The 71490-nt window shown below is 47.8% G+C and overlaps 2 protein-coding genes and 1 long non-coding RNA gene across 4 annotated transcripts in view; 1 reads left to right on the top strand and 2 right to left on the bottom strand.

Annotated features, from left to right (window-relative positions):
* RCOR1 (REST corepressor 1) overlaps positions 1–29579 on the bottom strand; it is an 82989-nt gene extending 53410 nt beyond the window's left edge. Inside the window, exons 1-3 of the mRNA XM_031592965.2 lie at positions 29499–29579; positions 29010–29192; positions 28877–28936 (exon numbers count right to left, since the gene is read on the bottom strand). Of these exons, the coding sequence (XP_031448825.2) occupies positions 28877–28936; positions 29010–29192; positions 29499–29547 (292 nt within the window). The 5' untranslated portion in view covers positions 29548–29579. The remainder of the gene's footprint in view (positions 1–28876; positions 28937–29009; positions 29193–29498) is intronic.
* A 5534-nt stretch (positions 29580–35113) lies between these two features.
* LOC149917919 (uncharacterized) lies at positions 35114–60048 on the bottom strand. The gene is made up of 3 exons (XR_016467065.1): positions 59920–60048; positions 36897–37072; positions 35114–35452 (listed from the first exon to the last, which is right to left on the bottom strand). It is a non-coding gene; the product is annotated as an uncharacterized LOC149917919 (long non-coding RNA).
* A 4629-nt stretch (positions 60049–64677) lies between these two features.
* On the top strand, positions 64678–66047 carry ANKRD9 (ankyrin repeat domain 9). 2 transcript variants are annotated; one of them, XM_031592968.2, is made up of 3 exons: positions 64678–64782; positions 64971–65186; positions 65280–66047. In XM_031592968.2, the coding sequence occupies exons 2-3, from the start codon at positions 65022–65024 to the stop codon at positions 65898–65900; spliced, it is 786 nt and encodes a 261-aa protein (XP_031448828.2). In that variant the 5' UTR covers positions 64678–64782; positions 64971–65021; the 3' UTR covers positions 65901–66047. The 2 variants fall into 2 exon arrangements, with proteins under 2 accessions (XP_031448828.2, XP_031448826.2); XM_031592966.2 differs by having other exon boundaries at positions 64971–66047.
* Positions 66048–71490: the final 5443 nt, after the last annotated feature.

Here is a 71490-nt window from a genome sequence, read left to right as displayed (position 1 = left end):
AGCCTTTATCAGCACACAAACAGCTGAGCCAGGCATGCAGAAGCTGAGCCAGGTTTCCTAGGACCTGCATTAGAGCCCTCTCTATGGGTCATCCTTCCTCATCATCCCACTCTCAGAAATGCCGAAATCAAATAGGAGCCCATAAATAACACATTCAGTATTTCAAATCAGATTGTAAAGCCTCAATCTGTTCCCGGTTCTCCTTGGAGATGACTGCTGTATTCATTAGCTCACAGGCTCCCCAAGGCACAGGCAGCACCTCTCCTGCTGCCTGCACTCCACGCGGGGTGCTGGAAGGATAAATATCCAAAAACACAAAGTTGGATTTAATGTGTCCTTAAAATGCAGGCAGCTCCTGAAAGCTACTAGATCACAATTTTCCTACAGATTTCACAAGTCAGGCAGTTTTTTCCCTCATTTTTGCCAAACTTGGAGAAGTAGTAAGTACTATATTTAAATGCAGCTAGGAAACATGACAGATCTTATAACTTTATCTCTAACATTCAACTTTCACTAGATGACTTTCCAACACAAGTCTGCTGGATTCTCTCCTCCTCCCCCAGCCTCTAAAAGACTCTCAGAACAAGTTTGTCTTGCACCCACATTAATAACTTCAAAGCATGATAACTAGGAGAGCCCCAACACCTCATTCTTCACTGCTCCTTGCACTCACTCTGCACTGAGTTCTGCCCATACTCCCCCTTCATGCTGAAGCATAAGCAATCCTAAAGAGTGCCAGGGAGCCATGGCTGGGGGAGAGATGTTGGCAATGGGCAGCAGCAGGAGCACTTGTGGACAGAGGAGCAAATAGGGGCACAACCCTGAAAGGATGTTGGATTTTCCTGAGCTGCCTTCGCTTTGGGATTACAAGTGCTCCTTCTGCAGTGCCAGCATTTGCATACCACAGCATATTTACAAAGAAATCAATTAGGACATGTTCAAGAAGGTGAGCACAAAGAGTCCCACAGCACTCAGAGCACTCTGCACTGCTTCAGGGATAAGCAAAGCGGTGAAAATGTACCCACACATGCACACGTGAGGCACAGTCCCCTTCCCCATTCCCTTTCACAGAAAGAAGTTCATGCACACACAGCCTCAGACATGCAGTAACCACGTGGCAAGCATTGGAGCAGCACTCACACAAAGAGCAGAAGGGAAAAAAGCAGTGTGCTAGGGGAAGGGGGACAGGAAGACCAAGCCCTGCTCTGCAGCCATCACTGCACGGCAGGAAGCACCGAGGGGACAGAGGGGGTGAGGCAGATAAGGAGAAAGCAGCCAAGTGCCAGCCTGGCAATGCAGATAAACGCAGCCAAGCCCTGCTGGAAGGAGGAGAGTGCAGTCTGGTGGGAAGCCGAGGGTGGAACCCGGTCCGGTGCCCCAGCAGTGAAGGAGGAGCAGCTGCCTGGCAGAGCAGGAGAAGGAGCCTGCAGCACACCTACCTGCCCCGCAGCACGTCTCTGGCACCACGTGCTGCAGTGCAGCCCTCACACACATGCTGATATACAGCCACGAAATTAACTTAATTTTACTGTGTTCAGGGCCATTACTCTCTCCAATCTGAGGACTAAAATCCCATTCAGGACTTAAATGCATCTTTATTGAGGCTGAAAACTCTGCAGTTTTCTTAAGTTTTCAAAAAATTCCTTTTAGATTTAATTCACGCTCAGAGCAAAAAAAATCCCTCTCCTTCTTTCCAAAACCCATCATCTTAGCCAGAGCATCTCTGCCTATGCAAGAGCCGAGAGGTCTTGTTTTCCTTTCCCACAAATTACATAATGGAAAAACGCAGTGGCCAGCCTCCAGCAGCTGTTTGATAGGAATACAGCTGTGTCTCTTCATACACCAATTAGGTTGCCCCACGCTGAACTGGACAAATTGAAAACGTGACCGTTAAGCTTATTATCTTTACCCCGTGACCACTGGATAACTCCCTAAAAGCAACAAGCAGCTCTCCTCAGGGCACCACACTGAGCTCCAACTGCTTTGGGAAGCATTCTGCAGTTCTCTCCACCCCAAACGCTGTGTTACCACTCTGACCACCAGAGCACTTTCTCCATACCATCACCTTCTCAGCATCGGTGACCCATGCAGATTTTATTGTTCTGCCTCCTCAGCACCAAACTTCAGCTCGCCCAGCTTGTAGAAAAGTGCTTAAGAGGATGTTAGACACGTCCATGTGGAGAGGAAAAAAAATGAAAGAAAAAAAAGAGCAGCAACAAGAACAGGGCAGCGAGGGAAACAAAACACACAGGGACAGAAAGAGGACAGAGAGCCTCAGGGGAGGGACAGTATTTAGAAAAGCTGAGTTATTAGAGACTGAGAAGCTAAACCCTGCTAAGGTTGCTGGGGCCTTCAGGGGAGGAAAAAAAAAAAAAAAAAGATCTGTACAGAGCTCCCTGGAGAACAGAACAGCCTCATGGGTAAAGATGTGGGCAGGAGCAGAGAAAAAGCCGTGACACCCTGGCACCAGACAGGAAAGCTGCATGTCGAAGAACACAGGGCACGGCAGGCCAGGGAGCGTGCAGCACTCACCTGCAGAGAGGGGTTTCACCAAGAGGACACTCATCAGAAACGCAGGGCCCTCTTTGTTTCCACCCTGGCCTGCACCATTCCCATAGCACTCCTGGCAGAAAGTCTTGCATTTGCAGAAAGACGCTTTTCCCTGACATCTGGATTTCACAAGTCTCTCGCTTCATGAGAATTATGTAGTCTATCCTTCAAGGCAACAAGAGAGGGCTGTGAAACAGGGATCAGCCACTACCATGCAGCTGAGCCAACTTGCAACCAGCACCTGAGCTGTAGCCAGCTTTTGCACACAGTACATCAGACTGCCAGGCTCCTGACTTCATGGGGCCTTACGTTTTCCCCCAAAGGATCACAGAGGAAGGAAGACAGAAGCTTCTTTTCTTAAAAAACTTTACAAATCTGCTTTCTCACTGTGGTGTTCCACACCCATTACCAGCTGTCCCATGCTTGCTCAACAAGATGATACCATTGCACCTGATGCTGTCCTGAATCAGAGGCATCAGTTTACATGCAAGAAAGTTTAGGTGCCAGTTGCCTGCTGATTTTGGTCTTAACTTGCAAACAAAATCATTTTCCCTTCCCCATAAGAGGCAACATTTCAGCCACCGGTATGAACAAGTTCATCCAAAGACATCAGTCCAACAGCAGTTCTAGGGTGAGGACCAGAGCCCCAGCATATCCCCCCTCAACCTCAACATCTCACAGCATCACAGACTGGCTGAGGTAGGCAGGGACCTCTGGGTCCATCTGCTCCAATCCCTGCTCAAGCAGGGACACCCAGAGCAGGCTGCCCAGGACCACATCCAGATGGTTCCTGAAGATCTCCAAAGAGGAGACTCCACTCTCTCCAGCCCCCTGGGCAACCTGTGCCACTGCTCCATCACCCACACAGCATTGCCTGATGGTCAGACAGGACTTTCTATGGTTCAGTTTGGGCCCACTGCTTCTGGTCCTAGCACTACGCACCATTTAGAAGAGCCTGGATCCATCCTCTCTGGTCCCTCTCTTCAGGTATTTATAGGCATTGATGAGATCCCCCTGAGGATCTCCTCCTTATGTAATAACCAGTCAGTATGTAGAAGAGTCACATGAGACTAGCACCGATGCTGGGAGAGCAGGTTTTAAATTATTCCTGCACAAGAAGGTACAATAATTTAAGCAACACCGTATAAGAAGTGTACTGTGTTTGAGAATCCTTGCACCCTTGACTATAGCAATGCACCAAGAACACAGCACTCCCCCTTCACAGCATGTTTAAATATCAGTACTATCTCCAGTAGAGAACTCTGCAGCAATTTCTAGGAAAGGTGACACCAGAGCACCGCAGTTTCCACACCTCCTGTTCACTGCCCTTGGATAGTTCTTTGCCTGCAGTCAGAAGGGCTGGAAGACTTGTTCCCATTCAACACCAGCAATGTAGCCTCCCTCCCCCACTTCCCAGCCAAGATCAAAGCCCTTCTGAAGATCCCACCCAAGCAGTCTATGTGGGAACAGAGTAACCACCCTTTCTCTTCCAATCCTTGCTTAGCTGAGGGTGATGCTGTTGGAAAGATAAAGCTTTCACACACAGTTTCTAGGCTGCCTCTCCATTCCTGAAACAGGTCACGTGACAGCAGGCTGAGCTTGTGCCCTGCAGTAACACTCCACATAACACAAGGGCACCATGCCTTTGCTGTATTGCACCACCTGCAAGGAGGAACTTCCCCTGTAGGAGGAGAAGAGAGATAAATGGGACAGGGAACGTTGTACTGGGCTATGGTACATAGAGACAAAATGTAAGCATTTTTCTCCTACAGCCTTCTGAAGGAAGAATGCTGTGGAGCTATCCTGTATGCATGTGCATCACAGTCACCCTGACCACTACAATGCAATGACAGAGCCTCTTTAGGTGGTCACCTGTGCTCTCTCATCAGGTTTAGGATTGTTCACATCAACCTCCATACTGTGAGGTATACCTCCATACTTCCTAAACTGAGGCTGCAAGTCAGATGTGAAGGTCAAGGATGCGCTATTAACACTGCTAAGAAAGCAAATTTTTGAGACCCCTTCTGCTGTTCCTACAGAACCATCAGTTTTGGCCACTAAAAAACCATAACACAAGGGATTATTTATTTTAAATAGAAGCAGCAATTATCATCCCCAAGTTCACGATTTAGCTATACCAGCAATCTCCTCCTACGTAAGCTTGGCTCTTTTGTACAGATCTCCCTTGTAACCACAAAACTCTACCACTTCCATCATTGCTCAAAAATTTGTGGAGTTTCCTCTGTTCTTCCCTTTTGTCATGGTGTTACTGTACATGGCCTTGAAATCACCATTCTCAACAATGCCTTGCCTCTAAAAACAACACTTGTGAAGCAGAAAGGCAACTGTCCCAGACATCCAAATCCTTGGCAGCGTGAGGCATGCACACAGAGGACAAAGGGAAAGATGTATGCCATACCCTCTGTTCTCACAGGTTGGATGCCATTTGTCCTGGTGCACTATAGCATAAACACCACTCTTGATCACCCTATGCATCACCCAGAGGCAGCATTCTTCGAAATTTTGAGATATGCAGGGAAAATGAGGTTTTTTTTTTCTTTCTACTTGCTCTTTCCCTGAATTTTTCTAAGAAATCAGCTGTAAGAACATGAACTTCATTTACTAGCCTGGGAATTAGAAACACATCATGCATAACTGAGTTAGCACATCAATTTTCATCAGATATGCTTTCAAATAAAACTCTTCAATGCAAGGTACATTTGTTGCTATTCTGAAGTGAGACCAGCACATCACAGCACAGTAAGGTAACAAGTGTACTTGTTGCCAGTTGGTATCTCTCTAAAATGAGACAAAGCAGGGAGGAACAGTGTCAGAAATAGAAAGTATCCATATTGTTAACTCAAACAGAAAGTTATATATACTCAGGGCTCTGAACCAGTACATAAAGACCTAAGGCAAGGGTAAAGAAACAAGTGCAATATCCCAGTCTAAATAAAAATGTCTTTTGCTGTAACATGGTAACTGCAAGGACTAAAGATAAGTCCAATCACACCTCACCAATAACATTTCACATACTGTTTTTTTTTCATTGTTGTTTTCAACAAAGCAAGCATTAATTAATTACAAGAAATCCTCTGAACAACTCAGGTGCAGCAGTGATCTCCTTTTAAAGCTTTTTCACCTCCAACCCTTTCTGATTTTTCCACGCTGGAACTTGGGGAAAAGTAGATTTTGAGCACAAATTACTTACTCTTTCTTCCCCTGTTATCAAGTTCTCACATTTAGTACATTACATCCATGACCTTTCCACAGAGACTAAGTGTTGTCTCATGTACTGCATCTTTCCCTACAGAACTCTCTGGCCTTCTTGGAACACTATGCTATGTTGATGAACTGATGAACGAGTCAAAGGTATCATCCATTTGGTTTTTAGTCTCTGTGTCAGTTCTGACTTCAAGCCCACAATTTACAAGACATCCATAAAAACACTTAAGAGAAATTCATTTGGAAAGGACCTACAAAGATCATCAAGTCCAACTGCCTGATCGCTGAAGGACTAACCAGTAGTTAAAGCACATTACTGAGGGCATTGTCCAAATGCCTCTTGAATGCTGACAGCCACGGGGGATCAGGTACCTCACCAGGAATCCTGTGCCAGTGTCTCACCATTCTTACAATAAAGATATTTTTCCTAACATCCAGTCTGACCTTCCCTTGTTACAGCTTTGTGCCGTTCCCATCCTACCGTTCCAGGAGCAGAGCATGGAATCTCTATGTTCCCTCTCCTCAGGGAGCTACATGGAAGTACAGAATCATAAAATAATTAAGGTTGGAAAAGACCTCAAGACCACCTAGTCCAATCCCAATCCATCCCTACCATGCCCACTGATCATGTCCCTCAGTGCCATATCTCCAGAGACAGTTGACTCCATAACCCCCCTCAGCAGTGAGGTTGCCTCTTAGCCTCCTCTTCCCCAGCCTGGACAGCCAAATGCCCTTGGCTTTTCCTCACAGGACATGCCTTCCAGCCCTGTCAACAGCTTAGGCGCCCTCCCGTGCAGGTTTTCAATGACCTTAACAACCTTTTTATAGTTTGGAGCCCAGAAATGCACTTCATGTTCAAGGTGAGGTTGCCCTAACACTAAATATAACAGGAAAATCACCTCTTTATTTATTAAAATGAACCGAGTGAACTATTCTCTTCCTGTAGACCTTAAAGATCTGTTCCTTGGAATGGGAATCCTTGCATTTCATTATTGATTTATGAAGATCTTACCTTTATACAGCCAGGAGCTGTAAAGGAGACCCATGTCTTCTCTTGAGCACACTTACAACAAAAGCTTAGACTGTCTGCTATAAAGCATATGCTATATATATATATATTATATATATATATATATATATATATATATATATATATATTATATGCTATATAAAGCATATGCTATATATATAAAGCAGTTCTGAAGAATAAGCTGTATGAAAATGGATTTATTTCCAACTACCACTGAAAGTGATTGAGGACAAGAAATAAAAGGACTTGAGATACCCCACAAAACTATTCACAGAAGTGCTATACATGGCACAGGGATGCACTGTAGGAAATCGGGCTTTGCTCCCTGGGCAGAACCATCTTCTTTTATGCCTTGATCTTCCTCCAGCTTTCAAACTTACAATAATACTCAGCACTTTGCAGACACACATGCTCAGTGCCAGAAAGTCTGAACAAGATCATCAGCACAGCATACCAGGCTCCATGGCAGAAAACACTGCCGCATGCATTCAGGACAGGCACCGACAGTCCTTGGGAGCATCTTCACCACAGTGCACTCCAAGTTGAGAAGAAAGTCAAAGGGAAGTGATGACCTCCTAAAGGTAACGGTGGCAATAGGCTTCCATTTAACACATCTTTCTCCCAGTATTAACAGCTTGCCAAGACAAGATCACCACACTTGCCTGTGGAGGAGGTTAAAAAAAAAATAATTCTACAGCAGGGCAGCTTTGCAGTCACACCCTTAATTATTTCATAACTTTTCCAGTACAGACACCAACAGCAAATGCAACTTGTCCATCCAGTTCCAGTGCAGGTGGGAGCAGACACCAGTGTGCCAGTTACCTGGGCAGGTTGTACAGGACTCCTGCTCACATCAGCCATTCCAGTGACCTAGATATCAGAGGTCTCTCTAAAATGGTTCCTGGCCTGAGGGGACAAAACTTTTTACTCCAGCGGCACCATGAAAGGTGAGATGCCTTTCCTACCTAGGAAAGGTTACAGCTTCACAAACAACATTTAAGATCTCATAAAATCCCTTCCTAAACAGGAGACTCTAAAGGAAGGAGAATAAAGGATGGGGGAAAAGCAAGCCATTCACAACTGGCTGGAGTTTTTTCACAACAGTTACACAGCCTTAGGTAGAGCAGATTAAATTTACACCTTACTTAGCTCATATAGGAAAAGCTTTTTAGCAAAGACAAAGAACAAGTCAGAGCTCTACACCTCTGCAGATCTGTTGCCAGAGTTGCGCTACACACCTTAAACTTTACTTAAAACAACATTGCAAGAGAATGATACCTTCATATCTGAGCTATAGAGATGAGTTCCTCACGTTCTTACATCCAGAGGTTTCACTGCAGAGTACAGTATGCTACCTATAGCTGCTACTCCAAGCAGGAACAGTCATGACATAATCCAAATCTCTGTACAGGTATGGAAAATGAGAGCAAACGGAGCAGTTTTACTCAGTGGAAGAAGCAGTCAGACCACATTTTACGTCAACTCTTGTGGTGGAAGGAGGCTTCTCTGTGGTCATACTGGTACCACTGAGTCAATAGAGCCTCAGAACTTTATAAAGAAACCAAAATCCTATGTCCATCCAGCGTACTCCTCCTCAAAGGCTGCTGGGCTAAGCCTCCCCTTCCTTCAGTCAGGTAAGACAGACAGCAACTTTTGGGCTGAATCCAAGGATGCTCTGACATCGTGCTACTTCATCAAATATGGCACCTTTGTATGGAATATTGCGAAAACACTACAGAGATTCAAGGCAGGACCAACCCCACTCTCCCTCAAATACCTCTACAGCAACCCTTGACAGGTTATTGTGTGTCACAAGGCAGTCTATACACCTAGCTCAGGAAACTGGAGCCATTAAAAGGAATTTTAATGTGGACGGTAAAACGTTGGATGAAAAAAAAAAAAAATCAGACTGAACCACCCAGTTATTTACAGCACTGCAAACTTCCTGTTTTGATGCAAGTCAGCAAGATCTTCTGGAAAACCCAGGAAGAAAAAGCAGTTAAGGAGTGTAAGTTAGTTAGTGAAGCTAATGATCTATCACTGCTAAACCACAGAACACAAAAAAACTGTACCTACATCTATCCTTTCCAGCAATAAGTACTCCAAAGACTAATGCACAGGAAAATGAAGGAAGCAGAATCAAGCAACTAGCCATAAGAACAGCTCTGAATACAAGTTTTCTCCCTTCATTTCCTATCCTTCTTTTGTGCACCATAGCAGTGTATTTATTACAGCCAGGTAGTGTGAACGGGACAGCAAAGGCAGAGCCCTTATGAAACATGCTGGCAGAAGTGAGCCTGAGAAGTTCAGAGCAGCAAGTCTTACCCCATCACCAGGTGAGCCACCTGGAAAAGATCGCTAAAGATAGCTACTGGAAAAAAAAAACTTCACAAATGAAAATGAAATATTTTGTATCTTATTCTCCTCTATTCTTATAAAAGCTCCAAGACTACTTAGAAAGCACTTTTTAATGCATCGTTATGTTCTAATCAAGACTCTTGCAAATCTGTAATTTTGGAGGATCGCAGGTGATATTATTAAACAATACTGTGAGTTAAATCTCACAGCTACATAAAAAAAAAAAAACATTGAAGGGAGATGGGAAAACAACGCTATCACGCCAGGATCTGGGAGAGTAAGCAGAAAGGTGCAGGCCCAGCCTACAGTCCTCTGACCCTGGGGATCTTGTTCCACTGACCTCACCGGGCTTTGGCTCATGGCACTGATACTCTGAAGTTCATGGACTTACTTCATTACAGTTAAGTACAAAACCATCCCCAGAGCTTTCCCACTATATATCCTGCTACACTGGCAGAGCTGTGTTTTGTACTACTATAGCAAACCATCTCCCAGCAAGTTTTGTCAGTAGAAAGGTGGGTTTTCCTAGTCAGATAAGGGATTTCTTCCTGCCAGCAGCCAACCTACACCTCAATGCTGAGCAAACAGCCAATGCAGAAATTCCAAATTTATTTTTAACTGATTGATAAAGCCAAGTAGTGGAAACAGCTCTGCAGACTAGCAGCAGCACCATGCTGCAAGCCCTCAAGCAGAGCCAGTCACAATGTGACTAATGATGGACATCAAGGACTGCTCTCACAACTCCAGTAACATCACTTTCTGCTCCGCTACGTGCAGAACTACAGCCACAACATGGTGCTGCACACCTCTACCTTCCATATCTCTAAGCCAGTTTCTGAGAAAGATCACTCACTGAAAAGCATAAGGAAGAGGACTGTTGTCAATTATTATATATCTAGGCAGTGGCCAGTGATGAGTGGTGTCCCCAAGGGGTCTGTTTTAGGACCAGTGCTCTTGAACATCTTTATCAATGATCTAGACAGCGGGACTGAATGCACCCTCAACAAGTTTGAGAATGACACCAAGCTGAGTGGTACAGTTCACATGGAAGAAGGAAAGGATGCCATCCAGATGGACATGGACAAGTCTGAAAAGCAGGCCCATGAGAACCTAATGAAGTTCAGCAAGGTCAAGTGCCACACTGGGTCATGGCGATCCCAGATTTCCCCAAGTCCTTTTCAGCTCTGAATGAGTTCTTCTCCCAGTCTGTGTGCCCCATCCTTGGAGGTACTCAAGGCCAGGATGGATAGGGCCCTGGGCAGCCTGACCTGGTAGGTAGACTCCTTGTCCAGAGCAAAGGGGGGTGCAATTGGATAACTGTTAAGGTCCCATCCAACTATAGGCATTCTATGATTCAGTGCTGAAAAGACAAGCTGCAAGCAGCCAGCCTCCCAGTCTGTGCCTGGGGACCCCTTTCACACACCACACCAAGCAAGGGCCAAGCCAGCAGCATGCTTCTCAAGTTTAGTCCACCAAGATGTTTACATTGTGACCATTTAGCAGCAAGTTTACAGGAAAAAGTAGCGCAGATTTTTTGTTGCTAGACATGACAGCTGGAAGATTTCTACAAAAAGTCATACGATAACCAAGGTACTGCTACAGACCAATTCCTCTGAGACACAAAAAATTCTGTATAGCCAGCAATATACCTTAATGAACCATTTCCAAGACACGTGTGTGCACACTAACAAGCAGGCTGCCGAGCCAGTGGTGGTTTTATTCTTTTCTCAGCACACCTTTCCCATAGCATGATGCTTAGGACAATGGTTGCTCAACTGCTAGATCCAGCAGAAACTTCACTGCTGTTCTCATCTTCTGCCCTCCTCTCTGCTCACCAGTACACTCACCTAACACACGTGCCAAGCTACAGCAAGGCACGCTTGGTCATAGCCTTGGACCAGATCCTGCTTATCCATATCATGATAGCATCTCTTCATGGTAAAGCAGGTCATCAGTAGCCTTGAACCACGAGATGGCCTCTTTGCATTATGCTTCTGTATCAGAGTTGCCAAGGATTTTATTCCCTTCAGGGTACCCTGAGGCACCATCATAACTGAGTGCAGGATAATCCCACTATCCAACTGAGAGTGATTTTCAGAGATGACAGCAGACACTCTTTAAGACCTATTTTACCCTCTCCTTTCCAAGGGCTGACTGAACATAAGCTCTGTTAAGATTCCCAAACAACAGGTATATACCTTACGTGGAATGGCTGAAGGAATCAGTGCCACACACTGCCGTTACCAAGGGCTTCCACAGGATGCTGCAGGCACTCAGCACCCTCTGGCTACCTTACACACGGCAGTAACAAATGTTGCGGTGTCTCCGCAGACCAGCTGTCCTCTCATCTCTTAGTAGGGGATAGTGCCAGAGTTGTCATTTAATACAGATTTGGAATTCGTTCCCCGTTTTACACCATCACAGGGAAAAATTAGCTTAGCTCAGAGGCATGAGACAGAGGTGTGAGTGATGCAGAGGGTGTTATTTAGGCAGGCAGCTAAAGAAGAGTCCAGGAGAAGCGAACACACTCCTGTTAGCATCACTTCTGCAGCTTTAGCAGTAGATGAGGCCTCAGTGCAGGAAATTTGGGGCTCCAGGTACATGCTTGAATCCAGTATGCCAGAACACGCTGCATCAAGAGTTTTCTTATTTTCTCATTCTGTGTTCCCCTCTGATATTTTCAGAGGACAAGCTTTCAGATTCTCATAAACCCTCTGGTGAAGCAGTCACAGAAAGAAGTGTGGAAGAGAAACTGCCAAGTCACATCCTCCAAATCCTCTGCTTAAGGTGGAAGGTTTCTCTTCCAACAAGCTCCAGCACTATAGTTGCTCCACCATGCCAGGCCTCCCCTGCAGAAGCAATATTCTAAAAGCACAGGACAAAGCAAAAGCAGGGTGGAAGGTTTTCTCATCTTGTGGTCCCCAGGAGCAGCTTCTCTTACAGGAGCAAGCACAAAAGGCAGCACCATCAACCAGGAGTTCAGGTAACCTGAAGAAACATGCCCTTATACAGGCAGGGTTGGAAAGCCTAAGAAGCCTTCCAGGCCCTCATTACTCAATTAAAAGCAGAGGGACAGGATTAAACTTTGAGAAAAGTCAGTGCTATTCATAACGCATAGCACTGGTCTGGCAAAAGAGTTTAACCTCAACACACATTTATTTGCTATGTATCCCTCTTTCTTCCAAGCAGGCTGAAAGAGAAGGTGCAAACCTAGCACCTGCCTTCCCTGCTAAGGAGATCTCTCTCCCCCCTCCCCACTCCTGGCACATGCCTACAGGCAGCTCCTTGCAATGGCTAGACAAGCCCAGCACCTGCTTTGCAGTAAAACTATAGCACACTGTCTCTACCAGGAATTCACAGTGGAATAGCTAATGCACCTTAGTTATCCTGCCATAAGAAATGCTTTTGACTTTTGCAGGATAGATTATAGTGGAAAATTTCTCCCCGTTTTACCTTCAGAATATGAATTAATCCACTGTGGTCAGATTAGACTTCAGATACATCAATCCCGTTAACAAGACAGACCACAAACACTGGCATCTTCTCTCCCTTATCTTAGTTGCCACCAAATTATATGGGGGATTCCAGCCCTGCTTTGTAAAACATTGTCTGGTTTATTCTGAAATGCTTTAGCTTACTTCTCCACTCCACCCACATGCTGAACAACAGTTAGCTTTAACAGAAAATGGAAAACTAAAAGGTTCAACTTTCTGCCCAAGGTCACACTGGAAGTCAAGTAATGAGTTTCCTATGGTGAAACACCTGTCACAGACTATGCCAAGTGGAAATGAGTCTCAGATGTCAATGTTTTAGGTGACTTTGCTTCATGAAACCAAGCCCTTTTTTTGAGCTTTCTCCTCCCCCCCACTTATCTTCAGATGTCAGTGCTGCTCGCTGTGGGGCAAAGTAACCTAATCCAAGCTTACCTGCCCTCATTAAGAAGAGCCTTGATATTTCCCCATTTTAAAAAATAAATAAAAAAATAATAATAAATCAAGTGGAGAATGCTTTTCAGAACAAGGACAAGAAGGGGGAGGAAGGGGAGGAAATATCACCATATCTGCATACCAAGCTAAAACAGTCTCAACTAGTTTCTCATTCATCTAAGCCCAACCTACACTGCATAAGCATTAAGAGGGGTGACCCAGCTAGGGGCTAACAGAAAAAGATCCACAAGAACTCAATTAAGAGTCAGCTATGAAGAACAGACGTGCAGAACAGAGGCGTTACTCACCTTAGTACCTGGATTAATTGTGCACTGAAAGACCTGCCCTAACTATGAATAATGGCTACTTTCCCCACTGCACACGAGTGTCCCATGATTCCCTATGAGGAGAGAGGTACCAAAAGCCATGAACTCTGAAGGCAAGAGAACCCATTTTCTCTAATCCCAACACAAGTTTATAATCCTACAGTCCAAAGCCTCAAACAACTGAAAAAGGGAAAGCAAATTATTTTTCTCCCCTCAATGTCCCACCTTCTCCCTTTATTACATTTCTAAGCACTGGAAGGAAATGATCAACCAGCTTCAGTGGTCAAACGAGCCCCCAAGCCCTTTAGACACTGCCACAAAATCCCAGTGTCCTACGTGCTTTTTCCCCTATCGTTGCCAATTAGTCAGACAACCACACAGAACAGCCATTTCTGGTGAGCTGACAGCTTCCCTCATCCAGCCCTTTTCAGGGTCTGTCCACGATCATTATTTCATCCCCTTGCTCGCTTCACTAACTCTAGCTCAGCTTGGCTACAGCCAAAAACTTACTTTACTCTATTCAGAAGCTCTATTCCTATCACCTCCAAAGTTCACTGGCACTTCTGATTCACTCAGTTGTGGTTACATGAAGATGGCTCACTGCAATGCAAGCTAAATGGCCACTTGAACACCTGCTTTGACAAGATCTTTGTCACCCTAGTTGTTTGACATGGACACATCTGTGAAATAACAGAGCATAACAGTACTGTGATCCAAGTAGGACAGGGATCTTGTGCCTAACAATGCTAGCATAAAGTGCCTACTCTTAAAGAAGAGTGCCCTGGTTATGCCTAGCCAAATTAAGCATCAGCATAACCACCTGTTGCAGAAAGAACACCAAGGAGCAGAAGAGGCTCATGCAATGAATGCACCACACTAGCATGGCACATGAGCGATTGCTGTGTTACTCGTTTTTCAGAGCAGGAGGTTGAGTCATTGCATGGAATGAGGCATAGGAATTGGCATGACCTAGGTGATCACTTTAGGCAGGCCCCATTCCAGCCTCACAGAGCTCCAGGAGTACAGGTACAGACTATTTCCACACCTGAAAGAGATACTGCGTTCTGTGCAACTCAGGGATGAGGCAGCAGCTGTAGCATACAGACAGGCAAAGGAGTCTGGAGAAAGAAGAGGTTGGAGGTGGAAAGAAAAAGAGTAATAGGGACCCTTTAAGCCAAACAAATGTTTAGGTAAGAAGCTGTATGGACTAAAGTACATAAAGATAGAAGAACAAGACCTGTCCTACTCACCTGAAGAGACAGGACTGGAGGAGATCCATTCAAAGGTGAATTTAGACACCTGACCCTGCAGAGCACAGGCCTTGCATCTCTGCTTAGCCAAGCGCTGTGCCAAGGGCCAGCTGGCACAGTGCTCGCCATTCAGCTCTGCCTGCAGCTGGCTGCCATGTGCTCTGCAGAGCCAGCGGCCATTTGGCTCCCTCACGGCCTGCTGCAGCACAAGGAACTACACAAAAGGTCCCTGCACCCCATTGGAGATACAAAGGAACGCTGCCTGGCTTCAGAACAGCAGAGGAATGCACACTGCCAGGACAGCTGAACTGCTTGTGTGCGACCCCCTGCACACCTTTATCACAGGTCATGGCAAGACAGTCATCATCTCCATGGTGACCACACTGCCAAGCCCAGCTCTGCAGTACTAAGTAACAGTCCACTCTGCAGCCAGCACACTTCAGCAAGGTCATCAACTACAGCAGCCTTTGACTAGTGAGATGCTGTCATGAACATAGCTTCCCTTCCACCACTCCCACCTCTCCAGTTCACATCTCCTGTCTCAGAAATACATCTCAAGATTGTGTTGTCCAAAGGGCAAGAAGGTTAGATTTACACCCACCTGAGCTGGCAACTACCTATTTAATCTACCAAACAACAAAAGAACGGGAACACAAAATACCTTTCAAAGAGAACATTGAGAGCATGAGACTTTATTTAAAAGGATTTTTCCACTGCCACCTTTCCATCCTTCTGTGCCGGTTCTCCTCTTCTTGCCCCCTCCTAAAACACTTGCAAGGTTAGCAGAGCTGGAAGCTGTGCCCCTCTTGCATCTTCCCTGATTCCCCCCTCCCTACAGCCAGCCTCCAAGACTACAGAGCCTTGCCAAAATGCAAGGAGATGGAACACATTCTTGTTGTCAAATCTGCTTGTCCTTTTAACATATGGCATACAGAGCTTTGTTTCATCTCAAACTCAAAGCAACAAAGTTTAGCAGCCAGCTCTCATTATAGTATCTATATAGATTGAAAAATACTGGAAAATACTTTTTAAAAAGGCAGCAGAAGGACAGAAGTTTCATACAACCTGGAAGCAATTCTGCCATTTGTTTAAAGCTTTCTAGTAACAGAACATGGCCTTTGAATTAACATTTCATTTCAAACCACTTTAAAAACGTGATCGCACTGTGACTGTTGTGCACTCATGGATATTTCAGTTGGAAAAAAAAATCTGGATACATATGTTCCCTAGTCAGCGTTCAATGACTCCCTAAAACCAAGGACAAAAATCCCAAAGGAATCAAGAGATGTTTTTAATTACTATTACACTGTTGATGAGAAGCAGACAGCAACTCTCAACTCAATTTCCCACATGCCAGGTACTGTATAACTCACCAGAATACAGCAAATGCCCAAACCAAGCTTTTGTATTTTGACCATACCAAGCCTGTACACAGTTATTAACCAAACGGGGTGGAAATGATACAATAGGGCGATCCCACTGAAATTTGCTAGAACCACCATTTCTAAAAACACCCCCATCTCCATTCCCACCAGAGGGGCAGAGATCAGTGACATACAGCTCTGCTCAAGAAACCCCACAGGTAAGTCTCAGCCAGATCTTGACTGCAATTTCACTTAGTCAGAAAGGGAACGACAATTAAAAATATTGCGCCCAAGAAGATATGGAAAGATGGATTTATTTTGAAGGTAGCATCCGCACCAAATCCATTTCTACCAAGAGAACAGCTACTTAGAACATTTTGTTCAAACTGAAAAATTTCCAGCCCTTTGATTACAAAGGCAACCTGCCAAGTGAGAGTATAAAATTAGCACATTAGTGCAGTAGTGTCTTCCTTAGTCTGAAGACAGCATCGGTGTCTCAACTGCATGCCACAGCTCCACATGGGTAAAACTGAGCTAAGACAAACTAGATTCATTCTTTCCTGCTCCAGAGGCTCAGCGTCACTTGAAGAGCAGTTAAATACAGATATCAAGCCAGTTTAGACTAGATATTAGGAAGAAATTCTTTACTGTGGCTGTGGTCAGACACTGGAACAGGCTGCCCCAGTGAGGTTGTGGATGCCCCCTCCCTGGAGGGGCTCAAGGCCAGGCTGGATGGGGCTTTGAGCAATCTGGCCTAGAGGGAGGTGTCCCTGTCTACAGTGGGTGCTTGGAACTAGATGTTCTTAAAGGTCCCTTCCAACCCAAACCATTCTATGATTCTGTGATTTTTTTTTTCTACTGATGAAAAAAAGCAAGAACTGAGCAGCAATAAGGCAAACCTAGCACACAAGGAGAACCTCCTCAGCAGCCAACCAACAGCACAGTAAGCGAGCAGCACCCAACCATTCTTTCCCTTGATGCTGCATGGTGTATTGCAGCACAGGTGTTTCCCACTATGGCTTCTAAGCACTGAGCCAATTTTTAAAACCCTGGTTACAACTGCTGCTCACTTCAGAAATGTAAGCTATTTTTAAGACACATCATCAAAAACGGTTAAATGCAGCCTTTTTCCTTTCATTCTCATGCTTGACAAACAATTCAGCAGGCATCTATCCGCCTTAAGAATGGTCTAGGAGTGCATCTGCCCCAAGCTTGGTCCAAGCTCCAGCAAGTTAAACATGCTGCCTTTTTTTTTTATATATATATATAGACAGTATGTAGTCACTGGAAAGGTGTCTCCTGCTCAGCTCTTCCACAGGAGCTCATTACACCTACTCCCACCCTCTGCCACAGCAGACACCAAAATCATTTAGCAAGCAGTGCTGCTGCACCCAGTAGTTCCCTTGTCTCCAGCTGCCACAAAAGGACACGCTGCTGCTCAGCAGGCATTGCTCTGGGCAAAAAGGCAGCTGCCGGCAGAAGTGATAACCAGACAGAGCAGCATTCCTCCCAGCTGAGCTGGAGACTTTGGTTTGAAGAGAAGGCTGGAGTCCGGTCCCACAGCCTTTTTGCAAGGACTTAGAAAAGAGGATGTGAAACAGTCCCTTCCCTGCAAGTTTCAGAGCAATGAGGACTGTTGCCAAGCCTAATTCCCCCAACGCCTCATTGATTTCCTTGAACTTTAAAAATATTTTTACTAAGGGTTTACAAAGTTTTGCATTTATTTCTCCCTTATATTCCAAAACAGCCTCAGCAAGACTGCTGCAATAAAAAACACGATTTGCCTAACTTAACTACTTGCACACAGGCTTCATGCAGCTCGAGCACTCACACAGCTACTCCAGCACACACCTGCTCTCTCAAACAAAAACAGCCCATCTCAAGCTACCACAGCTCTGCTCCTAGACCAGCACACAATGCTGCTCAGTCACTACCGGCACCACAGCACCAGCTATGCACACTTACAGCACCAGCTCCAACCGCCTCTGCTTCAGTGCCAAAGGAAAAGTGTGATTTGTTACCCGAATACACAACCAGACACCCTTGCCAATTTGCAGGACGTTGGCAGGATGGCAGGATTTGTGCCTGTCCTGGCTGCACTGTAAGGACAGTATCTGTACCACATGTGCAGGACAGCTTCCTGCCTCACTTGAAGGTGCCTGAGAAAATAAAGCAATCCCACGCACTCCCTCTCCAAACCAAATTTCAGAGGAGAGCACCTTCAGAACTAAATCTACAGAACCAGAAACCCACCCAAAATACATTAGGAATTAAAGCACAGTGTGGCACTTTCCCAGAGAGCAGCCCTGCTCCTCAGAGGCAGCACACACAGAAGGAAGCAATTTGCCAAGCAACTCAGATCTCAGGCTGGAAGCCAGAGGACAGCTCTGAAAAACCTTCCCTCTGCCACCAAGCTCCCACCAGCAAGCCTCTCCCCCGAGTCATTCAATATTTGCACAAAGCTCACCAGGAGAAGGGAGGCAATGGGAACACCAGATGAGATCCAGCTGTTCTCCTCCCCCAGCACCACCAAGCTCAACACATCCAAAGCTGAGCCTTGCAACCAAGCCAATAGAAGAAAAAGAAAGTACTACAGAGCACTTGCCCACCCTGTCACAACCCTGGGCTCTCGGGTGGTGCTCTCCCACCATCCTAAGGCTCAGTTATTCACTCAAGTGATAAGAGGGAACTTCAGAGAACAACGCTGATATAGAGAAGGTGCCTCAGGAAGTGACAGAGCACACGGTAAGAGGTCTTGGGAACACAGAGAGCAGAAATCAGAGTAGGGCTGGGCTGACAACAAGGTGGACAGATAGGATCTGCAAGTTGTACACTAGTTGTAATGGAAGTGGGAGAACCACAAACAGCAACTTGGGGATGAAAAAAGTTGGAGGCATATTAAAGGAAAGAAACCTTCTAAATGAGTTGACTACAAAAATATTTGGGTACAAACCATGCAACCATTTTTCAGCCTCAAAAGCAAGTAATTTCTGGAAGGACAGGCTAGGACGATTGTAGTCTGTTCAAGTGGTCAAAGGGAAAATGGGCAGTAGTGAGCCACAGTGTGAAGGGGGAAAACAACTTCAAAGCAGTTGCTGGGGGAGGTTAAATTAGGTAAGAGTGTATTTTCCTAAGAAAAAGAGCAGGTGGTAATTGGGAGCATCTCTATAGATGGCCTTATTCCAACAAGACTGACAGTTACTGCACAGCAAATGTTTATAAAATAAAAAGGTCCATTTAAACCAGTAGCCATAGCAGAACCAATTACTGCTTGGGTACAGGGAGCCAACAGGTGCAGAGACAAAGGCACACTGCAGTTCAGTCCTCAAGGAGCATGAGGCCCAGCTCTCCTTAGAGGTTGAGTCTGCAGTCCCTTTCAGGTCCCTATAATTTACCATACATCCTTTGTCAGGCATCAACTACAAAAATAACGCGAGGGAATGCTGCCCTTGTTTATTAAACAGGATGAGCCAAAACACAAGCTGAGTTACCAGAAGTGCCCAAGCTAAAAGGTCTAACCCAGCTCACCCAACACATGCTGGCACCTGGGCTAACACAGTCTGCAACAGCATTTTGAGTTCATAAGGTGTCTATCTTGACTTAGCCATAATTTTAAGGTTTTACAGCCAGAGTTTAGAAGCAATCTTGTGATATTTTAAGCCTGTGACCTTTGTTTAGAGCATACGTCACTTTTAGCAGTATCTATTTTAATGCAGGCCACAGCTTTTAGACTGTATGAGCCACGCAACAGTTCTGCATGGGACGACACATTGCTTTACCTTGCAGCACTTTGTTCTTTAAAGAAACACTGGACAAAAACTGACCTGCTAGAACTCTGCCCCATCCCTTCCCTCTTCTCAGCAAGCCACTGTGTCTCTGTTAACAGGTATCCAGGACAGGTTTCCGGAAGGGCTGGCTGGTGCCAGTGAACCCTGCCATCACAGGTTTGATCCTGTCCATTCAAAGATGAAGACAAAATGTGGGGAGCATCGAGCTGCCTTCCCTCCACAGGAGGTGGAATACCAGAAGTGGTTTATTGTTGCTGTTAAGACTACTTAATCCCCACATCGAGCTGGGTCTGCCTAGCAACAAGTTGAAGTTTTAAACTTGTGTCATCCTCCCTGTGTTCCCATGGCTACTGCCGTGCACAGCGCCTGGTGGCTGCAGAGGGTCTCACCGGGGCACCTTTGGGATTCACAGACAGAGAATAGCACCAAAGCAGCAGTAATGCTGCACCTGGCACATCCTCACAGGGACAGAGGGCTGTCAGAAAGGGAACAGATGCCTGCTGGCACCTTCAGATCGTATGCGGTGAGTGGCACCACAAGGTGGGATTACAGATCCAGCACTTTCAGCTTCTTACACAGCTGTTAGCAACCAAAGCACAGAACAATGCAACTCCAGCAAACGGCTGTATGGTATGTGGGAAAGATAGCTCTTAACACAATCAAAATGGGGAGGAAAAAAAAAAAAAGCAACCCTCCCCCCAGTACACACCCGAAACTCAAAATGATGCTGTTAACAAGAGCAGAGGCACAAACAGGGGCACCCTCAACAAAAAGGGTGGAGAAGAAACAGAAATGCTCCCCATTTCAATGCAAGCTTTAAGTAAAGAGTTACTTCTGAAACAATGCTGTTATGTAAACCAGACTTTCCCAGTCCTGGCTTCCCAGTTGAAAAGGAAAGACCATTTCTGACACAGCAGCGGTTCTTCCAAACCTTTGGCCATTTGCAGCCCCTCTGCTGGGGCTCTCACCATGAAACAGCTAACAGGGGAGGCTGAACATTAAGCAAGTATCAGTTTTGTTTGTACGTGTTACTTGGGGGTTCCGAACCCAGAAGCCAAAGGTATGATTCCACATTTGTCAAGCAGTGCTTTCACATGAGGGTTAAGCAGTCTGACAAGTCACCAATTCCAAGTCATGTACACTGGTAATTATTTTCAATACCCAACTTACAAATGGAAATAGTTACATAAGATAAAGCCCAATCTGATGAGACATCTACTTGTCTGAAAGTGCACATGATGGGCTACCACAGATACCTACAGACAGCAGGTCTGCAACAGACAGCTGCATGGTTCTATCCCTCCCATTCGAAAGCTACACCACAAGCCTTAGGCTCTCTCCAGATGATTGAGAGATTTATTCACAAAATCCATTCAGCCTTAGAGTACAGAAATAAGGCAGGTAGCAAGGAAGTTGAATTAACTTTGAGGCCAAAATGATTTTTCCTGCTGTCTCTGATGGATGGGGGAGCATTCTTCTAGAGATACACAGTTAAACACATGCACAGAATACCTGGGGAACCCTGCTGATGGCCCCCAGAGGGACCTGCACAACTGAAAGATGGTGCTGAAGGGGGAAGCATAGAGAACAATTTCCTTCTAAGAGGGGATTTTTGCCATTTTATCACACTGCTGCAGCCTCCTCCCCCCAGAGAGGCAGCGTTTACCAATACTTCCTTTATGAAGTTCAAAGAGCTAACTGCTGCACAGAGCTGAATTTCTGAAGATACTTGGAAAGGTAAACACACTTGTTTAGTCTAAAACCCTTTAGCAAGAAGTGAAGCCATTTTAGCAAGTTTGACTACAATACTTAAAAGCAGTCACATCAGTCTGTTCTATTTCAAAACAAACTGTAATGGGAGCACAAAAGCAACCCAGTTCTAGAGTATGCTGCCTTCAGTAAGCCATAGCATAGCACATCCTCTTGCACTTTCGAAAAGCAAAATGAAGTCAAAACTTCCACGTGGAACTCTAAATTAAATCTTGTGGAGAGAAACCTAATCTAAGATTCCTTATAAAAGCATTGTTAAGATCACCCTCAGTTTACTCATCAATTTTGTATTTTGAAGAACTGCATTTCGAACTCTTCTTTTGAGATTAAACACTTAAGAACATGGCATTGCTCATCATGTCACACAGCCAAATCAGAGCCTCGAAAGAGAAGGTCCTCCAGCACACAGTGGTACAGACTTCCTAGGAAGTAAGCACACTTTTTCTGCCACCACAAAGTTTTCTCTCTGTTTCAGTCTCCAGCCTCACCAATGGGATCAGTCAGTGCTTTTCCACTGCCTTTGACTTACAGTGGCCACGGTGAGTCGTTATCATAACCAGCTGTTGTTGTATCTGAGGAAAGTGGAGACACAAAGTACCATGGATCTGAGGAGCCATTACTCGGATTTACCTGCCTAGTTCACAATGAAGTTTATTAAAGTTGCAATACAGGTTAAAAAAAATACATACAGATGTCTAACAATGCATTGTCATTTATAGCACATTGAATGTATGTGACAGAACTAGAGCCCACTGTAAGCCGCATTATACAGTGCACCTTGATCACAGAGGCAAAGATTTCTGAGCTAATTATAATGACTAATCAGAGGGAGCTCTAAGCTCTCACTTGGCCAAGTCACAGAACTAACCAGGGCTGAAAACAAGAGTTTTAAGAGCAACTCATTAAGCAGCAGGAACCAGCTACGAAGAACAAAGCATTCCCTCTACCTAGTATTAACTCCAGTCCTGCCATTAATACATCTCTCAGTGCATGAGGCAGCTATTACCTCCCCATACAAACACTACATGTGCCAGGCAGGGAAGGAAGCCACAGGCTTTGGCTGCACCAGAGATTTGTTTGTTTACTACAGCATTCAGGTTTGGGAAGGGACTTCCTGTACTATTTGAGGAACAAGAAAGCTCTGAAACCCTGCCTTGGGATGAGGTGAGAAGGGATCTTTGCACCCTTCACAGGACAGGCAGGTGAGGTGAAAGCTAACTGTGGAGCCATGCAGACTACGACATGGTCCCCCTGGGGAAAGAAGCTCAGAGGTAAGAGGTACAGCACCAAATTACAGCTGTGCTCCTGCTAGGGTGCCAGATAAAGATTAAAAATTCTTCAATTTAAGCTCAGCTCTCTTTTCCTTTGTCTCCAGCCTGGATTTAAGTAAATAAATTAAAACAAAAAATAGTGCCAGCATCTATAAGTGACCACCACTTTCCTCACATGGAAGTGGTCAGGCAGCTCCCCCCCCCGCCCCACTCTCCCCTCCTGCCTGCCATGTAACTGTGTGAGCCTCATGTACTGATGAGGAACAAGACTGGCAGAGACATTCCCCCAGCCACAGGCAGGGCTACCAGCACAGCAAGGAGAGACAGGAGCCATCTCCCCTCCCCTGGGGCAGCAGGGACCAGCCTGGCCTTAAGAACCACTTACACCAAGATGGGGTTGAGATAACTGAAAAATCAAGTTCTGTGCAATGGCATTCAACAGGAGCTCCTTGTCTGCTCTGCAGTACAGGGAGTACAAAGAAGCTGTCCTTGTGGCAGGAGCAGGGCAAGACCAATACAGCCCACGATGGAGAAAGGGGCTAAGCAAACTACAACTAGGGGAGGCATCTCCCAGCAAGAAGTTGCAAAGACAAGCCACAGTAGCTAAATCTTTCACAGGGGGGGCAGGAGAGAACAAGGTCAACTAGAATTTAAAACACTTAATACCATCTAAAATCTCAAGTTAGGAAGTAGGAAGTTATGTTGTAACAAAGCTTAAGGGTTTTAGGTGCACATTCTTCTCCAAACAGACCCACAATCTAATCACGTTCTCCAGAATTCATAGGGCTCTCCCCTTTTCCAAAAGCCCAACCACCTCATTTCCAAGCATATATACAAAGTGGGAAAACACTGTTTTTGGGGATCGTGCAAGTCTCCTCAGGTAACAGTGAAAGGATCAAGACACAACAGGTTTGATCAAGAAACTACATGGCCTCTGGTCAGCCCAAACACACTGGTCATTAGTATATTTTTGTTTGGTATTTCTGATTAGATCAAACATCCTCATTAATCTCTCTTCTTTCCCAAACACTCTGCTGCTAACTAAGGGAGTTCCTGCCTGTTGTGTTTAAGGCAAAGCCATTTGAGGAAATGAGATAGCCTTCCAGGATACCAGTATTTCCAGTAGCAGGAGCGTGGTTGCGCCTTTTCCACTTGCTTAGATGTCGATCCCAACATCACTTAAAGAGCACACTATTTTTCTGCTTCTTGTTCTGATGAGTCCACTTATCTAAACACTATTTTCTCTTACAGTTACTGGGTGCTCAGTCTATTTGCAAACTATTAAGACTGTTAGGTACAGGACTAACAGTTTTATTTGCAAACAAAGAAACAGAACAAGCTGGCTGGGAGCTGGGCTTGCCAAGTGCAAGTCATATGGGGCCTTTTAACAATCCCTTGTTAAATGAGTGGCAGTCCCTGTTGTGTAGCCCAATAGGTGCCCCTGCAGCCATGACTCAGCTGCACCTTTCTGGATAATCCTGCCAAGTAGCTGAAGACACAACCTAACCCCTACAACAAAGAAAGAAATACAGCTATTCTAAAGGTGTCAACCATCTAGGGGCTGGTCCACTGTAACCTTCCACCTCTGATCCCAAACAGAGGGAGGGTGGCCATGCTTACAGCTAGAGCTGGATGAATGCATCCCAACTCCCCCCAGGCACCTCCCTCTACAGGACACAGCACCACCACCACCACTTCCCTACCAGCACTCTGATCAGAGGCAGCAGACAGCATTTCTCTCCTTCTCAGCTAACTGCATTAACACTTTCTGACTGCTAGAAACAAAAACCTTTGTTTGAAGGTTTTTTGGGTGTTACCCATCCCCCCCCCCCTTCTTCTTTTTGCAACACTGAAACAGCATAGTCTCGGCTGTGAAAGAAAGCAAGAAGATACCAACTGGTTGCACAGGAGCATGCAGTACAGCTAACAGTGTGGGACAGAAAACAAGATCCTCAAGGATTCCACCGATGTGTGGCAGTGAGCACCTTCCAGTAGGCACCTAGGTCTGGAAGTACGATAGCATATTTCCTCCCACTGTTTAAACTGACAAAGAAATAACAGGAAGAGATCAGTACTGGAAACAAGTCGCTGAAGACACAGCTCAACTTTGGATCTGTACAACAGGACAGTGTTGAACTGAATCAGCTTTTCCTCATCTATTTCTACTTTCCAAAGATGACTGGCAAAAATGATATTCAAAGACACACAATGTGATGGCAGTAAAAAATGAAGTTATGAGGAAGAAAGAAATATAAAGTTGTAGTGCTCTAAAGAAGAAAAAAGTGCTGATCTGCCCTCCAACACACACCACAATATGGAACAGATCACTTCCTAAAGGGAGAGGCTTAACACTCCTCAAAATTATTCAAGCTTTCATCTTCCTTTGTATTCCCTGTCTGAGTTAAAGCACTCACTAATGTTTTCTTCCTCCTATTTTCAATACTTCAGCAGTAAGGACATATAAATTAATAAGCAACAAGTAAAATGGTCAAGTACAGTATTAGTATTTCCCCATATGAAAGATTTTTTATTTAGCTTTAGGATATGCAATGTTTCCTGCCACCGAGTTTTTCCATTAATAGGACACGTGGGTTTCATATATATAGATTAAAAGAACCATAATAGTTTTCTGTCCTCAAAATCCTCAGTGTCTCAGATGGAGAACTCGCAAGAAATGCTGACTTGGTGATAACAGCCTTTGTTCAACATACACGATTTTCAGGTGGAAGTCAAATATTTGACTATGAACTCTAATAAGAGAAGGCACAGGAGAGGTGACAGCAAATTTTCATGTTATGTTTGTGAAACAGAATCCAGACAGGGAAACACAGCTGAAGTACAAATTTTACTGATCCTAGCAAGCTCTGGCATAGTATTTTCAGCCCAGAAGTTTGCCTGTTCTCCTCCCTGGTTACATCAGCTCATCAAATACGAATGCTACTTTTGCACAAGCCTCACTGTTAGTGAACAACTACTCTATTACCAATGGTAACAGAGTTGTAAGTCCTACACTACAGGAAACAGGGTGACTTGTTTTTGAGAGAACTAGAGAAGCAGGGATCGGTGCAGCAAGAACTGTTTCCAAAGTAAGGGCGGCCTGGGACAGGAAAGAAGGCAGGCAGCGAGGAAGCCCTAGGCCCTGCCAGCACCAGAGCAGGCCCTGCCACCTCAAAAGGGGCAGCTGAGGGGCTACGAGCCAGGCTGCCAGCTTCATGCACCCGCAGCCCCTCCCTGGCCACACAGGGCATTAAAAACTTGCTGGGTTTAAGAAAAAAAGAAACACAAAGAAAAAGTCCTTCATCATTTTCCCTGCACTCTGCTCCAGCAAGAGACAACCACTGTCCTCCACACCGAAAGGTCCTGGGCAACCATTCTTGTGTGAACCCAGACAAGAACTGTGGAAACACTCCACTTTCAGCCCCTTCAGCTCAGTACTTTTGCATTGCAGGTATTAAATTCATGAGGCCCGAACTGGCATCCCACCACAGCCTCACCCCCTTCTCTGTACTCCAGCCATAGCCTTGCCTACCTCTCTGCACCCCCTGGCCTCACACAAAGATTTCAAGAAAGCTTTCCTCATTTCCCTGCTCTTTGCCACAGCTACCTTGTGGCTCAGAAATAAACAGAATGAAATGCTTTCTCTGCCCTTATGCATGGGGACAGAGGAACATCCACGTAAGAATGGTAATGTAAGAGTCAGCACTACAAATACACTTCAGTCTAACCAAAGTTATAATTGAACATTAAATTCAGTGTGTGTCTCTCTTTATATATATAGAGAGACACACACACACCCCCTAATCTATGCCATGTTTCACCTCACACACAGCTGGAGCAGCATGAGCCCTGTGCATCTTATCACTAGACAATCTGAAGGTGAAAGCCACCAGGACTCCACACCAAGTAACCTTCAAATTTTAGCATCTTTCGGTCAACCAGTCCCTAACTTTCCTACCAAGAAACAGATACAGTGTCTTCGTGCTCTGATAACACCGTTCCACTCATTTAACTTCAAAATTATCAGCAAGATGGGACAGTTTCATTGAAAGGGTCTCTGTGCAGTGTATTCAGACATGCTTAGGGTTTCTTTCAGGCTTATTTAGGATCTGCTTTCCTAAAAATAGTGAGAAAGAGGCACATCCATAAGCATACCACAGCCATTTAGCTTTGAGGACTGAGAAGTCACAGAATTCAGGGAATAATTCAATAAAAAATTAATCCTGAGTAATTTGCCAGGCAACACTGGCATCAGTACACGAGCAGACAAAAGTTCACCTGAAACTTGCTAACTGCAAAGTATACTTTTTTAAAAAGAAAAAGGAAAAAAAAAAAAAGGAAAAAAAAAAGGGGGGGGGAGGGGGAGAGGGAAGGAAGTAAAGAAAGGATGCAGTGCCCATTCAGGTCACTAGAAAACTGCTTATGCACTCAAGGTGGATGTACTTAAGGCTTGCTGCCCACTGTGCAGCCAAACCAGCATGCCTGCTGAAGCTGTGCTGAGGTGTATTTACTCAGAAAAAAGGTGGTTTCTCCACATCACACACTCCCCCACCCTTTCACTACACAAAGTGAAGAAAGTAATAACCTATGCATAGGTCACAGCACATCTAAAAGTTACAATCAGAACAATGTATAACTGAACACATAATAGAGAGGAAGAAGCATGCTGTATTTCCCCCCCCCACCCCCCAACCCCCACCTATTATGTTAAAGAAATGAATTGCACAAAAGAACATCATTTACGGGGGTGACCGAAAAGCCCAAGTATTGTTGCAATACCTGGCTGATAGCCAGCACGACGTGCGCGGTGCGCGGTGCGTTACAGTGATGCTGCATTTGACCTACAGAGTGAAAAACCGTGTCAACTGCCGCTAACTACCAACACCCACACAGCTTCTCCTCCTCCTCCTGGTCCAGCAGCCATGGAGCTCCCATGTGCCCAGAGCTTACATCGGGTTTTGTGAGAAACACAGGGAAAGGAACGGGGAAGAAGCATACTGTAAATCGATAGAAGTAATGCCGAAGTTGAGAAAGGAAAAAAAAAAAAAAAAAAAACACATTCACCTCCAGAGAGTGCTAACAGTTAAAATAGACATATATGTGCCACATAATAATAAAAGGGCATCCAACGTATTAGCAGGCAGCACGAGGGCGTCCAGGAGGAACGCTCCTCCCAAACGCACACAATAGTTGCTGTCAGGGCTACTCGATCAGGAGCCACCACAGCTTTCCAAATCCTTCTTTTTGTTTTAAGAGAGAGGGACGGCGGATTGCATTAAGTTTGGGCAAGGTGAGGGACAACTCCAAACGCGAGGTCTCCAGATGGAAGGAGGGTTTTGGTAGCCTCAGCCCAGGTCACAAAGGAACAATGCAACAAAATTCGCTTACATTTCAAACTAAGGAGGTCACCAGGCTGTCTTTATGCGCCCAGATACAGCCGAGATGCATCACCAGTGCCGTGCAGCCAGCACCTGCCTCTCCGTACAGCCACAATTCCTTTGTCTGCTCAAAATTTGCTCTCCTACCACTTTAAATTAGCTTACAAAGCGCTGCAGCAGAATAGCTGGAATGTGAAATATTTCTGGGGGGGAAGTCAGAGGGCTTCATGGAAAGAAAGAGGAAAAAATAATAATAATAAAAATTTAAAAAAATATGGACCGAGATAGGTACAAAGGCATTCATAAGTTGGTAGAACACACGAGTCTGGGAAGGGAGAAGAAAAAAAAAAGGGGGGGGTTGGGGGGGGGGGGGGGGGAGGTGGTTAGCCAACTGCCATCTCCCGGCCGGCAGCCTCCCGCTCCCGGTGCCGCCCGCAAAGCGCCCTCCGGAAAGCATCGGGCTCCGTCCTCGCACCGCGGCTCCGGGCAGCGGGTCGGTGCCCCGGGAAAGGCCGAGGGTCAGCCCACGCGGGGTGCGATCGCGGGGGAAGACGGGGGGGGAGTGGGGGGGGGGGAACCGCGCGGGGACACCGGGGGCTGCCACCCTCCCGCCCTCGCCCAAGTTCCGCCCCCAACGACTCACCGGGGTCGAACTCGGGGACCACCGCCTGGTACTGCGGGCCGACCCTCATGCCGCCGCCGGCTGCGGAGCAGAGAGAGCGTTACCGCGTGCGCCGCGCCCGCCGCCCGCCGCCCGCCGGCCCCGCCGCGCTCACCGTGCTCTTCATCGCTGGAGGAGCCCGAGCTGCCCTCCTCCCAGGAGTTGCTGCTGCTGTTCCCGTTGGGGGCAGCGGCCAAACTTTTGTTATTCCCGTTATTGTTATGATTCGCGCCGGCGGAGGTATTGTTATTCCTGCCCCGCCGCTTCCCCGACACCTCCGGGCCCTTCTCGATCATGGCTGGCATTTGGGGTGGGGGGAAGGAGAACAACGCGGGGGGAGGGGGGTGAGGGAGGGAGGGGGGGAGAGAGAGGAGTTTAAAAACTGAGGGGGGCGGCGGGCCGGGCCGGGGGGAGGCGCCGCGGGCGGGCGGGCGGGGCGGGCGGCAGCGGGCGGGCGGGAGCCGGGGCGGCGGCGCTACATCCCCCGCCGCGATCGCCCCGAACTTTGAGGCTCATCCCAGCCCTGCGCTGGGACTCCGTTCAACCTGCGTTGCTAGCCCGTCTCTCGGCCCCGCCCACCCGCGCTCCCATTGGCCCAGCCTACATTTTGGGAGGCCATCCCGTTCTCTCATTGGCTGTCGCCCGCCGTCCATCGCCGGGGCCCGGCGCTTCCGTTTGTGAGGTTAGGTGGAGGCGTAGCGCCGGGCCGGGCGCCGTGCGGGATCTCTCCGCCCGCAAGTGCCTCTGGGCTGAGGGCTCCTCACGGAGCGCGGCGGGGGCACGGCGGGCTGCTCGCCGCACGGCGCGGCCCGCAGGGAACGCCACAGGCCGCGGGGCCGCCGCCGGCTCGGCCCGGGAGGAGGGCGCGAAGGGACTACTTTCCCCTCCCCCCCCCCGCGGCGGAAGGTTACGCGTGGTTTGAATGGGTTCTATACAAAGCCCCCGATGCCTGGGCTGGGGGATAGCGGCCGCTGAGGACAGGGGTTCGCCTACGGGGCTCCGCGGGATGGCCGCTGCTCCGCGGGGTGGGGTGGGGTGGGGGGGGGGGGAGAGCACCTCAGCGGTGGGCTGAGGGAGCCTCGAGGGAACCGGGAGCGGCTGAGGGCAGGGAGCAACTTTTGGGGAGCGCCGCCAGGGCGGAGCCCCGGGGTCACCTGACGGAGCGGGGCGGCACCGCGGGCGCCCCCTGGCGGCAGGGCGGGTAGCGGCGCGGCGTGCAGCGAGACGGGTCCGGCTGAGGCTCGGAGCGACAGCCGGCAGCCCGGCCTCCCTTCCCGTCAGGGGCCTTAAGGCTCGTCCCGGGGCCCGCACCCCATTCCCCCCACGTTCCCGTTGCGCTAACAAGGCAAGCAGCCCCGTGGCCGGGGGTCCCGGTGGGGCGCGGGGGATCGGGGCTGCCTCGAAGCGCTGTCCCGGAGCCGCACGTGAGGCCGTGGTGCTGTTGGGCCGCCCACGTGATGCTCCCTAAAATTGGGAACGAGCCCAAGCGAGGCAGCGGAACGAGCGGCCTCAGTACCCGCTTTGTCCTCCTTCCCTGAGTCGCCCAGCGAGGCGCTCCATGCGCTCTGGGCAGCGTTGCCGGGGCCCCGGGGCTGTCCCGGCATTGGGCGCAGCGCACGAACCGCGGGCAGCGCTGGGCCGAGGTGAAACAATACATAATCGTGGAAAGCGGCTTGCGGGGCGTGTCTTTTATTTGGATTTTAACTTCTGTGGCAAGTTGGTTTTTTTTTAATTATTATTATTTTTTTTTTTTATTGGCTCACGTAATTAAACCTGCAGTCTGACTGCAGCGGTTATCTCCTATCAGACAAAGTGCCCCGGCCGCTCCCCTCCTCCCTCTGCCATTTTAATCCAAGAGAATTTGCACAGGGGGAGGGGGAAGCGGCCACGGGCGCTACGGCTCCGCACGGAGCTCTTCCTGTGCAGATCCCACCGCGATGTCGGCGTCTTGGCAGCTCCTCCTGGGGGGGCCACGCTCACCTCCGCGTGCCGTTAAAATCAGGGAAATAAATACGTGTGTAATCCCTTCTGAAAGGCGTGTCAGTTTATTTCGGAGCGGAGAGGTCACCCTCGATATTTACTTTCTCTTCTACGCTTACTGTGCACCGTGTGTGCACTCTGACAAATGGGTAATCGGTTCCTTCTGTGCACAGTACATAGACACATAAATATTAAATCTACACGGTATTCATCTACTGCACACGCACAAAAGTTTATTTACACTCCACGAGTATAACTTTTTCTAGCTCGCAGACCCAAACTTTTATGACAGTGACTCTTGGTGCCACTATGGTAACAAATATCAGTTCTAAACCAGGGGATAGTGATGCCCTTAAACCCCAGCGCTGGCAGCTGCAAGCATTTCCTGGTGCAAAGTGTATTACTTCTTCAGCGTGGAGTATGTTTTTATGGTACACAGAAGTGTAAGCATGGCAGAATATTTGTTCTCAGTTGCTGTGCCCTGATATTTCTGCTCCAAAAACCACATGGTCAGGAAGGGAACACTTGATTTTTCATTTAAAAATGAGTCTGAGTGACAAGGATTCAGACTGCCCTACAGGTCCCACCCGGGCCCATGCTGACATGTATCTCAGCCTTCAGTTCAGGCCTGAACCTGGACCACAGCTGTACTCACACTGAGACACTTGCACGCAGCTTTGCAAATCAAGGCCTAATTTTGGGCTTCCTTCACTTCCTCTTCCTTTGTTCATAGCTGTCACCCACTGAGGCTTCAGAATGAAAGTCTGCATCAGTTGCACAAAACATAACATGACTGCAATGTTTGAATTGATGAAAGCAGTGCATGACACAGACCCCTCATGCTTTGTCTCCCTGAAGGCTTGTGCCACGCACAGTTCCCATAGGAGCAGGCTGTGTGGTGACAAGAGCCACCACAGCAAAGCCATCACTGGGACAGGGGCACGCTGCTGCTCCCCAGCCTCACTGTTCCCTGGGCAACGGGTTGGGAGATGCCCAGGGACAGGGCAGACCCCGTCCCATCTCACTTGGGCACAGGGATGTGTGTGTGTGTGTGTGTATGTGTGTCACAGGGCAGGAAGTCCGAGGTCTGTCACCATACAGCCACTTTGCACGTGTCACAGCCATGCTGCAGGCTATAACAGCAGTGCTTGCAGCATGATGGGGTTTCTCTCAAGGCTCTCTGCAGAAGCTGTGAACTTTGATGCTGATGAAGCTTTTTGTTTCTAACCATTGAGAAAGCTTTCATGTTTGTTTGTGTTCCTTGAAAACAGTGCTGGGTTTCTTTCTCATCCCAAACCCTTGATGCTCTGCATGAGTGTCCTGACACAGCGTGGCAGATTCAGTGTTCCTCTGGAAGCAAACTGAAAAATTCTTTTCTGGCCATAAAGAAAACTCTGCACCAAGTGTAGGCGACTGTGTACACAGAGCCTGTACACAACACACAGAGTTGTGTTTTATTTTTCAGCCCCAGCAGCGAACACACTTTCTGCAGCCTCTCAACGCTGCAAATGCTAGAAAAGCAAGGTTTGAAGCAACAAACCCAGTCCCCCAGCCCACCCCACTTGCTCTGGAGATACGTGATGTTAAATCTTCATTCTTTTGGAGCCAATGATGGAGGAAACCCCATGAGCAAGAAGAGACTCTGGGAGGTGCAGGGTTTTGCTTCCCTGCATGGATCCCACCCTTTGTCCGTGTCCCTACAAGGCCTTGCATGCACCGTGAGGCCTGCCAGGCTCCCTAAGGCATGTGGGATGGCTGTGAGGAGTTCCACATCAGCACTGAGTCACCTGAAGCCCCTGAGCTTGACTGGGGCTCTGGACTTAACTGTAACTTAGTGGTTAATCTGCCCAGATATCAAATCAAACGGGTGGGAAAAGTGCAGTGTTGTTGCTGTATGTTTGCTGCAGCCAAACAGGTTGGACCAGGCAGGACTGTCTTTTTAAATAATTTACTGAAATTTGGTTATCTTTGTCAAGGGAAAAGCTGCTCGCTTTGCCAACTTTTAAATGAAAAAAATGTTACGGCTGTTAACCCTCTGGGTCCTACAAGTAGAGCACAGCTGGAGTAAAACACAGCAGGCATGCCTGGAAATGAACAGACTGCACTCCCCAGACAAAAAGCAAAATGTTTTCTGCTTATTTCTTGCTTTCCACCCTGACCATATTAGTGCTGTCTGCACCAGGACAGCACTGCTCGTGGCACAGCCACGTCACTGCCGGCTCTCGCAACAAAGGGTTACAAAAAGTAAAAAAAGTAAAAAAGCTCCCCTTCGCCTGAGTGGTGAAAAGCAGCTCTCACCTCTTGTGAATTGTGTTTTCCTTGAGAAAAGGCATATTGAAAATTCTTACCCCAGTGAGAACGTACGTGTGTGTTTACACGGCTGTATACAGATATGTGTATGTACATATATGTATTATATACAGACGTATTTGGTTACTAGCAGCAGAAGGGACAATTAATCACCCTCTGGTCTGATTGTTTTTAATACTGAAAGGCTGTTAATCAGGAAAACATGACCCTTAGAACAAGATGTTCATGCAGCCAACAATGTGTGTGTGTTTTTTTTCTGGTGCTGAACTGCTGCTAACGCAGAGCAGAAATCGGGTTTACAGTCTTTTACGTTAGAACTTCTTGCTCCAAGTTTGACAACAACTTCAGCTAGAATTTGGAAGGAATGTACAGGAGCTGCTAGGTCTCTTTGGTTTCAATGGGACTTTGGTGTTCAAAAGCTTAAAGTCTGGAGGCATTTAGATTCCTGAAGATATGAACAGTTACTATGTGGAAATTAAAAAAAAAAAAATAACACTTCTGCTGAAAAATCCCAAGGGCCATCTAATTTCATTTTAATGTAACTAAAAGACCTTAAAAATCTGTTCTTAAATCTCCTGCACTCCCCTGAAAATTCTTCCTTTCAGCCTAATTTTGGAGAGGGAGCAATAAAGGCAAATTTTAATCCAAATTTTTATTTCCCTGAGAGAAAGGCTCATATCCTGCTGCAAGGGGGAGGGTGGCAGAAACAAAAAAAAACACAAGGAGGGTGATGGTGGGGTGAGAGGATGCAGGAAGAGGGCCATGTGGCAGCCTGCAGAGACTGGGGGTCTGCAGCAGTGGAACATTGTGTGGGGCTGGCACAGCTCCTGGCTGATCCCAGAGGAAAGGCACAGTGGGCTGGCACTGGGGAGGAGAAATCCTGCATGGGCAGTGGCTGGCAATGCCAGGAGGATGGAGCAGACATATCTTGAGAAGGGCAGAGCTGTGAAGAGCTTCCCATCCAATCCCAACCCGGTAAGGTGTAAACAAAACCCCCGTTATTTCATTTTGGTCAGGTCACTACGAGCTTTCTCATAACTCACAAAACCAAGGGGAACAGGAGTCACACATCTGTGCACTGAGAGCTTCCTCAAGCAGGGATCAGGTTCCCAGGGCATATGGCCTTCCCCAGCACCCCGTGTTGCTCTCCTTCCTCTTGGGAACATCTCTCTGCTAATTAAACATGAGGTTGCTGCAGAGCTCTGTTTGTCCTTGATACCCTGATTTCCTTAAGGCTTTGGAAATTCACCTCAGGTCTGCTCCCTACCCCACATCCCTGAGCTGCCAAAAGAAGAGAAAGTAGGAAGGGACAGTGGGGACAGGGTGACACGGGAGCATTAACCCCCCATAGCTGGTGCCTCCTCAGAGAAACTGAGCCCTGTATTACAAGGAAGGGCAGGCTGGCATCCTTTTCCTTCCTGAGGAGGAGACACTTAGCCTAATCAGTGCAGAAAGCCTTGGGTAGCTGATGGCTTTGCTCCACTCCATTCTGTGTCTAGAAGATCTGTATCTGAACAGGAGCACAAGTTGCAAACAGAATCATCATTCCTTAGAAAAATGAGGGGATAAAGATTTTTGTTTGGGAGCTGCTTCGTCATAGGAGTGACTGCACTGAGCACAGAGCTGGTCCGGAAGACACCACTCACTTTCTATAAACTTCTTCAATTTCTCTCTGCCGTCATCTCAGCAGTGAGGCAGCTGGTGTGGTTAGATGTCAGGAGATGGTGTTGTGGGGGACAGCTGCCATGGTATTTGGGGTGACTGCAGTTTAGAATGAGAAATCCACACAATCCCCTTCGGGGAGCTCTGTGTCACGAGACCTGATGGGAGAAAGATTGGATGCCGTACAGTCGGGGGGTTACCAGTAAATGTTAATTTCGGTGTTTTTTTGTTTTTGTTTGTTTGTTTGTTGTTGTTCTTTTTAAAAAAGGTTCACAATACAATTTCTTGCACTTCAGTATTTAAATCAACATTTTTTGGAGTGGTGGAGGCAGCTTTCCTCAGGAGCAGTCTGGCATTCCCATGGGAAGGGAAATAGAAACTCACCTGCAATTGCTCTCCTAACATGTAGTCATAGCTTCAAGCTAACCTCTCTAAGAGAGAGTAGAAACTCAGAGCTCCAACCTTTGATGTAATACATTCTCCTCCATTTATTCCACATGTAATCCTGATATTTCAAATGCGGCTGATGGCTGGGGGGAGGAGCAAGAAGTCAAAGCTCATTCTTCACTGCCATTTATATAAAGAAACACTTCAACACATGAAAACCTGGAAAAGAAAAAAGAAAATCAATGCAACCTCAATTTGGCAGCAAGTGAGGGATTAATCAGCAACTAAAACAATTTTAGAAAATGCCACGACTTCAGTTACATGGGCGTAAACCTTCAGTATACAGATCCAAGCCTGCTCAGAGGCACCAGGTGGCTCTGTTAAGCCCGAGCTGAGTTCCAGGCACAGGGAGCTGCCCCCACTGTCCGTGCCTGCAGCATCAGGAGTGATGTTAGAAATGACTGTTTCCACACTGGCTGTCATGACTTAGAAGGAACAGCCACGGCCTGTTGCATAAATGTGAACAATATTCTCTCTTTTCGAATGTGGATTTTCATACAAGGGGAACTAATGGCTCTCTCAGAGCAGTTCTGGTCTATCTTGTCAATTTGGTTTCTAGTCATGCATGCTAAGTGAATTTTTATAGCTGAGCTAGGAGTCCTTAAAAACAGGCCTTACACTGGAAATGCAGATGTGCCTTACTGTGGGTTGTGATAGGAGAGCATCCCTGCCCCTGGGGAGCCAGAGCCTGGAAATCAGAATTCCCTTTTTCAGAGCAGAGAACGTGACTCCCTGGCAGTCTTTCATCTGCACTGAAAGGCAGGAAGGGGAGACAGAATTATCCCCTCATTACAATAATGCTCCTCACACTTTCCCCAGCTACTCTCTGCAGGCATTAGCAGAGGGCTTTGGCTGCCTGAAATGCCAAATACCTACAGCTCCAGTTAAAAGCAATGAGAGAGCAGAGTGCTCATCAGCTCTGCAAATCAGACCCACAGAGTGTTAACCAGAGGCTTTTGTAATAAAAATAATTAATTAAAAAACAAAACAACAACAACAAAAAAAAACCAGACTCAACTTTATTCTTTACTGAGTGACTTTATTCTTTAATGTGAGAGCTTTGGTTTTGAAAAAAAACTATATATTTTACTGTCGGATTCCTCTTATGGCCTCCCCACTGTAAGCTGAACAACACACAGACACACATCAATACATTTACCTGCTTACTTCACTTCTGGAAAAGACAACAAATTGTCTCAGTCATCTTCACATCCAGCAAAAAAAAAAAAAAAAAAAAAAAGAAACTGACTTTTTTTCAGCCAGTCAGTGCCAATTAAGATGTGAAATGTGGATAATCTGCTATTCAGTAAATATCCCAATCACTCGTGTTGTGCAGAGTGGATACACACCCACACTCAGTGGCAACCTGAGCCTATTCTAACACTGGTAAAAGCGAGAGAGTAGAGGCTATAAAACCTTATTACTTATTTATTTAAACAGCATAGCCTTCCTTCATCTCATGACTCCTTATGGAAAACCCATGTGACGAGCAACTTCACAGGACGACACGATCCACAGGCACACCGCCTCCACGGACGTCACTGCCTTTGTACTGATGTGCAGCAGCTGGGGATCTATCGGAGCGCTCCCGGCAAACACCCACCTCTCCAGGCACAGCTCCATGGCTCACAGCAGCTGCCCCACGCCCCGCAGCATCCAGCAGCATCTCCTCCCTCCTGCAGGTCTGTGCTGAGCGCCCACTGCCCGGTGCTCGCGCAGCAGAGAGCCAGACCTGGACCAGACTCTTCAGATACTTACAAAGGAAAATCTTAACAGCATCTGTGAATAGAGTTTAAGAGAAAGCAACCAAATAATACCACTTATGTTAACAGATTGAAATGGTAGCTATGGTGACCACAGACAAAGAACAAACCATTTTGACTGAATTCAGTCAATTCCTTCTGACAACAAACTGCAAGAAAAAGCAAACTTTTTAAAATCCATAATGAAGCCATTATAACAAATCCATTTGTCTCTGTTTGGCTTTTTTTGCTTTTTACCTTTTACTTTCAGCTATTGCACAAAATCTGTTAATCACAAATATAGTCAAATGCATTCAGTCTACCAAAAATGGGGATTTTCTTACTGTAAAAAAAACGGTATCTTTTTTTTCATTGTCTGCATTTTCAAAACAAAAGGCAAGGAATAGTTACTGTAAAATGACAGACATTCATAATTCACAGCATGCGTTTTGCAGAATCAAGGCTTGTTTGTAACAGCTGGGTTGCTTTCCCTGTCCTGACGTGCAACCAGTGCCTGGAGCCACTCCCTGCCCTAGGGGTGTACTCTTGTGCCAGATTTCTCCTCGGCCTGGTGGCTGCCCTTCTGGCCAGGCCTGGGGGAGTGCAGCTGAGCTGGGAGAACGTGGGGAACAGCAAGGCAGGAGCTGGGGGCTGATCCAGTGGCAGCACAGCACAGTGCTGGGAGTGATGTGGAGCTGCCCGCGTGCTTCTCAACTTCCACCCTGAGAAGCTACAAAGGGCCAGCAAAGGAGGAGGAGGAAAAAGAGGAAGAGGAGGAGGCGGCTCTGGTGTGAGCATCAAGATGGAGGCTCCGGGTCTCGGGGAGAAATCATCACTGCCGATCCATCCTGAGACCACTTGGGTATTCCCAAAGCTTGCTGCCAGCAGTGCAGAGCTGCTGTCAGCGCCATGAGTGCTTAATCTTTAACTCACTGTGCACAGTGCCTTCTGCAATACCCTACAGGCTGCAACATCCATCCAGTATAGATTTGTAACGTAGCCATGCTTTTGATGCTCAGTAGCAATAACTAGATGTTTCTGCAGCGTGCTGACCCTCACAGCCCTAAGCCAGCATTTTTGTCTGCTTAACTTCATCATTCTCTAAAGTACACCTCCCAGCAAACCAACAAATGAGCATAAAACCACAAACATTATATCTGTCACAGGGCCAGCTGGGGCTGCTGCCCACAGCAGGACAGCCCAGCCCCACAGCCCCACTTAGGGCCCCATGTCTTGGCCTCGCGTGTCTTCGATTTCGCGCTTGCCTGTTCAGAGGGCAGGTCTGTGGGGGGAAGGCAGGCGAAAAGGAAAATACCACTGCTTGCTCATGTGTCCTTTTGATATCGCCTGGAAACAGTAAAAAAAAAAAAAAAAAAAAAAAAAAAAAAAAAAAAAAAGTTCCTTTGATTTTATGTGCAGTAAACCCTCACTAGATGGCTCCTTACAGCAAGCGAATCAGTCCCCACAGAAAAAGCACCACCAGCAGGAATCTGTGCTGCATTGTGTGGGGACACAGCAGGCCCAGCATCTCCAGCACACCCCAAACGCCTTTCCTTACTGCTTCTAACTCAGCCCATCTCACATTCAGCTTTCACATTCATCCAGGCCCTGTGCTGCTGCAGGTGGAACTGGTGGCTGAGTGGCATCACACTCGTCAGAGAGCTCAGAAATGGCCCCACAGCACAGTGCTGTTTGCAGGGTGCCCCCAGCTGCCAGCAGCACTCAGCCTCTCACACAGCGCTGCGGGCTGCAAGGTTCGCTGGCTGTGCCCTCATTAGCGAGCAGCGCTAATTGGTGTCTGTCCCGCCTTGAGATACACATGAGTACTGCATGCTAGAATGCTGGCGTACAGATAGGGCGATTATAGCTTCCCTGCAGTCCCTGCAAAGTGGTGGGGATGAGGCCAGAAATGCGGCCCGCTCTGCTGTGCAGAGACCTGTTTGGTTTCTTGTTGCTGAAAATCAGCACAGATAAACGCACTGAACCAGGTCATAATCAACCCTGATGCAAATACCCGGATTAGAGGACTACAGCAATTACGGTAAAGAAATCGCTGGAAGAATTTCATTATAAATGCTCAAAAGAAGATGCTCGCCCATCTCGCAAACAAGCACGAGCCACGCCACACCAGTTTGACAATTCACTAATAAAGTCATATTTGATCATCTAAGTAATGGAGCTGTTATCTCCCCATAACAAATTGGGACTTTCAGACAGCTAAACATTTGTCTTCTGCTAAGGATGGACTTTTCTATCTTAGCATTCCCTTGAAACACAGTTGTTTAACTCAGGTCTTAAAGACCGGATTAAAAGAGAATATTGTTTGCTTTTTATCATGCATACAAGTTTTACCGCCGCCATCCTTGCCGCTAACAAGCTATTTAGCAGACTCTGTGGTGGCAAAGCCCACAGATTGCCCAAGTGATGTTGCCACAGCACCCAGGGAGGAATTTTTACAGTATTGGCTTCAGCTGGAGCTTTATGGCTGCAGCCCAGGGTGTGGGCAGGGATCCTGGTGACGAGGCTGCCGTTGCCCCCTAGCACAGAGAGCTCCCTGCCATGTTCTTCCTTGTCAGAACAGTGAAGAGGAGAGGCCTCTCTGAGAACTGTTGGACCCAGCCACGTCCCCGTGGCAGCACCTCGAGCATTATCGGCCCCTCCATCCTTCCTCCGTACATTGCACGCAGCAGCAGGGCATGGGTAGGGCTCTTATCTCAGCTTGCTGCAGCCCCAGCCCTTCTGCAATCAAATGAAAATAAACAGAAAGGAAAAAAATGTTCGGCTTCATAAGCCTTTTTTTTTTTTTCCATGTGTAAATTATGTATCACACTCATTACAGGAAAAAGGAAGATGTAGACTTGGAAATCAGCTGTGGGCTCCTCCATTTTCCCTACAATCGTGCAAGTGTTACAGCTGTACACACAGGGGACTTTCTTTTTTTTTTTTCTGCATGCAGCTTTACACCAAAATAAAGGCCACAGTTGTTCTCATTGGTGATTAGGCTCAGTGCTGTGCCTCTGGGAATGGGGAAGCACCCAGACTCAGAGGAACACAACACTTAATGAGTCCTTTCTTTGAAGAAGGGAAATGTTTTCAAAGTATTTTTTCTGAGCTGGCGGAAGCAATGCAGAGGCTGTACGCACATCTTCTGCAGGAGGAGGCAGGTAAAGCACCACCAGCCGTGCCTGCTGAGCAGCAGCCCCTCACCCAGTGCCTGACCCTGTGCTGGCAGCTATCAGCACAGGATCTGGTCCAGGGCACCATGCCGGACCTCAGCAGGGCCTCCGGCAACTTCTTTTTTTTTTATTAATCCTGAATTAATATCCAAGCTTCAAAGGCATGGATCTAGAGGGGGGGGGGTCTCTTCATGCAGATACTGTGTGTCCTGGAACAGATCCTTTAATTTTGTGATGAGCTGGAGTTGAAGATATTTGTATTCAAATCCTCATTTAGGCTCTAATGCTCTTTAGTGTTGGATACAGGGCTTTTAGGCTGGAAATGGCACACTTGACTTTACTATCACCCCAAACACACAATCAGAATTTAAGCTGCTGTTTCTCTCCAGCCTTTTCATGCTGCTCCCAACGCTCTCCCAGAATTTGGAGTGACTCTGCTGCATTTACTCTACTAATAAAATATACTTTGCTCTGTGTTCTTTCCCCTACCTTCTCCTCAAGTCTTATGCTGTCAAATAAAATCAAGGTTTTCATATGTAAAATGGTTATCAGCAGCTCAGGTTTTACTTACAGTTCCTTGAACAGGCTGCAGGGATGCTACATGGGAAGAAGTATAACATAATAGCGTATACTCCGGTACAACCTGCAAGCATCATGCTGTACAGGGTGTCCTTTTAGGGTTTTCCATCTTTGCTGATGATAACAGCAGCGGTATTATTCATTTTGCTGGATGTTAAAAATAAGACTGCATTTTGCTGTTACGAACAGTGAAATTACCTGGTGTGGTGCTCACGGTAGATCAGAATGCAGCCACATTTCAGATAACCTGGCTGGTTTCTGTGTCCACTCCGCTGCCTGCAGCCCCCAGCCTGTAACACCAAACAGCCCTACCCACAGCCCTCACCACGGCCTCCCAGAGCTTCACGAGCACTCACTGCACTGTTATGTATCAGCTCTGGATATGAAATAGCTGAAAATTAGGGCGAAGTAAGACACTGGACTGCTGCAGTCAGGGGCTGGTGGAGCTGTGGTCCAGTCCAGGTGCATGACAGCATCCCCCTACATGTGCACCGAAGGAAACCTCCATCCAGAGGATACAATGCATTGAAATCCTTGGCTATGCACAAAAGACATGCACAAAGGATTCGTTTGGAACTCACTCCTAACTCTGCTCATCTCTTTTATTGCTGGTGGCTCTAGGAACAGCAGCAGCTTTCCTTAGCTCTCCAGCAAGGGATTCATTCTCAAGCACACACACTCTGCACAACCGGACCTGCTGTGTTCATCAGACACAGACTTTTCCCCCAGATATTCACAGCTGTGCTGGACACCTGATTTAGAAGCTCTGGTCGTGCCATCAGCAGCCAGAAACATCACACTAAATCAGCTTGTCTGCTCAAAGCAAGTGTGTGCAGCTCACAGCTAGCTGCTCACTGTGACGTTGCTCACCAGTGTTAGTGCTGGCCACTACTGAGCCAAAGGAACACCAGCACCAGGGAAGGTGGGGGGTTGCTTGCAGGAAAGGCATAAAAAAGAAAGTGAGTGTGTATGTATGATTGGGGTTTCCCTCATCTAAATTATTTACCATCAATTGACCCAGCCCTGGATTTTAATTTATAATTGTCCCCTTGGTGTGCTCCACATAGAGGAGATGTTGGTATTAACCGCAGGTGATTCACGGCACAGTTGGGAGGGGGGGATTATTTTGCCAGTAATAACTTCCTTTAAATATGGAATTGTGATCAAAGCAATGTGGTTCTGATTTTTCCTCTATTTTTGGCTCTGTAGCATGTTTCTTCTTAACAGTAAGTTAACATTATAAGCATGCTGTGACTTTCCAATATAGCGAAGCTTTAATAATTTGCAGCAATAATTATTCCTTCTTCTGTCTCCAATTCAATTTGGTGTGGAATTCCCATCTCCCACCACAAAGCTTAGCTCAACAGTATCTGTGTGAGACAGGCTATGAAACGAGTTTGCTGTAATGGACTTCATTAAGGGACAGCCAAATTACTTTCATCTGTAATCTATTTTAAATGGCAAAAAGGGCTTTTCAATAAATATTTTTCCTTCCAAAGTTATCCATCTCTGTGGAAAGGGGAATGGTTGTTCAGTTTTTTTTTTGTTGTTTTTATAAAAGGGTTTCAAGATGATTTTCTGGATTTGTTTGAATAACAAACATTTAAGCCAGGAATGGAAGTAGCACCTTTTTTCTTTCCCTGAACCACAAACCATGCCAGGAGTGCTTGTGTTTTCTCCTACCCTGGTGTCACCTGCTGTGTGCCAGCCACTGCTAGACCTGGGTGGCCACCAATGTGTGGATTTGATGGCCTCAATTCACCTTCACCAAGCACCCAAGCAGGGATCCACTGAGCACAAGCACATAGATGCTATCTGAGGACCCATTAGCCCCAACCCAAACAATGAACACATGTGGACCAATAACAAGCAGTGGGGAGAGTCTTAGCCAAGCCCTACTCACAAGGGCATATTACTCCCCCACCAAATAAAAGCCTTTACTTAGTATTTAGCTTTGTAGCAAGAAGCCTCTCCGGCCTGTTCCTAAAAGAGATGTTACAGTTAATTTAGTGTAAAATTATCACCTGCTGTACAATAAAACAACAAACTGCAGTCAAATAATCTCTTAATAAATGAAAATGTGTAATAAACTGTGTCAGCACCACAGAGAGTTGGCAAGGCTGAATACCCTAAAGGTACCAATCCAAACAAATTCGCCATACAATATATGGCCTGTGTCATTTCTGGTTCTTATCAGGGATGATTCATCTGGGAATCCTTGGCGCTGGTTTTTACATCTAAAGGCCAGGCAGTTATTATAATGATATAATTTCTGCTGCATTAATTAAACATAATGCATGTAAGCCCCTTTATAGGGGTCTATAAATTCATTGTAAACATATGCTGTATGTGCAATCTATGAAATGCAATGAAGAGTCTCATAACCATCTCTCTTTTCCAGAGCGTGAAGAGAGGTCTAATGATTGGCATGGAAAAAAAATTAAAAATAGCATAAAGGCAAGTCTAACATTGTCCCTGCAAACATTAAAACTACATCTATGGATGGAAACTCAGGTGCCTGTCAGTGAGGGGGGAAGCAGGAAGAAGCACAAGTACAGGCTTGAGCTGGCCATAGAATATGAAACAAAGCACTGCTCTCTCTGCTGCAGGCTTGGTGTATGCAGATGAAAAATAGTCTATCTGTCCTCAGTACCTCACTTCATGTTAAGTACCACTCACTAGTCTTATCATAATGCAGCTCCCGCTACTACCAACAACCCCAGCCCATCAATTTCAGTCTGGTACCATAGGCAGAACAACAATCTTTCCAGTCTACCACCTCACACATATCTTCCAAACTGGTCCTCACATCTTCAGGCAGAGAACTGTGCCCCAAAAACCCCTCGGATCCCCATCTCTTCATGGTGCTTTCTGCAGAAGAGCCATGGAAGAGTCCCTCCGGGGTTCAGGATTGAGGGAAGGAGACTGATACAGCCAGAAGGCTCTAAGGAGATCTTATAGACACCTTCCAGTATCTAAAGAAGCCTACAGGAAGGATAAGAAGGGACTCTATCGAAGAGGGTGGTGACAGAACAAGGGGCAATGGCTTTAAAATAAAAGAGGAAGTACATAAATCAGACACCAGAAAGAAATTCTTCTTTATGAGGACAGTGAGGCCCTAGCACTCCTTCTCAGAGAGCCGTGGGTGCCCCATCCCTGGAGGTGCCCAAGGCCAGGTTGGATGGGGCCCTGGGCAGCCTGAGCTGGTGGGCAGTGTCCCCACCCAAGGCAGAAGGTTGGAATTCGATGGTTTGTAATGCCCCTTCCTACCCAAATCATTCTATGTTTCTATAGTTTTGACTGGGCACCCAGAGGAAAAGCAGTGTAATTCAATCTCCAAGACAGCTGGCACCATTTGGCACATTCAAGTTCCCAGCTAGCAGGTAGTCATGCCACCCCTCAACCACCATGGAGACCCATAGATGTCTGGGTACAGGGGAAAAGGTCCAGAAGCCATAGGGTAACCACAGTGTCCACCTTATGTCTCTTACAGGGCACACACCACAGCAGACAGCACAAAAAGTGAAAGGAGCCCCTCTCGTTGCTGCCACCTCCCTGCCTTTCATTAAATGGAGGAGCCTAACGGCAGGTGGGGTGTCACCAGACCACCCAATCTGTGGCATGAGAGCCAAGAGGATGTCCATGGAGCAGATCTGGAGGCACAAGTTTGTTCATAGCACTCTGTCACAACTGCGAAATGTATGTCCAGCATTCGTGTGTTGTCCCTGAGAGGCAGAGACCCATCACTCACACAGAGGAAATTAAAATGACAGCTAGAGATGTCCCCTGCACCCAGCTCCCTCTTTAGGAAACTCCCTTTCCGTGCCAGCAATCTGAGTAAACATCCTCCAACAACCTCCATCTCTGCCCTTGCTGGACAACTTCCTCACCAGGCAACATAAGCAAAGCCTTTTCTTCAAATTGGGTTAAAATGAGTGAAAGATAAATAAAGCATTTTTCCTCAGTGACATCAAACATTGTTAATAGAAGTGATGAGCGGAACGCATGAGCCCTACCCAACTGCAGGAGCAGGCTTCACACTGTCCTCATTCCCATCTCAAAGAGATGAGGGCTGGGGCTGAGATGGCTCATGGCATCTTTTGCACATATTTGGGGATATTTGGTGCCCTAGACCCCCAGCTCCTGGAGTTATAAGAACACTGAGAGATATTGCTCTTAAGAAAAAAAAAGAAAGAGGCTTTTAGATCTTTTCCTTGCTGGGAAATCCAGGAAAACAACAACCAATGCCTGAACACGAGATTTGGCTCAGCAATTGCACCACTCAGAACAGCAACCAGCACCATGAGATCCGCCTCATTCATCCTCAGCCACAGGGGCCAGCAATGGGACTCTGCTGGGCTGTCCAAACCCCACCAGGAGCACAGCAGCCATCCCATGGGTTTGATCTGGATGGAACAGCCATGAAGATGCATCCAAAGGGCGGAAGAAGGAAACTAAGCAGTCCCAGATGCCACTGCTCAGCATTTAATCACAGCACTGCGGCAATGTCCTGGCACCACGACAGCCAGCGGACTCCGATCCTTTGCCGGCGCCACGGCTGCGCCCATCCCAGTGGTTATCCCCATGCCACACAGCTCCAGGCTGCTTTCTCCTTCAGCTCTCACCTCTTAGATATACTCCGTGAGATTACTGCCTTTTCCACAGACAGGGTGCTCCCAGAAAAAGCTGGAAAACAACCAGTGCACAAACTGACAGCTCAAAGCAGCAGTGTGCACAGGAGAGCCTTGGAAGTCAATCACAGTATAAGGTTGGAAAAAGCCACTAAGATCATCTAGTCCAACGATCAGCCCATCACTACCATGCACACTAACCGTGTCCGGTGGGGTTTGTGACCTCCACAAAGTATTCTCCTTCTGAAGGCAGAGGGGAGGGACAAATAACACAAACATGATGTTGTTACAGTGGTTCTTGGCCATTTGACACAAAGAGCCCTTCAGCCCCACTCCACACATTGGCTACGGTGATGGGCATCACGTAGATACCCATAGCTGCTGCTCAGCAACAGCCAGTACCTCAATGCTGAGACAGCACAAAAATCACTAAAAGATGGACATGACAGAAAACCTGTCCCCACCCAGGACAGCCAAGGTGACAATAGGATCACATCACCTCACCGATCACCAGGACAGCACTGCAGCAGGGCCCCATGGGCAGGAAGCAGCCGAGCTAGGAGCTGAGGGGCCCAGTGCCACTGCAGCTGTGTCCCTGCAGGCAGCAGGGCTCTGTGTGTGTGTATGTACAGCACGTGGCTCCACATCCTCTCACCCCACTGCATCTGCCTGCTAGAACAGTAAAACTGCCCAGCTCGCTACGGCTGCAGTTTATCATATATCATACAGCCCTCCTTGCGCCTGCATGCTCTGCCGAGGTTCGCTTTCCTCAAAACATCCCTCTTTACTCAACCAGAAGAAAAAATGTAATTCAACTGGGGGATGACGTTTTGGTATTTTTCTGTTTGGCTTTCTATTTCTTCTGTTTTTTTCCCCTCAAGCTAAATCAAGCCCAGGCAGCAGAATTACTTCAGCCTACAATTAGTTCCTTTATTAACTCTTTAGGGGCAGGAGGGAGGGAATGTGAGTGGTCCGGAGCGCTGAAATGATGAAGGTCAGAAAGGAGGGGCCATGGTCCCCTTATCCCAGGGCTGTCTGATAGCAATAGGACAAGGGGCTTTAAAGAGAAAGAGGGGAGATTTAGATTAGATATTAACTGAAACTTTTTTTGCTCAGAGGGCGTTGAGGCCCTGGCACTGCTGCCCAGACTGCTGTGGGTGCCCCATCCCTGGAGGTGCTCAAGGCTAGGCTGGATGGAGCCCTGGGTGGCCTGAGCAGGTAGGGGGCAGCCAGCTCATGGCAGGAGCTGGAGCTGGGTGGGCTTCAAGGTCCTTTCCAACCTAAGCCATTCTGTGATTATGATTCTCTGTGCTATGGGAATGGCCATTAATAAATAAGGTTATTATTATTAGCACTTCAGTTGTACGTGAATTTAAGCACTAGGTTTGGTACTGAACCACGATGTTAAAGTCCTTAATTAAAATTAAGCAAGATTAAGTAGAAATAGGGAAAGGGTTTGAAGCAAAGCATTTTTTTGAAATTTTCAGGGAAAAAAAAGAAAACAACAAGGAGTTAATCAGTTTTAATTTCCCTTAGGTGTCAGCCATTCTGGCATCACTGGGTTCTTGCATGCGCTGTGAAAGAACCCCCCTGCTCCCACTATGAGCTGTAAGGCTGAGACAAACACCAAAGGTTTCACTCAGCCTTCCTCTGCCACCAGATCAGCTGCACCCCCTGCTGCAGGCACTCGCTTCAGGGCAGAGGTGCAGGAGGGTTTTCACACCGATCCCTAGGCAGGAGTTGCTGTACAGCTCCAGCTGTGCCCACGGGACTGCTCTGCACTCCCACTCCCAATTCTGCAGCCAGAAGCCGCAGCTGGATCCCGTCTTTCCTAGCAGACTGTTTTTTCCTCTCTGCTGACTGCAAGCCTTGCATGGAACAAAAGCTAACCAGAAGCAAAACCAGAGAAAATGCAAAAGGCCTCTTCCCATCTGCACTTTGCTGAACTATATGGCTATTTCTCATTCTATTTTACCCCAGACCCAGTTATGGTAGGGAGAAAAGGGGAAGTTTAAGTGATGTAGAAGCTGCTAAACATTTTCATCAGGTCTGGTGAAAATGCACGTACATAAAATGAAATTATAAGAAAAAAGCAATAAAATAAACATACACAGTGCAGTCTACAAGGCAGCCAGCCATCAGGTACAGGCAGAGCCTGGAAAATTAGGGCTTCTTGAATGAGCCCTGAGTTCTCCTGCTCACAGCCTGCAGCAGCACAAGGCACTGCTGTGCGAGCTGGGGAAAAGCAGCAGCCAGAGCTCTGTACACAACACAGCCACCAGGACACAACCAGATTGGCAGAACTGGAGACACAGGTGCTCACTGGTGTCATCTCTGCCTATCAGTGGGTTCCACTCTGCAAGGTTGCCATGCTTTGTGTTCTCCTGCAACAAATGTCTTTCCCAGGCGCATCTAGGGACTCAGCATCCCAAGCACAGAGTCATTAAGGATGGAAAAGACCTCTAAGATCATCTAGTCCAACCGTCAATCCATCACTATCATTTTTGCTCCTGACTAACTCTGCTTATCCACACCATTTGAGTCCTAAAACCCTACTGTGGGCCCAGAACCTGACCATCCCTTAGATAAACATTCTGGTGCAAGGCCAGGTAGGATGGGGGCCCCAGATCTGGTGGGGGCAATCAGCCCACAGCAGAAGCATGGAACCAAGTGGGTTTCTAAGACCTTCCCAACACAGACCATTCTGTGATTCTATGCTATTTTCCCTGATTTTTTGCAACTCTCGCATATTTCCCAACCACCTCCTGTGGAGCTCCTGCTGCCCTGCAGCAGTTCACTTTTCTCTTGCCAGCGTTGGGGCAGAGCATGACTTTCCCAAGAGTCCGCCAGCAGACTCTCCTGTTGGGCTGCTCTGCTGCCCTCAGGCACAGCAGGGCTCCCCCTGCTCATCACAGCACATTTCAGCTGTGCTTCTTCATGAGCAGTAGCAACCGCCCCAGCTGGGAAAAAGGGGGAATTTCCAGCAGCCAGCTGCTGCAGGGGATCAGCAGTGCATATTCTGGGGATGAGGCAGCGGCCTAAGAGGAAGCAGGAGGGACGAGAGCAGCAGTCCTTCCTTCTTAATGGCAATGATTCATTCACAAAAGTTAACTAAGTGAAGTTTTTCTGGAGAACACAGCAAAGTTTGTCCCTGCCATTAAATATATACATATATAGTTTTCATTCAAAAAGAGCTGTTTCTAAATTTTCCATTGAGTGCTTTCAGTTTCCTTGGCCTCTTTTCCCACGAAAACTTTTAGAAAGGCAGAGGGGGAGGGAATGACAAGAGAAGGCTGTGCAAAAGCTCCTGCACGCTAACAAAGTCACTGCATAGCTCTGCAATGGAAACAGCATTTTTATTAAAGATCTCGCGCTACCTTCTTGCTTCACTGATTTTTAGGAAATTTGGGCGTATTTCCCTCTGGGCCTGCTTCCAAGGAGCTCCAGCAGGTGTTTACAGCACTAGTTTAGCCTAGGGAGAGACCAGGCCTAACGTTCCCTTCTCCAACATGGAACTCACTCCCAGGGGGATGCACATTGTTTGCAGCATCCCCTGCTGAGCCCCTTGAACCCAACAGATCACGTCAGATGCACAGAAGGATGGGGAGGTGGGATTGGGAACATCAGCCAGAGCACTGCAGAGCTGTGGGCATTCGTTGTGCCTTCCTTCAGCTGCTCACAGCTCTCCGTATCCAAGATCATAAAATAGGACTAGGCTGAAATACAGCACTCTCACCTTAGCTCCAGAGCTTGCAGCTGAACCTTAACTACTCCTCCCAGCTGTAGATCATAAATCAGCCTGTCTGTCAAAAGCCCACAGGTTGGGTTGAAGTAGAAATTTCTGTGCAACTAAATATGGAGGAGATGAAAGTAAAGAAAAACAAATCACAGAAAGAAAATAAAGTGACATAATGCACTGAGCAGGAATTAATGTGGCTCTCCTGGTAGCCTTCTGGAAGGAGTCTCCCAGCCCTTCAGATCACTCCCAAGATGCTGGCCAGGAGGACAGCTGTACAGTGGGAACACAGTGCATTCCACTGAAACCTGGATGGAGAGGTGGCTGTGAATGGTGAAACTGCATCTGGAGCATATAAAGACTCCAGCTGTCCTCCTGCTCACTTTTTCTCCTATGGACAAAGGTCACATTGCTCAGTCACGGCAGTGTTTGGGATATGAGGCGTGGGACAGTATTGCTGCAGGACGAGGACAATGAGGAAGGGGAAGTGCTCACAGTAGAGCAGAAGGGTTCAGACTGCAGCCAAGGAAACATGTCTTAGAGCTTACACATTTTATAACCACACCACAGTTTCTGGCCAGCTGCCACCACAGCTCACTAGCTCTGACCTCACAGCTGGCAAAACCCTGAGCATTTCATTGATAAGTGCCCACCTCCATCCTCACCTCTCCCCACCTCCGACAGGGCTGTTCCTGTCCTACTCTGCCCAAGCTGCTGCAGCTAAGCGCAGGCTATTTGCTAACCCTTACACCCCTTTTAGTTTTCACTTTTTAGTGAAAACTTGAGTGAACATCAAACCAGAGGCCACCAGGGAGCTGCTCCTGCCCTGCCATCCCCATCCCACTCAGAGCCCTTTGCTCATCCCCACAGCCATCATCCAGCATTGTGCCATTTCCTCACTTCTCCCTCTCCCACACCAGATCATGTTGCCCTCTAGTGGATTTGAAATTATTAAAAAAAAAAAAAAAAGCAACGATGATGGCTGGGAAAATTTAAAAAAAAAAAAAAAAAAAAGGCAGCCAAGTGCCCGTCACTGCTCAGTCCCATGAAAAGTAAAGCAGGTTTTACAAGTAGGGTGAATACAATTTACAACCACTCCACAACACAAGACAGAGGCCTTTGACACACCATCTGGACCACCTGTGCTTCTAGGGCTGAAATCTGTGTTATCCACAGGCTGCTGTATTTTGTATAAGCAAGCAACAAGAGACATCTCTCCTCTCAGCAAGGAGAAATTTAAGTGAACGGTTACCAACCTCTAAAATGCAAATACTTTGGGGAAAGGAAACACTACAGCTATGCAACCAATGTGGTGGGTTAGAAACAAAGCAATTGCTGCTCACTGCTCAAGTCTGCCAGGGGGCTAATTGCACTGCTCCCACACTGGCATCTGATGAAAAAAAAAGCAAAATATCTCCACTCACAAAAAGATTTCAAAGGATCTTGCATGAGCCACAAATCACTGGGATGCCAGCCCATGCCTTCTGAAGCAGGGGCAGCATAGCTGAGAGCTGCCAGCTTCACCCTCTGGGAACTGGGCATGCCATGTCCCAAGGCCAAGCCCTCAAGCCGTGGTTCAGACCTGAGGAACTCCCAGAAGCTCAAGGCAGACTGGAGCAGCCCCTTCCCCAGCTGTGTTTTCAGAGAAACTCCATGAGACCAGGTGAGCCATTTGAAGATAGATGTGATAGATGCCCATGGCCCCAGCAGCTTGATTTCTTTTGAAAACCAACCCCAAGTCCAGTAATGGGTCAGCATGGATCTCAGCACACCTGTTGCAGTAACTCTGAGAGCTTCAGCAGAGAGAGTTAGGATAACAAGTCAGCTCTTCCACTGTGGCCACAGGTCAGACTCACCAGGGCTTGGTGGAAAATAAGCACAAAGGAGAGGAGAATCAAGCCTTCATGCAACTCCTCCACTCAAAGGAGTAAAACTAAAAAAACATGGATATTTCCACCACAGAGTTCAGCACAGACCAGTCTCCCCCTGCACACCAAGATAGGCCTCAACCTCCCCAAGAGATCACTGGCCATGCTGGGAGCAGGGGTAATTATCCCATTTAGCTTTGGAGAGATGGTCACAGTCAGAAGACTTTGGGCCTCTTGCAGGCCTCCCCCTGGATGCCATTTAACAATTCTGTTCAAAATATCTTTTCCTGCGGGGTTTGGGACATTGGATGGCTGTCACCAAATGATGACTGCAACTCCATCCATCATGAGTAATCCATCATGAGCATTTGCTGAGGGGAAACTCATCCAGGCTCAGACATTGACTGGAGCCTGCTGGGGTTGGCACCCACTTCCACATGAGGACTTCCCCCCTTCCCCCCCCCCCGCACTCCTCCTGAGGGGACTCCGGGCATTACCAGCCACCAGACATCAACTTCCCCCAGGAATCTTCCCATCTCCTTCACCTACTCCAGCACTCCACACGCTCCTCTGCTGCCCAGGTCAGACCATATTGGAAAATGAGTGTATTTTCCATCACATACTTAATAATAAGGAATAAGTCATCCCTAAACTTCTCAGTCATTCTAGTAGTGCTAAATAGTGACAGCATTTACTTCCAAATATCTTGAGAGCAAAATTTTTAACAGGTCCCAGGCAGAGCAGGAAATTCAGCAGGCTATTCAGCTATTTGGGACATTGAGTCTGAATTTGAAACAAATCAGTTGCCTTCCTGCTTGCCCTTTGCAATCCATTTTCCCAGAAGTAGCTGCCTGCGTTTCCAAGACAACAGGCAACTTTTCTACTTCTCTCATGATGTGAGAACTTAAATCAGCTCCTGTGGGAGATCTGACAGGGGGGGCAAAGGCCATGGAAAGGAGAAGCATTCCCTTCAATACAAGCCTCAGAGGGCACAGTCAAGAGTGGCAGTGCATTGGCAAAGCTGCCCAGAGTTGTGGTGGGGTCACCGTCCACGGAGGTGTTCAAGAACGGTGGAGGTGTGGCACTGAGTGACGTGGTCAGTGGGCATGGTGGGGATGGGTTGGACTGGGTGACCTCAGAGGCCTTTTCCAATCTTAATGATTCTATGATTCTATCCACAAGTTGAGAAGGAAAATGCTTTTCTATTTCAGTTCATTTTATTCAATGAAAAGTTTCCAAACACACTTTTCCATTATTACTCATGAAAACTTTTATATGAATTCAACTAGTGCTTAGTTAGGTCTCCTAAGCCGTGGATAGAACCTCATTTCATCTGATCATTACTTGCAAAATTAGTTCTGTGGGCATACCACCTCCTTGGGGAATCAGACAAGTTGAGAAAATTTCCCTCAAGGGAATCACTGGTTGAATGTGAATATTAAATTTTCTTCTCCGTTGCTGCTCTAACTCTCTAGTACAGTTTGAGCACACAGTTGCAGACATGAAGTACAGTATGTTTATCATCAAGATGAAATTTAGATTTTGTCTGGGAACTCACAGGGGCTGAGCTGCTGAAAGTGTGTTTTCCTTCCCACCTCAGAGCAATGGCCCGTTCCCTTCCTTACCTTGAGGGCATCGTGCACATACATCCTGCATAAGGATGGTTGCACAATGCCCATAATGCCCAGGTGCTTGGCAGAACCACTCCCCACACAAGTGGTGCTGTTGGGATGCCAAGGGCTGTGTCTTCACAGCTCGAACTTACAGGTGCCCTCAGGTAAAGCCCAATTCTGAGGCTAGATGAAACAACCAACTATGGCTGTGCGGCTCAAAGAGCAGAACTCTCCTCAGAGGAGCCCCTGGTGAAACCAGCAGCAGCTCCAAGAGCAAAGCACATTTTTACACACACATACACAAAAAGCATAAAACACCAGCATCTACGAGAGAAGGGATGAACTCACCTGTGCCAGGGCACTTGTCAGTGCCCCAGCAAGAGGAAGGATTCCAGTCCCCAGGGCACTTAATCAGGCATTTAAAATAATAAATCTTATTACAGTAAGCATATTACTGTTAAGCCTTCAGCTGTTAGCATTCAGCCGTTGTTGGAAGGGCCAGATAAGCCACACAGCAGCAATGCACCTAAAGCAGCAAGACAATCCATTGGAGAGCAATAGATGCTCCCAACTCAGCTCAGCCAGCACCTGTCCCTACAGCAAGCAGTGCCAACACCATGGGAACACTCACTTGTAACTGTGAGTGGTGTTCTCTAGGTCCATCTGCTGCAAACACACCTTCCCTCATCCAAAAATCCACCAGCACACCAGCTCCACAGGTCCCACTCAGAATAACTCAGATAGGCAGGTTCTCTCACAGAGGGAAGCAGCTCACACTGCACTCCCTATCATTAAGGTGCACAGAGCTCTTGGACATCACTCAGGCTCTGTTTCTCCAACACTCAGAAGCACACTCAGGCTTTACCAGCCTTTGTCTAGGCTCTTACACCTCCAGGAGATGGAAGCACACCTTCATCCTCCAGGTTAGACAAGACAAAGGTTCCTTACAGGCAATGCTCAGCCCTCCAGCAGAAAGCACTAAAAGCCCAGCTCCTCTCCAGCCCAAAGCCCAGAATGGTCACCCAGCCCCCTGAACATACCAGCACCTCTCCACTAGAAAACCCAAACCAGCCCCCACCCCCTTGGGTGCCAGCAATAATAGCTAACAGCAATCACATGGGGGCCCACCTGCCTAAATGAAAGCTTTGGCCACCTGATTCTCATAGGTCTGGTGAGGGATTTAGAATGAAAATATCATCAAGTTTGGAAAAGACCACTAAGATAATCCAGTCCAACCCCAATCCAGCCCTGCCGTGCTCACTGACCACGTCCCTCAGTGCCACATCTCTGCAGACTTGAACACCTCCAGGGACAGTGACTTCCCACCACCCTGAGCAGCTGTGCCACTTGGAGAAGAAATTTTTCCTAGTGTCCCACCTGAACCTCCTCTGGTGCAACTGGAGAACAATAATCTTACAGAACCAGGCAGAAATCCTGCTGGGTTACACTCCTGCCACCTATTCTTCCTTGTGTCATGGGTTGTTACTTATTCTCCAAGAGGCTTTAATGTCGGTCAGCCTGTTATGTGCCATTTGTTTAACACAGAGGTTACTGTGAATGTTCTTTTTGATACTATCAGCTGTGATTCTAATGCTTCAAGATAGCATCAAATTATCTAATGTTAAGTAAACAAACCCAAGAGTGCCGTAAAAAAATAATGGTTTGGAGGAATGTCTTTTAATTTCTATGTTTTGCCTTTCTAGGGCAAAATTATAAGCAAAAGTTGAGAGCTGGAGCAGAATTTAAAATAAAAGCTGAGCTTTTAAATACTGGGAATGGATGTCCCGGGGCTCAAAAAAGATCCTTGAATACTTGAAGCCAGAACAGCTTTACAAGAACCAGCTGTGCTGAAACCATTCACCTCACTTTTTACACGCAAGGTAGGAAACTGCATTTTGAAGCATTGTATGTGATATGAGCACCCAATGGGAATGGAACAAGAAAAATTCAACCCTTATTGAGTGTGAGGAAATGCAAGCAAGGTGTCTGCTGATTGACTCAGCTGGTGACGGACGCTGTCATCATTGTCACTTACTTGATTTCCTTCTCTCCCCATACCTTTAAGCTCTGCAGAGAGCTCTCTGCTGCTTTTTCTAGAGAGGAATGACACTTCATTTCCACAGGAGCTGCTCAGGCAAAGGGTTGCTTTACGGCAGGGGGTGGCTGGTTTCCTTACATTTCCTCTCTCTTTGTTTCACAAGGAACAGAAGAGATGTGTAAGGGTAAGTGCCAGGAGGGCCTCAGAGGCTGTTACCCATCCATGTGCTCAGATCAGCATGAAAGCTGCAAAACATTGCTGGCTTCAGGAATGAGCCCAGTATGAGACACAGCTGCCTGCTCAGTGTGTTGGAAATGGGCAAGTAAGGTGAGACCTGTGCCATAGAACAACGCAGATCCAATTTCATGTCACTGCCCAGGATGTCTCCTTCCCTAGCAAACAGGCAGAGAAACTCTCCTTGGTTTCTTACCACCGTGACTATTCCTGTTGAGGAAACCTAGGGAACCCTTCTGTAGATTATGTGCTCTTGGGTCTTACTGACAGCCCCAATGGCAGAAGGTACCCAGAATAGTCCTTCCAGTGCATGTGTGCCTTCTCCCACCTCAGGAGAGAATATCCACTGGAGCCAGCAGGGAGGATGCACGCAGCCCTGACCCCACTGCCTTGCCCAGGAGGAACCTCCTGAGCCCTACAGCAGCAACAGGGCTGGCAACAGTGTGGTCTCTCCCAGGGAACCTTTCCCAGGCCATCTGGGGCAGCAACAATGACAAAAACAGCTCAGTCCCATTAAGTATGAGTCACACATCCTGTGACAGCCTCTGTGCAGTCCCTCTGGGAGACTGAACTTTGAGAAATACCACCTAGCACTGGTTCTATAGCCCCCAAAGCTGTGCCATTCAGCTTAGTGCTGCCCAGCAAATTACACTGCTTCTCTAGCAGAGTTGGTTGGCACCCAAAAGCAGAGCCCAGCCCTGTGCTCACTTCACTGGGAGCTGTTTTATACATCATCATCTTGCTGGGGAAAGTCCATGCTAAAATAAGAAGTCTGATGTGAGATAGTACCGGTGCTTACAGCCTGGGTTTGAGGGTCTTGAGATGTTCACTGAAACATTTTTGCAGTGCATTGATGCTACCTGAGCAGCCTGCAGGATACAGAACTGTTTTTTAGAAAGTCCTCAGCTGTTCAGGATGAATGAGGCTATCAAAACAGCTTTAGTGTATGTGGCATTCAGCCATTTGGAAAGGCTGAATGAAATCCAGCGGTGAGAAAAATCTTGATTTCACTTCCAATTTAGCATTTTAAGGGCTGACATGGGATTACTCTACACGAATGTGCTGGTATCAAACCCTTTGGCTTCAGGCCTTTTCTGAGCTTGACGAGAAATTGGGTGTCTGCAGCCCCAGCTTCTTGGCCACACCAGGCTGGTACCACAGACTGCTTCTGTCCAGCTCATCTCCCAAAGACACATTTCAGCCCTGGCCTAGATGGCTGAAATTCACATTCAGAGCTGAAGCCATGCCAGCCTGTTTGGGGCTGGCCCTGCTCCTACAGGTCTGCTCCAGAGTGCTGTTCTCAGCCTGTCACTGCAAAGAGCACATGGGATTTTGGGATAGGAGAGAGGAGATGGCTCTGGGACCACTGAGAGCATGTGAGGATATGTATTTGTGTATTAGTTAGAGCCAAACACATGGAATAAGTGAACCCTGACTTGAGTGTGTTTTTTTTTCCTAGAAAACTATGAGTTTTCTAGGCAAAACTTTTCTGATCAAGTTCAAATGCAGGTACCTCACATCTGCTGCGCTCTCATCCTTTAGTACAGTCAGCTGGCACCCCAGTGCAAAGCTCTGTTTCTAAGGGGTCGTTCCACTGTGAAGCTGTTTCCAATAGTTTAAAATTAGTTACAGATTTATAAACAATCACATATTTATGTAAGGAGAGGGATTTTTTTTTTTTTTAAATAAGCATTTAATAAGACACTTGGAATATGAACTGGCCATGTTTGAGGATTTTGTTCATTTTTATGGCGTTTCTGCCCATTTATTTTATGGGATCTGGGGAGTGCAAGCTAAAAATGAGGGCTTATAAGAGGTCATAAAAGAACAGAACGGTCGTATTTTTCATGGCAGTTTGAACAGGCTGAAATAATAACAGCAGTGCTTTTTATTTGCATTTTAGCCAACAGTTTTCAGCCAAAGGTAGAAATAAAAGCACACACACCCCAGCCTGATCTTGCTGAGCATTGCTTTTCCTTGCACTGGGCTGACTGTCCTCTCCCAGACATTACACAAGCCTGAAGCCCATGTTAGCCGACCCCTCTTTGGGTCAGCTGTCCCAGCACCACTGTGCCGATACACTTGGCACTTCTGTCCATTAGATTCGGGTTGGATATTGGGAAAAATCTCCTCTCAGAAGGAGCACTGAGGCATTGGAACAGGCTGCCCAGGGAGGTGGTGGAGTCACTGTCCCCAGAGATGTTCAAGAACTGTGGAGATGTGGCATTGAAGGATGTGCTCAGTGGGTATGGTGGGATGTTTAGATGTTTGGACTGGGTGATCTTAGAGGTCCTTTCCAGCCTTCATGATCCCATGATTCTGTGATTTTCAGGTCTTCAGCAGGCACCCTAAGAACAAAGAAAACCCACATCCATTGGCCACCTGGGGACAAACATAGCAGGGGTCTCTGTGGCCCAGACACAGACGAGGACAAACTGGGAGGTCACCACTGTCACCAAGGGCTGAGCTCCCAGGCAGGCCAACACTCAGGCTCCTGGCGTGCAGTCGGTCACACATCTCACACGGCAAAGTGCCGAAAACAAGAGAAACAATTCATTGTGAGCCTCCTGTTTGTAGTCAGGCCTGTCCTCTCGTTTGCAAACAGGGTTATCGGTGCCACTAGGAGCCATTCCCCTGATGCGACTGGAAACAAAGGCTCCCTTTTCAGGGCTGTTTATCCAAAGCAAAGAGGGATGTGGGAGGAGGTGGGGAAGGCAGAGGCAGGACAGCCCCCAGGCAGGTCGCCCCATGGGAGATGAGGTGCCTTTGGGCTCAGAGGGCTGGGGAGAAACAGCCCCATCTCAGCTTGCCCCACCAGCTCTCCCCTCCCACCATGCCTTCTTACAGCACCTGGTGGCACATAATATATTTGTCACAGTACGTCTGGAGACAGGGGAGAGGTTTTGCAGGCTTGTTTTTCCCAGGATAGCACTAGAAAGCTGCTTCCTCCCTGTTAGGGCCCCGCGTCTGCTCCATGTGAGCTGAGCAGGCTCCGAACAGACCCTATGGAAATCCACCAACGGGTGTGTTAGACCATGCCTGGACACTTAATAAAGTGGGAGAGACAGTGAACATGACATTTAATTATGGGAAAGAAAAACGAAGTCTTTTACTCTGCATTTGGCGTTCTCCCAACACCCAGAGTTAATTGTTAGGAGGGTATATTAGAAGGCAATGAAGGAGAAGATTGAAAACCCTGATTAAGCCAAGTTCCTGAAAATGCTGAATTTATTGAATTTTGCATGAGAATACACAGACTGGGCCGTGCCAAGGGCCGTGCCAGCATCCTACTGAGGGCTCAGGGGTCTGCATTTGTTGGGGGCACAAAGCTCTGAGCCCCACTCTCTTGGTGGGATGGGCAAGCCTTGCTGCAGTCCCAAAATGGGGCAGGTTGGGTTGGGTCTGCTAGGATAGATGCTCCCGAAGCATGGGCAGCCCCTGGTGTGGGTGATGCCCAAGACCACCACTTTGCCCAGGAACTCAGTTTTCCAAAAAAGGATCTTACAAGCAGGAGGAAGACCAATTTTTTTCTTGCCTTCTTGCCTTTTTTTTTTTTTTTTTTTTTTTAGCTTGAAAATCCACTCCAATAAATACAATCCGGCTCGTGCTACACCTGCAGTAGCCTTACATTTACTGCAGGGGGTAACCTTCGGCTGCTGATGCACTGCTCCTGCAGCAAGGCAGGTTGGAGCAGACATCAGGAGGAAGCTCTGCTCGAGGAGCACTGTTGGTAATAGCTTGCTCCTCATTTAATGAAAGCGAGCTGCTGGTTATCCTGGTTTCAGATAGCTTAAGAAAATGATCCTTACATATATTAAAAAGGCAGAAAAAATCCAGCATTTGGAGTAGGGTAACTAAAACGATTATTTTGCAATAGATTAGAAATTATAGCCTCTATTTATTGAGAACCCCAGAACATGACATCACCCTGAGCATGACCACAGGAGCAGCCTGCTGTCCACATCTCCCCACTCGGCCACCCCAAAGAGCACAGCAGTGTGGGCACAGCCACAGGCACATGCTGGGATCTGCTGGGGGCCTTCCACACAGCACACAGTACCTCCCTCCCACTTCTCTCATCTTACTTACCAGGATCGGAACAACAGAGCAGCACCCAGAGCCCACGGATGCCAGCAACAACTCAAGAAAAGCTGCTTTTATTCTATGCAAGCAACCGAAGACCTTGAACCCTTATCTGACACATCACAAGGACAACAGAGAAAGGTGCTTGAATGCTGGCCAAACTGTAGGTTTTTTCTGCTCCATAAAGCACACGGTTTGCAAGAGCAGCCTGTCTTCGCATGAGCTGTATGAAACTCTGGGAAGTTCTGTTGCTTGCACAAAATCCCACCCCTGGAGCTATACGGAACTCACCATCACAACCTTGCCTGCCCCATCCCATTGCTGTGACATTTATAAGGAAGGAGCCCGGGACTGTGCCCAGGTGCCACAACCCCCATGTGTGCCCCAGCACCGCTGCTCAGGGTCACAGGACAGGTCAGGGAGTGGAGCCGACCTTTCTGCCATGCAGCAGCCAGGCTCGGGTGTTTCTCAGCTCGCTATTTATACTGGGCTCCTGTTTATAGCTATTTTGGTTTTGTTACCCATTTCATCTCCTCTTTACATAACCTTTTCAGCTCTCTTGTGTTTCTGTTTTCTGGGCTGGAGGCACAGCAGGAGGCAAAGAATGCCATGCAGTGCAGGCAATACCTGGGAGTGTGAGCCCGTGGCTAAATTCAGGGCACAGCACAGCATTCCATGACAGCCTCTTGCTAAAATGCATATACAGAAGCAGTGGGGGAATTCTGGCAGGGATAACCACGCCGTAATCCCTCAGCCATTCGCTAACCCACAAAAAGACAAACGAACAGGCAAATCTGATCAGACAGCAACGATAATTTCAGTGGCAAGAGCAATGGAGAGCTGCATAAAACGATGTTAGCGCAGAACCCTGCAGGTAAAAGACATTGCCACCTGGATTGTGGATGTCTTTACATACAGAAAATTACCTTCTCATCTCTGCATAGAAGACAGCTACCGATTTAGGAAAAGAAAGATCCAAATGAGGAACCCTGCTGTGAGTTCTCTGTGGTCCAACCTCCTGATTATACTCGGATTTGAAAATTTCATTAGAAAACAATTACAGAGAAACCGGAAATATCAGGGAGGCTTAATCAACAGACCCGGGGGATTTCTTGGCAGCAGAGCAGCCCCAGGCACTGCTAGAAGACTTCTGAGTGCGTTTTTATGAAATGAAAGGGGAAGAAAGATTTCTTTTAAGCAGCACTTCACAGCGAAAGGGCGTTTGACTGATAAATCAATATTCTTTTTCAACATGAAGCAAGCAGATTTCCTGTTTCAATGCGCGTGATGGAGCCCCAGGTGCTGCTGGAGCTGCCTGCAGCCTCCTCCACCAACAGGAGGAGCCCCCCGAAGCGCCGGCCTTTCCCTCACCCCCCTTTGTTATTTCTGCAAACCCGACGGCAGCCAAGAGCTGAGAGAATGAACAAATGGGAATAAAAATAAGCCCTCAAAGATATGCAAAGCATCCACTATTTTTTTTTTTTAAATCCTCCTGCTTGGCCATGTCTCCATCACATTTTACAATTCTAACAGCAGAAGGATTTAGACAGCAACAGCAGCCCAAATGCAGGCTTGGAGTGAGCATGACGACACATAGACCTGCTTCTAAATGGAAGAGCTGCGGCTTCTTCCCAGACCCTGGCACCTCATCCTGTATCCAGCGATGAGGTCAGGGCAATTTCAGTCTGAACAGCTGGATCCCTCTGGGCTGCGGACGGCCGCACGCCCACCAAGACCAAACAGATGCTACATCAAATGTAGCAAACCCAAGTGGTTCAGGCCTGGTGATGGAGAGGGTCATTTTGGAGCCGCAGAGCCCTGCTCACATCCCTGCTATAAGAGCCTTTGGGGTTAGAAACGATGGGTTTGGTGAAAAGCATCTTCAAGGAGCGGTGGGAAGATTTCTCTCTTCCTGGCTCTACAGTGCCTCACTGCCACCAAACCTCATCTAGAAAAGCAGACCCACACAGCCCTGACAAATAGAGGGTGCTCCAGAAAGCGGGGCTCTGTGAGCACACGGCTCACACTGCACACCTCCGTACCCTGCGCCATCAGCGTCCCTGAGGGCCCCAGCAGCCTGATAACCACAAGTTTCATCTGAGCCAATTATAGCACATTATAAATAGAGGATCCTGCTTGTTTGGGAGCCGGCAAGAAGCAGGCAGTGGGTTCTGCTTCTGCAAATAGCACCTGGACCTGGTGCGGGCAGGCTGGCTTCAGGCACGGAGAACAGCAGTGAAAGTGAGAAGGTATCTGGCCAGGGGCAGGCGTGGGCATCAGCAGGGCCCTGCTCACTGCTGCTGGAGCACTGCTGGGGAGGACCCAGCCTAGGCCTGCCTTGAGCCTTTCAAATCAGCACATTTGAATAATCATACATATACAGACAGATGCTTTTACAATGTTTTTAGGCAGGTTCATGGTGTACAATGCAAAAGGCAAGCACCTTTTTGGTCCATTCCCTGCAGCTTGATTCCCAGGGAACCTGAGGGCCACAGATTCACCCTGAGTTCAATCAGACTCTCACTTGGAGCAATTCCACACAGAGAAGGCACCTTCATTGCAAAACGCTGCATCCTTTTTCTAACCTTTTAATATGATTGATTTCTTTGTCTTTTTTTTTTTCAGGTGCAGAGAGACAAATGCCCGGTGCGATGTCAGCATCCACACACCACAGGTGCTCTTTCCAAAAGTGGAGCACTAAATGCCAGCAAAGCACTGGCTGGGTGCTGCCAAGGTAAAAGAGTCAGGCTTCATTTGGGGCAAGGGAGGCAGGAGCTCGACCACCCTTCCCCCCAGCCCTTGGCTTTAGCTGTGCCAAGGCCAGGCTGCTCTATCATTACGATAAGGGTAATCCTGTTAGGCAAACACATCAAACAAATAATCATTCATGATTGCAGACTTTGTCTAGGCAAATGTAACCCCAGGATAAAAATGTGCTGAGCGCACAGTCCTATGGCACGGACACTGACCAGGGGCACACCAGGGTCCCTTGTGCCCCAAGACCCTGTGCAGGGCTGATTGAGGCTCAGGGCAAAGCCTGGAAGTGCCCCAGAACCACTCCAGAATGCCCTCGTCCTCCTTCCCCTTCACTTCTCACCAGAAGAGGACAGATGACTCTTATGTCAGGCTGTTTTGATTCTATATTTATGTCCTGCCTTAGGCTCACAATGTTCAGCTCCGATGCAATTCAGTCTGGTCATATTAATACAGCTGGGACAATATTTTTAACAAGCAGCATCAAGCTGAAGGCCACAGCCAACAGTGGATGCCAGGAGCCCATGGACCCCAATCCCTTACACAACAGAGCTCCCCAAAATACATCCAGCCCCTTTGGTCTTCTAAGGGATAGGCACATTTTTAAGCTCCCCTCCTGTAGCAGATTGGGTTAAATTCAATCTCAGCTATGATTCTGTGCTGGTTTCAGAAAGGATGAATGTGGCTCACTTACCACAGGTGACAAAATCAAGGCTCAAGAAGGAGTAGTCACTGACCCAGCCAAAAAGGATACCTGTGGCCTGTGACCAAACCTGAGGGACCTGAGATTGCAGACAGATACGGAGGACCATCTCCTCCTCAGACTGGCTTAAAAATAATGGGTTTCAAAGCCTAAAATCTGGGTTCTGCTGAAGAACCCCCACCCGGCCAGGCTGACATCTGGGAGCAGCCTGCCTTCATGGCATGGCCTTCACCCCAGAGCTGGGGGAGCCGTGTCTTGCCAGAACAGGAGGCTTTGAGCTGTGCTTGGGTTCCCATTTGTCTCTGCATCCCAAGAATGCAGGTTTTTGAAAGGGCATCATATCAGCAGCCAGGAAATGAAGGTAATAAGAGAAGGCTTGCTCACCCTGCTTTTCCCAACACAGGTTTTCTTTCACGCTGTGGGTCAGGAAGGAGCTGACCCTAATCCTACTGAAGAGAAAGCAACTGGGCCAGGATTACAGGACTTCGGGCTCTGTAGCAATGATTCTCACCAAGCTGAGCCAGGAAGCAGAGCAGCACACAGGAGTGAGGAGGAGACTTTAGGCTGAGGGAAGGGAGCCTTGGTTGGTGCTTTCGGCTCAGAGTCAGCAGTGGAGTGACACAAACACAGGCCACTGGGAGGAGGACAAGCAGAGGAGATGCTCTGCAGAGGGGATGCTGCTGGGAGGGCATCCATACAGCTGCAGTAGAAGGCCACCCAGCATGAGCATTGCAGCCCAGCAGCTCCCTGCCAACCCCTCACCCGCTTCTTCTCCTCAAGATGTTGAAGTTCAGCTAAGCGGGACGCCAGGTTTCCGCCTGAGTTGTTGACAAAGCCTCCAGGGGCTCAAAGCAAACCTGCAGCTCTGCCACTCCAGCACTGCGGCCTGGGGGCTGTGTCCAAACGCCGCTGAACTTTGGTCCTAAGCCTGCTTGCAACTGGGGAAACTGGTAAACGTTCAGCACCAGACTAGCTCAGAAAGCCCAACACCCACATTGTTCAGCCTCTTCAGAACTGAGGGATGCATTAATCGCCCTTTCTTTATCTCCTACTCAAGAGCAATGCTAAACATTAACTACGTTCAACGCCGTCGTTCACATTGGCTATTCTGATATTGCCTGTAATGACACCACAATCGTGCCCATTAAGCCACTGGCCAGTATGTTACCGCAGGTAACGCACAACGCCCATTGCAGAGCTTTCCCCTTTGTGGGTCTTGGGGCAGCGAGGTGCTTTGTGCTTCCCACTGGATGAAAGAATCATAGAATCACAGAATGGCCTGGGTTGAAAAGGACCCCAAAGATCATCTAGTTTCAACCCCCCTGCTATGTGCACCAACCAGCAGACCAGGCTGCCCAGAGCCACATCCAGCCTGGCCTTGAATGCCTCCAGGGATGGGGCATCCACAACCTCCTTGGGCAACCTGTTGCAGTGTGTCACCACCCTCTGTGTGAAGAACTTCCTCCTAATATCTAACCTAAACGTCCCCTGTCTCAGTTTAAAACCACTCTTCCTTGCCCTATCACTACCCACTTGCAAACAGCCATTCCCCCTCTTCATATGCTCTCTTCAAGTATTGCAAGGCCACAGTGAGGTTTCCCCAGAGCCTTCTCTTCTCCAAAATGAAAGGTGCAATGTGCTGGAAGAAGGCGAAGGAGCTGCAAGAGGTCACGTCAGAGTTGTGCTGACAGAGTAGTCTCCATCATGTGCCAAGGAACCTGCGATAAGCCCTCTCATAGCCAGATAAGTAATAAGATCAGTTACTTAATCCAAAGCGATTAAACCCAGGCGGGACTGCAAACAAACAAGCCACGTCTGTGGGTCCACACATAACATACACATCATCGTAACGCTCAAACCGCGCCGGGATATCAGGTTCTGTCACCGCAGGCTGCGTCAGGGCGCAGGTCGCACTTTTCCTCCGACACAGAGCAGTCCCTGAAGGGGCTGCATTACCACGCGGATGCGTCGGGCACACCTGGGGACCGGCAGCCACCTGCGAGGCCCCAGATGCAGAGCCCGGGATCCCCCGCCCCGCCCCCTGCGCTTCTCCCCGCCCCCCGCCCCGCCCCCCGGCACTCCGCGCGGCCTCCCAAGTTTCTTGGAACTTTGCCTCCCATGACGCACGCGGTGGCGCAGCGCCCCGTCCTCTCCCCGCAGCCAATGGGCGCTCGGGGGGCCGGGGCGGCCGCCAATCGGCGGCGGATGGACAGTTCCCGGGTCCTGACCGACCTTCACCGCCCGGGGCGGGGGGTGGGGATAAAAGGCCCCGGCGGCGCCGCGCCGCGCTCCGGCCCCTCCGCGACGCGCCGGCACGGAGCCCAGAGGCGAGGTGAGTGCGGCACGGAGCCGGGAACCGGCAGCCGGAGGGCGTCCCGAGCTGCGGGGATCGGAGGAAAGGGGGGAGGCTGAGAAGACGCCGGGTTCCCGAGCACCGGGGACGTGGGGGGGGTTCCGCACTCCGAGGTGCGGTGAGGCGGCCCCGGCTGCCCGGCTCCTCACGGCGCTCCGCTCCCGCAGGTCGGTGCCGATGCGGTCTCTGCTCGCCGGGTCGGGAGGAAGCCCCCCGCCATGCCTTGGAGCGTGCGGTGGGTCGGCGGCCCGGGCGCCCAGTCGCAGAAGCAGTGCAAGAAATCGTCCTTCGCCTTCTACCAAGCGGTGCGCGACCTGCTGCCCGTCTGGTTCCTGGAGGACATGCGGACCATGGAGGTCTTCCACTGGGAGGACGGGGGCAAGGTGAGCCTCTACTCGCCCTCCGAGGCGCTGCTATACGCCCTGGTGCACGACCACCAGCCCTACGCCCGGCACCTGCTCACTAAGTTCCCACAGAGCGCGCTGGCCGTGCCCAGCCAGAGCTTCAGCTGCTGCCAGGCCTCGGCCCCTCACCTGGCCATGGCCGTCCGCTACAACCGCGTCCGCGTCCTCTTCCGCATCCTCAAGGCCGTGCAGGCCTTCCCGCCAGCCGAGCGGGCCGCCCACCTGGACCGCCGGGGCTGCAGCCGCGTGGAAGGCGGCAAGACGGCCCTGCACCTGGCCTGCGAGCTGGTGCGGCCCGAGTGCCTGCTGCTGCTGTTGGGGCACGGCGCGTCGCCCTGCCTGCGCGATGCCGTGGGGAACACCCCCCTGGACACCCTGCTGCAGCAGCTAGGCCAAGTGCCGGCGGCCAACGTGCGTGCCAAGCTGCTCTGCCTCGACTGCCTCTTCCTCTTCGTGCCTCAGGACCTGCGGTTCGCCATGAAGCAACAACTGCTGGACGACCGGCAGCAGTGGCAGGACTTGCTGGGGGAGAGCCGGTTCCTCTGCCTGGTGGGCCTGGCTCCCCTGTCGCTGTTTGTCAGCGCCATGCGTGTCTTGATCAGGACTATTGCACCCGAGCACTTCCCCGAGGCTCTGGACGATCTGCCTCTGCCGCACTTCCTAAAGCCTTTGGACTTGAAGCTGGAGAGCTAGAGGGGATCTCCTGCCCGAAAGACTTGTGCTGGAAACGTCCCGGTGTGCAAAGCTGCCCCTGCGGCAGCCAAGTACCTGTTTTAATTGGAACTGTCTTTTTTAAAACAACTGTATTTGGCACTTTACAATATATTTTATTTAAAGATCCTTTTGGTGAGGTGAGGTCTCTACTGCATTTTATAATAACATTACACAGCCTGTACAAACGAATATGGGGGAGAAAACATTTGTAAATATGTCTAAATAAACCAGCAGCAGACGTGATCCAAAGTATCAATCAAGCAGCTGAAAATTCTGAAATGGCACGTGCCATTTCAGAGTATCTGCTAGTTAGGATTTCCCTGTTACATAAGCTGAGCAGTCCTGGAACAGGATGACTCCTTTTTAGCAGCTCTCCTAATACATCTTGGCAGGGATGTGGGCTTTTTTTTTTAAAGGCACAGATGAAAACTTCCTAATCTTGTACACAAAACTAAAGAGAAGACATATTATTAAAACCTCCTTAAACAAGGCTGGCAGGGATATGCAGCTGAGCCAATCGTATCTTAAAACAGGCACAAATAGCAGTTGGCTTCCTTGCAGTGTTCTTTCTCTTCCTTGGGGAGACCCATGCTGAGGGCAGGAACAGAGAAAAGCTGGCCAGAGCTGTTCCTGCCCTCACAGAAGCCAGGACCAGAGAGCATTCTGTGCCTGCTGCAGGGTGAAGTGCCGTCGCTTCAGGGCAATGAGGAGGATCAACCTCTGCCCCAGTGAGAGGGCTTTACTTGGATGTGGCAATCTAGCAGCTTTTCATACAGATTCCAACTCCCAGTGCCTGTCCCCCAGAAGAGGTAATGGCTTTGGTTCAGATATCCCTTATGCGATGCTCCAAGGTACATGAAACATCCTCACAGCTGCTCCAGATAAAAAACCCTTTAGGGGCAAGGTCCTGCTGCAAAGCTTATGTCTTGAGTAAAGGGTGCAGCATTAAGTTCTTTGCTCTGCAACCTTTACTCTGCACAATCCTGGGCAGCTGTGCTGCTTTGCTCCTGTAAAGCTGGCACTGCCCGTCTGCTCTGTGGGAGTGAGCTGTGCTGGCTCTACTATTTCCATAATGGAGATCTCCCCCAAGCTGCAGCACTGTCTCTATTGTTGGAAGGCAGCAGTGAAACTGAAGGGTTTTGTTTTGATGCTTCAAGTTGTAGCCAGGGAGCAATTTGCCACTTGAACTATTTTAGCAGAGCAGTTCCCTTCGGAATCATCACAGAACTGATGCACTGAGGGCTAAGAGGCCATGTTCAAAATATAAATTTTTTAATTCATGAATTCATCTTGGTTAGAAAAAAATAAATTGTAGAATTAGGTGCTATAAGTTATTCTTTCTTCAGCAGAAGAGTGGTATTTCATCATTTAAAAAAATCCCCATACTGCCCACATACTAAAAGATTAGCCATACTTCTGAAATTTGAGACGTAAGGAAGAAGATTGCTATTCTTAAACTGGTGGCACTGAAAACGCTTCCTAGAAGAGCAAACGTTCCTCGGGAAAGCAAGAAATTCAGGCCCCACATTGGAAACCATATAACAGCTCTAACTATTCTCTCTTCAGCTACCTTGTTGATGATAAAAAATAGAAAAACCCAAAGAACTTATCCCTCTCTTAGCAGCTTAATGAAAAAAAAAAATCCATGCTGTTAAATTTTTCATTGGAGTATGTTTTCTACAGTGCTTTTGGAATAATGCTGTGGAACTCTTCCAAGACCAATGAAAAGCGCAGCAGTCAGGGCTAACTTGCACATGGGAAGTGTGCAGAGGTCAGGGAGGAGGCAGAGATGGGGGGGCTGGGAAAGGTTTGCCAACAAAGGCATGCCTTGCTGACAAAGGCATCATGAGACACGGCAACAGGGTGTTGGTTAGCTGAACTGAGTGCTGGAAGATGCTCTGGATTCTTAGCCAGGAGGTTAATTACATATTAGAACAGCACGGCAGCAGGGCAGGATGTGACCATACCATCACCTGGATTCTATTAAAAAAAATCCTATTGCGTAAGTACTGTAGAGCTGGCCCTACCTGCGCTCACAGTGAGCCAGTTGATGGAACAACTCAAGGCCTCCTGTCCCTGTGACTCCCTGCATCCCTCCCACCAGCTTTCAGGTAATTCACTTTAGTAGACTGACTTACTTTAGAAAACAGAATGCATTCCCCCGTCAATATGGTGCGATGGGTCCAAAGTCAGCTAATTGCTGTGCCCCTCCTGTTATTCTAGTCAAGCCTGTCGCTGCCTTGCTGAGCCCATGCTGGGATTACTCTGCTGAAGGTCACTGACAGACCTCACCACGTGCGCCTTGCCAATGTGTCTGGTATGCTTCATCGAGCAATGTGGGCAAACCACACCGGTGACTGCACACATCACTCACCCAGCTGGGTCCAGGCTTGTTTTGAAACAGTCACAGCTTGAAAGAGGCTGGGGCTTCTCAGCTTTGGAAACAGAAGTCCTCTGTTTGGCCACAGAGCAAGCAATAGCAGCAACAGCTCTCCTTGCAGCGACTTGCCAGCACGCCTGTCCTACACCACCAGGCCCCTGGGGTCAGGCTCCACAGTCCATTCTGTTCTTTGTCTCTTGGCAATTCTGCTGTCAGCCTCTGCCGATTACTGCCAGTTGCAACATCACTGTCAAGCTGAATAAAGCAAATTGCGACGGTCATTTCGTCTCTGCAGATGAGCACTGCCAGTGCTAGAGTCAGAGAGCTGACCACAAAGTGAGGGTAAGGAGATTCACCAGGTCTAACACCACAAGATCTTCTGTGTGACCTCATAGATCAATGTAGGCATAGAAGGCATCTTGCTCATCTGTGGGAAATGCTTTCAAATGCATACACAGCTGTATAGAGAGACAGCATTCTTGAAAAGCTTAGTTATAGCCAGCTCTTCTGAAAGGCTTTCTATCATGAAACAACAAGGAAAGATAATAAATAATTCCCATGTGTTACACTTAAAAAAAAGAATATTGCTACTCACTTTTTAGTACAAACTGATTTTATTTGCTAAGAAGGCCTGAAACAGTCTGATTCTGAAAGAAAGGGGAGAGAAGCAGTGCATTACTTTTGCTTTTTTCCTCTTTGCAATCAACGCCTCTCTGCAGCTCCTTTAAATATTTCAGGAGTCACAACATTTAGCCTGCCCAGCACCTGCCAAAGGAGCTCAAGTCTATTTTGATTGTGTGCAGCTCGGTTAAAAGGTGGATTTAGGATCTTCACCAGTCTTATTTTACCCAAAACGTTAAAAACTTAAACTGATCTGAACACAAAACTTGGCAGCTTAAATAGTTTTAAAAACACCCTTTACAGTAACATCTTCCTCAATGCAACTCCCTGGTGTACTTTTCTGCCATTAAAGCAGGATCATACCATAGGCTGGTAGGAGTGCTGCCAGAGGCAGGCACCTTCCACTCAGCAGAAGATGCAGGTGTTACACACCTGAAAATAACTCCCCTCAGGAAGATGCACAAATACGGAATATCACACTCAAAATCCGCTTAACACAGCACAATGAGAACCTGCTGCAAATAGATGAGCATTTCAGAGAGAAAGAGGGCTGTTAATGAACAGGCTCCTCCGTGTGGACAACTTCTGCAAACTGAACCAGACAGGCATCAAGTTAAGGAGAACAGGAAGCTGAGCACAGATAGCTGCAGGCAGAGGCCATGGCTATGGCAGAGCTGTAGTTAGACTGCTTTGAAAAAGAAGCTGGAAGTAGGAAGCACAAAGATCCAGTACAAAGGCATGTAAAGACAGCGACAAGAAGTGGGACGTGGTGCCAGGTTTGTTTCCTAATCTCTGTTTGTCCTATGTCTAGCATTCAAGTTGTACGGGTTTTTGACTTGCAATGTAACAGATCTATTGACATCAGCAGGTTATTGGGCATTGCATCACCCATCTTCAGATCAATGCCCCTTACAAGACAAACAAGGCACCCAAGCCTTGTGCTTAATATTTAAACTGTAAATCCTTGCAGACCAAGTTTCCTAACACCTTTGTTAGTGGCAGTACTTCCATCACTTGCTGGTGCCAGAAGCTCTCTGAGGTTGATGACTGATAAAGTGGCCTCTCCTCCACCTGTGCATGTGAAAAAGAAACTGCCAGTTCCTTGCTCAGACCACAGCAAACCATCATATACTGTCAAATGCAAGAATCACATCTATAATTTCGCAAGGCTGCAGCTTGCACTGGTTTATTCCTGCTCTTTCTACCAAGCAGGTATGCATACATGAACAGCACAAGAATGGAAGAAGCAGACCTCTCTTGCAAAACACATTTCATCATTCACAGCAGGAAACAGAAATACAACAGTTTGCAAACAAGGAAACAAAAAAGCACACGCTCAAAAAAACAAACCCAAAACGACAGATTGTTCACTGCTACAAAAAGAAATTCAGCTGGGATAAAAAAGGTTCCCTCTCCTCTCATCGGCCTCTGGAAGGACTGATAGCTCTTTGCTACCAGTTGATAAATAGAAAGATCACATAAATCAACAATGCAAATCTTCAGGAGCCCCAGATGATGACAAATTGGTCACATTTACAGATCATTGCTGAGGTCTGTGGGTTGTGATCCCTGTATTACAAGTCCAGTACAGTCTTAGATGAGCTTTCCCCTTCAGGAGAAGCATTTTAGCCCCAAAATTCAGGCCTGATGCAACTCACCCTGACTCATGGTGAAATACCTACATAGTTGGGACATGAGGCAGGACCATGGACCCACCTGCCCTTCCCTATGCTCCCTATTCAGGGCCAACACGAGGGCAGAAAGCTCCACGGATCCCAGCAGGGAGGTGAGCAGGAAACCAGGCCAGCCAAGCTTTTCCTTAGGCTCCTCTGCTAAAAGCAATGGAAGGAGGCCAAAGGAAGAGAGAGAGGCCATTACTTCTAGGCAGAAAGCACTTGGCTGCACATCTCTGCCAGGACAGGCAGCAGCTTCCAGCTCTGGAGAGAACACTCAGGAGCCACTGGGCTCTGACTCAGCCCCAGCACCACAGCTCAACTCCTGCAGCCCAATGGCCTGATGGCAAAGTGCCCATCCTCCCATCTCTTCTCACACACCAGCGACCAGACAGCATCCTCAGACTCTGGTTCAATTTGGAAGACTGAGTTTGCCCACGTTCTCTCCATTCACAGCTTCCCTGTCCATGACTGCCCCTCTGCCATTACTGTTTTGATGTAGGGGTGTTCTTTTGTCATCCTGCTGTTAACTCTTTTAATGGTGCAAGTTACAGTAAACATGTTAGAGCACCTCACATTTATATTTTTAATGCAGTGTCAAATGTTCAAAGCAGAATTTTAGAACAAAGTGTAAAATTATAAGTAATTTCTAAGTCACTGTAATCGAGTCCCTTGAGCAGCCGAGTTCTGAACGTCCTTTCCTACAAAACCATCTGCTAGTGCTCTCATGCTTTCTCCCACTCCTGTAACAAGGAAAGCTATGAGTTAGTGACTCAAAGTGACAAGGCAGAGGCACGCAAAAGCTCACTTATTTCAGTCCTTTGTTAATGACTGCACAGCCAGGACTACAGTCAACAGCAGGCTGACAAAATGGTCTTGAGCTACTTATGGAGGT

Source organism: Phasianus colchicus, chromosome 5, assembly GCF_987193195.1.
Source record: "Phasianus colchicus chromosome 5, bPhaCol1.hap1.1, whole genome shotgun sequence".
NCBI classification, from domain to species: Eukaryota; Metazoa; Chordata; class Aves; order Galliformes; family Phasianidae; genus Phasianus; species Phasianus colchicus.
The sequence above is the reverse complement of the archived record's forward strand: the minus strand, read 5'-3'. Positions and strand labels throughout refer to the sequence as shown.

Excerpts from the sequence above, each read along its gene's own strand:
- ANKRD9 (XM_031592966.2), top strand. The coding sequence starts at position 65,022 with ATGCCTTGGAGCGTGCGGTGGGTCGGCGGCCCGGGCGCCCAGTCGCAG.